Source organism: Oratosquilla oratoria, unplaced genomic scaffold, assembly GCF_046742065.1.
Source record: "Oratosquilla oratoria isolate Oo_2021 unplaced genomic scaffold, ASM4674206v1 SCAFFOLD87, whole genome shotgun sequence".
In the NCBI taxonomy this organism is placed as follows: Eukaryota; Metazoa; Arthropoda; class Malacostraca; order Stomatopoda; family Squillidae; genus Oratosquilla; species Oratosquilla oratoria.
The window spans coordinates 612,501-675,927 of NW_027467751.1; the positions used below are offsets into that span (position 1 = coordinate 612,501).

At 40.3% G+C, this 63,427-nt stretch overlaps 2 protein-coding genes across 12 annotated transcripts in view; both read left to right on the forward strand.

The window, feature by feature from the left end:
• Positions 1-19,044, forward strand: part of LOC143024061 (ELMO domain-containing protein 3-like) — a 20,314-nt gene extending 1,270 nt beyond the window's left edge. For 6 of the 10 annotated variants that reach the window (XM_076182786.1, XM_076182785.1, XM_076182787.1 and 3 more), the window contains 8 exons: positions 3,145-3,240; positions 4,538-4,641; positions 6,647-6,902; positions 8,092-8,215; positions 9,627-9,748; positions 10,454-10,662; positions 11,101-11,228; positions 13,002-19,044. In XM_076182786.1, the coding sequence (XP_076038901.1) occupies positions 3,217-3,240; positions 4,538-4,641; positions 6,647-6,902; positions 8,092-8,215; positions 9,627-9,748; positions 10,454-10,662; positions 11,101-11,228; positions 13,002-13,102 (1,068 nt within the window). In that variant the 5' untranslated portion in view covers positions 3,145-3,216 and the 3' untranslated portion in view covers positions 13,103-19,044. Of the gene's footprint in view, positions 1-557; positions 895-3,144; positions 3,241-3,399; positions 3,541-4,537; positions 4,642-6,646; positions 6,903-8,091; positions 8,216-9,626; positions 9,749-10,453; positions 10,663-11,100; positions 11,229-13,001 lie in introns of those variants that run through there. The other 4 variants (XM_076182792.1, XM_076182789.1, XM_076182790.1 and 1 more) reach the window with 2 other exon arrangements.
• Positions 19,045-27,293: 8,249 nt separating this feature from the next.
• LOC143024059 (cytochrome P450 2U1-like) lies at positions 27,294-45,798 on the forward strand. Of its 2 annotated transcripts, none has more exons than XM_076182778.1 (10): positions 27,294-27,703; positions 33,981-34,182; positions 37,217-37,380; positions 38,218-38,357; positions 39,901-40,091; positions 40,925-41,124; positions 41,860-42,022; positions 43,153-43,333; positions 44,605-44,698; positions 45,183-45,798. In XM_076182778.1, exons 2-10 carry the CDS (start codon positions 34,019-34,021, stop codon positions 45,380-45,382), a joined length of 1,497 nt encoding a protein of 498 aa, XP_076038893.1. In that variant the 5' UTR covers positions 27,294-27,703; positions 33,981-34,018; the 3' UTR covers positions 45,383-45,798. The 2 variants fall into 2 exon arrangements, with proteins under 2 accessions (XP_076038893.1, XP_076038892.1); XM_076182777.1 differs by lacking the exon at positions 27,294-27,703 and adding an exon at positions 28,297-28,409.
• Positions 45,799-63,427: the final 17,629 nt, after the last annotated feature.

A 63,427-nucleotide genomic window follows, 5' to 3' on the forward strand; every position in this document is an offset into this window, starting at 1 on the left:
GAAGCTCGCGTCAATACGCTATTTGGTAGTGTACCACTTTTAGCAAGGTTTTTTGTTATTGAATTCTGTCAAGGAAAATATATGTTGATGAACTTTAATTTTCCAAATTAATATTTAATTTTTGTAGATATATTCCTTAGTAATACCATGACTTGAATTTATGTAATTGTATTTAGGAAAGGAGCAATGGGTATCAGTAAAATTTCAGAATCGCAAAAATACATGGGTATTTAACATGAAATTTACCTTGCCCAATAGCTCTTAAACTAATATAACCTAGCCTAACTATTCCTTAAAAAATAAATCTTAAAAAAAAAAGTAAAAATTATTTATGTGATATTGGAATAAAACCTCATCTAATTGTAGTATACAAGAAATGAGTATTGCATGTTTTGTCTCTTAATCAGATTATCATATTAAGCTTCAAATTCTATCTGCTGTTTTGATTTACTATCCTTTCTCCAGGAAAGAGGTACTTTAATAAATTACTCTAATACGCAAACATATTTTCACTTTTTAACCTGTAAAATGTAACAAATGTTTAAATTTGTCTATGATCATTTTACAGTATTATATTTGGTATTTAGGCTTTTAAGGGTCATCGCTCACACCATATCCTTGTTTTTGTTAGATTTTTATTTTCTAAACAATGCTAAATAATATGTAGTTGGTTACTAATAACAATGGTGTTAATGATTTTTAAAACTTATTCTTTTTACATGACTTGGCTGCATCAATAATGGACAGAATAATTTCAAAATTCAACTTTTTTTTTCACTGCTAAGTTGATGTGAAAGACTGCCATATTTTTCACCTTTAAAAATGTCAACATTTTGTTTCCAATTCTCAACTCATCAGGTTAACTCGTCATTATTTTCGAGGGAGTGAAAAAATGTAAGTTTAATTCCCACCCCCCACCACCATCAAAACTTGAAGTTTTGCCAAATAATGTGTCTTCCCCAATAACAATATTATTTATGCAGAAATACATTGTATATCTTTTTGTTTTTATATAAATCTAGATTAACTTGCCTTGTCTATTACACTTTTTTTTTTAAACGAAAAGCTTATGGAAATATATGGTTTTCGTGATATGAATTCTCTTTGGCCACATAATGTTTGTGTGTTCCACTTTGTTAACCACTGCACTCATCCATTCAAACATTGATGGTGGAGAGATGAAGTAAGCGAGTGTTGTATATTATTTTGGAAATTAAATGGCACTGTTATTGTTTATCTGTGACAATATTGTCTCGTGAAGAAATTTCATATAAATAAATTATTCGGTTTAACGTCATTAACTCCCCCTTATAAGGAAGCTAGGATGGTGCCCCTTACAGAGGACTGTAACATGGAATTTAATGAACCATTCCCTCGATCCATCTTGCTAGTGGCAGAGTTCAAACTGCCGTCACCTCGATGTCTGCCATAAGTACACTTTAACCCATTCGGCCCATAAGCACATAGAAATGAATAGATCTTCATAAAAATGGCAAACTTTTCAACATTTATGTAGGTTGGGTTGAGTTGAGTAGAGTAATTTACTTCTCACTGAAGAATGTCAGAAGTCAACATTTGATGATATTATTCATGTGGTTCTGGTGTTATTTCTACTGAAATTAATTTATTTTCCCACTAATCCTCTAGGGTCTATCCAAAGAAATTGAAAACAAGTGATTTGTGGTAGGAATCAATATCACTTTTGCAAGAACCACACTGTAATACATTGATTTCTGACATCTTTGATTGGGTTGGGGGTGGTCCTCGGCAGACATAAAATTTTATCCCAAGATGGACTGTGAGCTTCCTACCAATGTGTTCAATACCTGCATGAAAAGGGAAAGTGAGGAGGATGACATTGACTACATTTCTCCAGTAGAAGGCATTTTCTAGAGTAGGTTAGGTTAGAACAGATTGTCACTACCTGTTAACCTCTTGAATATGATGACTCCTATGTACGTGTCATGAGGTGCGAGTGGGGCATATGAGAATGCTGGCGTTGACTTCCTGATTATGTTTATTTTGTGGTAGCTGAGTGACTTCTGTATTCTGTGAACAGGCTTGGTCACATTTTATGTGACATTTATTCAGGGTGAAAGAGAATGATTATAACAGCAGTAACATTATATTTTGTAATGAGCGTATTGTGATGCATCATTGTATGTCAGGCAACCTATGTGTGTGTGAATATTTCCCTTGTATTGAAGAGGTTAATTTCTTCATTATAAGTCAAATTCTCGCGGGCAGCATCAGCTACCTGGTGTACAATGATTCAATGATGCACCACAATACTCGTGTTATAAAATATAAAGTTACAGCTGTATTACTCATTTTCCTGTATGCTGAATATTAATAACCGCAGAAAATATGATCAAGCCAGTTCACAAAATATGAGGGTCATGCAGCCACAACTACAAAATGAATATATTAAAGACAACACCAGCATTCTCATATATCCACTCGCGCCTCATGACGTGTACATAGGCATCATTGTACCGAAGGGGTTAATAAACATTTTACATGTACTCATTTTTGGAAATAACATCATTGCCCTCTCTATAGTTATGTTCAAAATTCAATAACCAATAATTTTTTGCTGAGAAATATTTTCTTAAAAAAAGAAAAGAAAAAGACAAGAAATCTAAGACCATTGTATATATTGGTAGGTGTGATTACTCTTTGAAACACTATTTACCCCTTATTTGGCAGTTGAAGTGTGGTGCTGACTAGGTCCCATCCAGTCAGTTTGTTCCCCCTTTCCTCCCATGGTAAACATGACAAAACCAAATAAATTCCCAACACTATTTTATTAGCAAATATTCCAAGTTGAGACCATAAATTAATTCAAGGCAAATTTTGATAAGTGTAAGGAAGGAGATGTGACAACATGAGCACAGTTTTAACTCAAATTGGTTAAAAGAAAAAAAAAAGTTTTCCACACGGAGTGGTGGATGTCTGGAACAATTTGGATGAAACATTCGTGTGTGCAAACACCATACAAGAATTTAAGAAAAAACTAGATGTTGCGAGATACAAAGACGGGTCACTACATAGTTCCCCTTCCTGTATAATACAACTAGGTAAATATACATACACACACACACATATATATATTAATTCACTCTTACTCTTTTGAAATTCTAGGTGTGGTGAACATTATGGCTGAGCATCATCATATGCTTAACAGCCTGTGGCTTCTTAAAGATTAATGGCTAAATGAGTCACCCCTCATTATTCAAGGTAAGTAAAAGGAAGGTGTTTTATAATGAACTCAGTAACCCGCCAATTGAGTAATGAATAAGGTAGGTTTTGTTGTTTTAACAAGAAGCACTAAGATTATTGTTTTGTTGTGTGTATCATTGCTTTTTTGTTTTACTTTTGTTTCTTTTTGGTTATCAGATGTGGAATAAAATGAGCTTTACTACAAGGCTTGTTAATAAGTTAGGGCACATGTCCTCAGTGATACCCAAAGCAGATTGAATAAAGAGGAGCCTACTGGAGAAGTTCGGCTTCAATATAGTTATTATGCATTCGTTTCAGGTAGAGTAGTTAAATTTGTGTTGTTTTGGTGCAGTTATTAGTATTGTAAATGCATGTGTTTAGAATGTTAATACTAATACTGCTTAATTGCTCATGCAAAATGTGTATATCCACCAGGAGAAAGAGGTATCTACATATATATATATATATATATATATATATATATATATATATATATATACACACACACATATATGTGTGTGTTTGTATGCATGTATGGAGTCTGGGATCCACACCACAGGAAAAATGCAAACATCAGATTCAATGAGGGAGGTTTATTGCCTGATGTTTTGGCATTAGTCCCAGGACCATCTTCAGGGGTATCATGTGATACAAAGATCATGAGTTGCTTTATTGCCTGCTGCTGAACCTGGGACAGGAACTGCATGACCAGGGTATGCTGTGTTCCTCCCTTGCCATGTGCCTATTGACATAATCAAATGCATAAAATCTACATCCACCTACATCCATATGATCTCTTTACATTTTTACTTACAAAATTAATACCCATGTACGAACATATCCACATTTGCCCACATGCAAATATATGCATGTATATCTTATGATATAACTATTTACTAATTTGGTATATCCTCGTTAGATATACATGCACATGTAGGTGAGTTGGTACATGTGTATTGACGTTTGTATGTAAGAATGTAAAGAGACGTGGATGTAACAGCTTGTAGATTTATATATTCAAATATGTCAATAGGTATGTGGTATGGAAGGAAGATGACATGCCCTGGCCTCGCAGTTCCTGTCCCAGGTTCTGTTGTGGGTAACATAAGCAACTTATGATCTCAATATCCCATTACACCCATGAAGACGGTCCTGGGACTAGGGCCAAAACAGCAGGCAATAAACCTCCCAAATTGTGTCTGGTATTTACATATCTTTTATGGTATGCATGTATGTATTTACATATACATAATATAATATCCATTGACAGAACCTTGACTAGGAATCTGAGAAAGGAATTGTTTGTTTTTATCAGATGCTGGAGTCCCCAAAGCAGAAGGACCCTCCTTCGGAGTTCCTGGATGTCCAGGGCCGCAACCTCAAGAACCAGGCATTAGCGGGATCTCCTGATACTGCAAGGTAATCATTCATTCTTTTACTTTGTCACACATGTCAGACACAACACCACAAATTATTAAGATAAAACAAGGGTGTTAGAACAGTTATTGGTTGAGTGCAGATAATACCCATAAATTACTCACATGCAGAGACCTGAGTTTTATGTTTATGCTGTAGTGTCTGCATGTGCAACACAAAAAAGAGCATCTACCTGTATACCAAGGGCCTCTTCCCCCTTATAAGGGGGAGAGCCGGTCAAGACACGCACCATCCCTCTCGTCTTAGCTCCTTGTGGATGAAGGGTCATCCCTATCTCCTGCTCACTATCTGGGTCAGAAGCAGTGGAACAGGACACAGTACATCCACAGCTGGGCTGCTTCATTTACACAGCAACCATCCTTCTTTGTCCCCTCATGTGGAAGATAGAGAAGATGGGGAGATTATCAGCCTAACAATACCTACAACACCACCCATCTCTCTACCTGAATGATCACTCACCAATATAGACACATCATACAGACCCCAGAACATACTTCATTTAGACATTTGTGATCAGTACTTCATCAACCATTTTTGTCCAACTCAATTTTGAATAATTTTTAGGATTACAGAATAGTCCTCTATTCATCAGTCTGTCTTTCAACATGTTTCTGATGTTGCCAGCCACTGTGGGTTAGCAGATTTTCCGTATAGCGAAAGTGGAGAGAACAGTTAATCGATTGATTTGTTGTTTTATTGTCATTGTTGCCTTGAGTTTCTCTAAGTGGAAAACCTGCACCCCGACAGTGGATAGCAATGGCCCTTGGAACTTTCCACAGATCTCTTTGGGAGGAAACTTAGGACTGTTGTCTTTGTTGTATCAGTGTGGGACTGTTTACGTATCACTGGGTCAAAGTGGTAGAGAGAGGAGAACAGTTGCTGGTTGTCAGCTCTCCATATTCTCCATGTGTGAGAGAGTGCAAGAAATACAATTAAAGTTGATATAGAAGTCTCAGTTCTAGACTGGAGATCAAGTGCCAATCTCTCAGGGCTGTATCTCCTCATGGAAGTGAGGGGTTGACAGTCTTTGAAAATGGGCAGCTTCACTGTCCATCTTACAGGACCATCACATTCATGTACCCATCATTGGTTCCTACTGAATTGTAGTATACAGGAAGGAGCAATGCTTGTGGGGACCTATATCATATTCCTCAATTATCATATTTTTTATTTAATATATAATACCAGCTTGTGCTAGATCATCAAGGATATTAAAGAATTTAAGCATTCGTATAGAAAATATATTTTTTCATATCCTTCAGAATTGTGGTCTTTTTTGGTTTGTTCCCATTAACTCTTGATGTCCACCCTCTTGACTAATCTGAAAATGAAGTTCCTTCTTTCTCTTTTATCCTTGAATGATGGCAGGAGTAATGCATCGTCATTCCTTGTATGGTTTATCTGCCAGACAGAATAATTTGGCTTGCAGCTCTTTATATTTTCTCAAGTGACATGGTTTTTATGCCTTTGTTTTTTGACTACCTCCCTTGTAAGAGGGAAAAAGCCTTTGGTATATGTATGTATGTTCGTACATATAATCTAGGATGGGTTAGGGTCTTTGATTTTGTTTTGTCATCTCATCCTTGTAGTGAGAAGCCATCTTTGTTCCTTAGCTGGTCTTGGCTCCCCAAAGTCTGACAGTGTTTGTTGGGTGACAAGTTATCCCATATGAACACTGTCAGATTTTTCTCTTCTTTCACCATTGTCTCAGTTCCCACAGTGATGGTGTTTTTGAATTGTTACCCGTTACCAGTACTTTGCATTTTTTGTATTTTATGGAATTAAGATAAATTTTCCACTCTTGGTTCCAGGCATATATTTGATCAAAATCTTTGTGCAACAATCTACAGTACTTTTCTTGCACTCGTTATCAGGATTTTTGCATTATTTGCAAAAATTTTAATGTATTTGTGCTGTTAATGAATTAAAGTGTTTAAAGGTATGTTATGAGCACATCCTTATATTTTGTGTTTCTTAAAATTTTCAGAGAGGATTTTACAGCGGCACAGGATGAGTGGGACCTAGTACAATGTGTGGAGCCAGTTATCCGACCCGATTTAGACAGCCTAGATGACATGATCCCACAGAAGCGAATTGTGGACTCACAGTTGCTATCTTCACCGCTCTCATCCCCACTGAAGCTACAACAACCGCTAGCACCCCCACCAGTTCGAACTACTCCGCACATAGACTTCGATGAAGTCTGGGAGTTCTTCAGGAGGCAGGATATGAGCCATGTCATGGTAAAGTAAAAGATGTTGACTATGATAGGGAGTGGTGGATGTCCATCACTGTTCCTCATCAATTACTCCCTCTGTTCATTTCCTAATCCTCTCACTTGAAACCCTTCCATAAGCCTTACTAACTACATTCAACAAACCCCTCTGAAACTACTACACTCACATTCTTCCCCTTTTCCTTTGGAAAGTGGAACTATACAGGCACTCTTCCAGTCTTCTTGCACTCTACCCTCCCTTAGACACAACTTAAACAACCTCACTAGCCAGTTTGTTATTACTGTACCTCCATTCTTCAGACACTCCTCATGACACTCGTACCAGGTGCCTTACCAGCTCTCATTGTTTTAATAACTATTTGCACCTCATTTATTTATTTTTTTCCTCCATTTTCCTCACCCATCACTGTCATTATCTTAGCACCTCCCACTTCTATCACCAATCCCTCCCTGTCTTCCTCCACATTTAACATCTCCCTAAAGTACTCTGCCCATCTTCCTCAAACCGCCTCCTCTTCCATTATCATATTTCCATCAGCGCCTTTTACCTTTTCTTTACCTCAACTCCCCTTTCTCTCTTAAATTCCTTCCAAAACATCTTTTTATTACAATTGAAATTTTCTGTCATACTTTTCCATTTTACATCTGCTCTCCTTTTTGCCTCTTTTATCTATACATTCTTTTAGTATCCAGTTTGCAATTCTGTCTGGGCTGTGTGATTTTCTGATGTCAAGGTTCATTATTTGGTCCCTTATTCCTTTCTCTGTCACAATTATTTCTTTTGTTGGGGGATCTTTCTCCTCTTCCTTCATCCCAATTGTGTATATTTTCTTTTGTGAATACAGATTTGAAATGTTTGTTCATATGTGTTAACTCTCACACACACTCACACTCATGCAGACTCACTAGAAAAAAATCACTGTTAATAACTTGTTCTCAAATTACCCAGCATAAAAATCATATTGGTTCCCTTTGGGATGAGAGCCCCACATTGGGAACCATCAATCAAGATCTAGACATGTTCTTGGTCTTAGTGTGGACTTCCACTTTATCCTTGTTGTGGACTGAGGACAAAAATACACCCCTGATATATGTATCTGTGTTGCTTATAAGAGGGGTAAATGATTACTTTTATTGTGTATTAGTGTCATTAGTTTAATTTTCTTCATTCATTTTACCAATGTTATTCTTTCCAGGGATCAATTCGACCAACGATGGAGCGCAGAGGAGTGAATGGATTCTTCAGAACAATATTTGGACCAAAGAAATTGAAGGATGAACTGATTGATGAGAGAAATCTTCTTTTTGCCATTGCTCAGTGTTCGTAAAGACTACTTTTTGTTAAGACTTTGTTGGTAGAGTGAGTCCTCCTTATACAGTAATTCTTTATCCGGTAAATTCACAGTAACAGTATTTGGTAATTACTACCCTCGATTCTATTTATGGTAAGAAAAATTCACAGATATGGTATCCGCTAGATATTTTGAAGAGGAAAGAGCAGGGAGAAGGCAAGTCTGCCATATCCTATTATTATATGTTATAATGGGTTCGGTATACAGTAATTTCAATTTGTGGTAAGGTTTTCAGGAACGCATATGTACCGTATAATGAGGACTTAACTATAATTCTTTTCCATGAATATATTACTTTGCCAAAACTACAAAGTAAATGCAGCATGTTTATTTGGTGATTGAATCCCTTTTTCATATTATAAATCTAGAATGTTAGGGATGGAATGGGTGGGAATGGTTTTTATGCCTTTGTTTTGTGGCTACCTCCCTTATAAAGGGGAAAAACCTTAGGTATATGTATTAATCTAGAATGGCGGAGTGGATGTGGAAGCAAAATTAGAGAATACAGGAAGCAAATAAATGTTTGGATGGAGTGAAGGGTTATAAGAAATTAATATTTGGGGATGATTGCAAAGAGAAGGTTGTATGAAGGAATATTTGAACCAGATGTGTTGCATGAGTTAGAGTCTTGAAATAAAGGGAGGCAGAGAAAAAGGTAATGAATGTCATTGAGTTGAAGTGTTTGAGACAGGATAGGATAGCTGGTGAGGTGAGGCAAAGAACGGATGGGAAAGGAGCCATTGAATAAGAGGCCAAAGTGCTGAAGTGATTTGGGTAAATGGAAAGAATGAATGAATAAAGACAGACATTGTGGGGAGCAGTAGTTGATGGAGTAAACTTGAGAGGAAGACTAAGAATGTGATGGATGAATAGTGTCAAGGGGACTTTTGATGCACATGAAAGGTCTATTGAGCAGGGAAGAGAGAATGTAAAGAATATTAGTCATTCGAAGGAGATATGAATGGATGATGTCATCCAAAGACATGTTCTCATTTGCATGATAAATGTTTTGAATGGATGACCTCTGGTAGCTGGGCCCTGTTCTGTGCCTCTCTTCATTGCCATTGACCTAAGCAGTGCTACAGGGGACTGGATGCCCTTTTGTCTATGAGGTGCTGAGATAGGATGAGGATGTAAGGTTGTGTGTATGTAATTATTTTTTCTTCAATTTTATTTTTTCTGCCAAGCCATTTTATTTTTCTCTCTGGTACCCTAGTCACCATTAACCCCTTTATCCTGAGGTAATTTTGTTGTAAATGTTGTTGAAACTTGCTTTGTAAAAGGTGTTTTGTTGTGCAGAATTGTACTTTTATAGGTAGTTGTCATTGTAATTTGAAATTTTTCCTTTGCTAATTTTATTTACTTTTTAATGGTTTCAGGTCAGTTTGATAATGAAGAACCCATTCACTTCCAAGTGCTACAAACAATATATAAAGTCCTCGCCTGCACCACCGTAGATTGTCCTCGATATGGCAATCATTGGGATGTTATAGGTTTTCAGGTAAGGAGTAAAGTTCTCAAAATAGAAACCATTACTTTTTTTTATTGTGGAGGTTAGTTGAAAAATAATTTCAGAATACAATGGATTCTTCGCTTGATGTACTAAAAGTGTAACCTGTGGTCTGTTGATTTGAATTGTCTATAGCTTCAAGTGGGTGGTAGTTCAGCTTAATTTTAAAAATGGAAACAGTGGTAACAGCATAATTGATCTGGCATACACATGCATATATATGTTGTCAGTTACACCTCGGTAGTCTTTCGCAAAACTTAGGTGTTGGTTGGAAGCTAATGTGGGGGTGGGAGGGTACTGGAAGACCATGAAGGGAAGGGAGTAAGCAATCCTTAGCTGTCAGGCCCTGCTGTGTAGGTACTGTGAATTGCTGCATATATATAATGAATGATTTATATGTGAATTTCTATGATTTTTTTTGATAGTATGTTTCTAGGGAGTGGAGATAGGGATAGAATGTGTGGGAGTGGCTTTTATGCTTTTGTTTTTTGACTATCTCCCTTATAAGGGGGAAAAAAGCCTTTGGTATATGTATGTATGTGTTTCTAGGGACTGTTACATGCCCTGAGAACAGGTTGCTTGTAATGATAGTGTCATTATCCTAGTGAAGAAGATATTCAATATGTAAAAGCATATAAAGTCCTGTATTTCCTGTGGAAATATTAATATTATTGTTCTGTTTGTTTATTCTCGTAGGGTATGGATCCAGCAACAGATCTACGAGGCGTGGGGCTTCTGGGTTTGGTTCATGCATTGCATCTCGTAACTCACGAAGCAACGCTTCCCTTAGCCAGGGACGTCTTCCGCCTTAGTCATGATGAAGTCTCGCAGTTTCCTTTCATGGTTCTCTCAATTAATGTTACTCGAATTTCTTTGCAAGCTCTAAGAGAAGGGCAACTTAATAAGTAAGTGCATATGATGTATTCTATTATATAAAACCTTTTACTATAGTCATGTACTTGGACTATTTTCTGGCTGTGCCTGGCCATTCAGTGTTTCATTGTAATGAAAATGAATTTTTAGACCTACGTTGTGGTTAAGCATTAGAATTATGTTAGTAGGGTTGGATATCTCCATTTGTGGCCATCCATGTTGAACAGGTACAAAGGATGATTGGTGCTTCAGATTAGGGTTTGATGAAATCAACTGTCTAACTTCAGATAACATTACTGAATATGAAAAAAGAACTCCAGTTTACCAATTGATTTTTTTTCTTTTTCTTTTTCTTTCTTCATCCCATATAGTTCCAGAGCAGCCTGATGAGATGGCCATAGTACTCTGGTATGGTAGTTGACACAAGAAATATTTGGATTTTGTTTAACTGTAGTGGATTTTTTTCTCAGGGAGTGCAACAGCAGAGGGAATGTGCGTCATGTACTCAACGAGTTCTTCAGTGCCATTATGTTTCATATCTACTGGATATGGAAAACAGAGCACAAGACAATTAAGGACTCTGGGTTTTTGATAAAAGGTAAAGAAAGCTTTAACAGAAATTATTTCTTATTTATAGAAGGGATTGTAACTTGTTAACCCCTTCCAAACGATGACATCTACGTAAACATCATGAGGCGTGAGTTGGTATATGAGGATGCCGGCATCGGTGTCTTGATTTTATTTACTTTGTAGTTGTTGCTGAGTGACCACCATATTCTGTGAACTGGCCTGATCATATTTTCTGTGGTTATTAATATTCAGAGTGTAAGAGAACAAGTAATATAGATGTGACTGTATATAATGTACATCATTGTACATCAGGCAGCTAATGCTGCATGTGAGAATTTGACTCATATTGAAGAGGTTAACATAGATTAGGAACGTAGGTGCTTGCACTGAACCTTGCGGAACTCCACTGATCACTGTTCTCTGTCCAACACCTTATCCCGCTACTGTCCTGATGTACCTTCCCTTAGAAAAATCTTAAATCCATTCAAATAGTTTGCCTCTTAGTGCTCCAGTATGTTCCAGATTCTATTCTCGCGCACAGCATTGGCTGCCAAATGTACGATGCAACACACTATTCGCATTATAAAATATAAAGTCACTGCTGTATTACTCATTCTCTTTTACTCGAGTAATAATAAACAGAAAACGTGATGAAACCAGTTCACAGAATCTGGGGGTAACTCGTGTACAATTACAAAAAAAAATATAATCAAAATGCCAATGCTGGCATCCTCATGTACCCAATCGTGCCTCATTACGCCTACGTAGGTGTCATAGTACTGAAGTGATTAAGGTGACTGCAAGTTACTTTATCAAAAGAGTTCTCTGGAGCAAGTTATACACAGGTCAACCAGCCCCTCTCATGCAGTATATCAATTGTTCTTGACTAAAAGCTTTTGTATGTGTGTGTATTTACCTAGTTGTTGTGTATGACTTTGAGGCAATACTCATGGGGTCCTGTCTCTTGCTCCATTTGTCAAACTTGCCTTGGATTCTTTTGTAGTGTTGATCTGATTTATATTTTCATCCAACTTCTTTCCATAAGTCTACACTTCTGTGAGGAGAGCTATTCTTCCTATCTATCAATATACCAGGGGCTTTTTCCCCCCTTGTAAGGGTGGTAGTCAGTCAAGGTATGTTCCCTCCACCACTCTTTGTTTCCCTCTCATCTTAGCTTCTTGTGGATGAAAGGTCATCCCTGTTTCACATCCCACTGCCCAGGTCATAAGCAATGCAGCAAGACACAGCACATCCATAGCATGGCCGTCCCACTTGTATGGTGAATCTCCTTCCTTGTCTGTAAATCTGTTTCCAGTTTATAAATTTGTAGGATGGGAGTCCTACGCAGCCCGAAGGGATTTCTCCCCGTCTTCTCCTTTTATGCATGGGGGGTCGCCGATTTAATGAAGCGGCCTTGCTGTAGATGTGCTGTGTCTTGCGACACTGCTTCTGACCCAGGGCAGTGGACAAGGTGCAGGGATGACCCATCATCCAGGAGGTGCTAAGATGAGAGGGAGAGTGGAGGGGTGTGGAGTGTATTCAGGGATAGAATGGATGGGAGTGATTTTATGCCTTTTCCTTTTTGGCTACCTCCCTTGTAAGGGGGAAAAAGCCTTGGTATATGTATGTATGTAGGATGGGAGTGGAGTATGTTGGGGATGGAATGGGTGGGAGTGGTTTTTATGCCTTTGTTTTTTGGCTAACTCCCTTGTAAAGGGGAAAGCCTTTGGTATATGTATGTATATATAAAGTGTCCAGTTTTTATTGGAGTTACTAACATCTTTCACTCTTCGTATTCCAGATGCTGAGGTGTACTGCAAGAAGAATGTTAAAACAGTGTTGCAAAAACTTCAGATTCACTTGCGAAAATATGGCAAAGATGACAGTCTAGTTCTCAAATAATGCCAAAGAAAAAAAATTTATACCACGATTGCCGTTTATACAAGAAAAGAATTATGTATGTGTTTATACTTAGAGTAACATTAGAATGTTTTTATGAGGTTAATATCTATCGATGATAAATGCTGACTTACAGAATTAATCAAGCACACAGTGATACTAAGGTGAAGAAAATTTAGTGTGATACTGGTATGTTTATGTGAAGATTGGTGATCGACTTTGATTTGATTAATTTTCTGTGCCTCTCATGTGATTGGTAAAGGGTACATGTTTGATTTTTTTTATCAATCAGGTGGGAATTGCATGTTGAACAACTAATTGAGCAAAGACAGAAAGAAAAGTTCACTTTTCAAAAGACGCTACCAAATGATTGTATTTATTGATTTTATAGACAAAGTGCCGGTACCTGGCATACTTGGGTTTTATTTAGTTGATCTTATTTATTTTCTCTAATATTTTATTGTGCCTGTGCTATGGTCTCAATTGCCTTGCATGCGTAAATACTGGTTGTGAATACGAAATACAGCTGTATCCTAAAGTTTGCTAACAATGTTGTGATTTAATATATCAGGCAGTCATTATGCCAAATTACCTTTCTCCATTAAGTGACGGAGAGGGGGGGGTCGCCAATTTAATGAAGCAGCCTTGTTGTGGATGTGCTGTGTCTTATGACACTGCTTCTGACCCAGGGCAGTGGGCAAGATGCAGGGATGACCAGTCATCCAGGAGGTGCCAAGATAAGATGGTGGAGGGGAGGGGAGTGGAATAGGGATGGAATGGGTTGGAGTTGGTTTTTATGCCTTTGTTTTTTGGCTACCTCCCTTATAAGGGGGAGAAAGCCTTTGGTATATGTATGTATCTATTTACCTTTCTCCATATAAGGGGAATGGCTAAATCAAAGGACACACGTTATATTTACAACAAAAGCCATTTTAAACTCGATCTTAGTACCTTATGAATGAAAGAGCATCCCTGTCTACTGCCATGCTAATATCATATGTTGCTATTATCACTACATGTGTATGTATGTGTATAGGCTCATCTACTTTTACATATCACTAGTTTTATATTCCTTTCAAAACTTTTCATATATATCACTAGTTTTATATTCCTTTCAAAACTTTTCACATATATCTATCTAAAAGGTCTCCCTCTCTTCTTCATTTTGCTCACTATGAGGATTGTATGTACTCGCAAAAGCCCACATCTCCTATCTCAGTTTCACCTTTGCCCACATTGCCCTTGAAGACATTTTCTTCCACTTTACCATGCATTTACCCATCTTACCACCTACCAGTAGTGCCACTCCTCTGCCATGCCTCGCTTCATCACTCCTAATATCCCATCTCACTCCCAAACACACCCCTCCCTTTCAACTTAGTTTCACTTGGTGCTAATACACACATCCTCTCACAAATATACTACCAGTATCTTTCCTTTCACTCTTATCTGCACCACATCCATGCACATTTAACAACTCAGTTATTAGGGTTCAAATCCTCTCAGATCTGTAATGTCTTGACTTTTTGTAAGAAGAAGATAGGGTAGAGGATTCCTTGTCCCTTCATTCCATCCCATTTTGTTGACTTTTGCAACACACATGAAGGAGATTGACCCAATCTTGTGCACTGACCCAGAGGAGTGGGCAAGATGCAGGGATGACCTGTCATCCAGTAGGAGCCAAGAAAAGGAGGGAAGGGTGGTGAATGGGAGTGGAGTATGTGGGGATGAAATGGGTGGGAGTGGATTTATGCCTTTGACTTTGGCAACCTCCTTTGTAAAGAGGAAAAACCCTTGTTATATGTATGTACCACAAGGTGATTAGGAAGAGGTATATATACACACGTGTGCGTAAAATGATACATGGGATCACATACATACATATACCAAAGGCTTTTTCACCTTACAAGGGAGGTAGGCAAAAAACATACATACATCATACATATACCAAAGGCTTTTCCCTCTTACAAGGGAGGTAGTCAAAACACAAACGTATAAAATCTGTTCCCACCCATTCCATTCCCCCTCCACTCCCATCCACCCTCCTCCTCCCTCTTATCTTGGCTCATGATATTGGTATTATTTTTGTTCCATTGTAACACCAGTTATATACACAAAGGCTGTAATCCCCATTACAAACGACTGAGTCAAAGCTTAGGTTTTGTCAACCAAGTGGGAGAGAAGTACAAAAAGAAAAGATCCTTAGTTCCTGGCACCCCATTCATTTATTTTGTATGACATGCAGGAGAAAACTGGTCATTTTCTTTTCCCTTAACTATAGGGCAATAATTACTTGACATATTTACAACACAATAAAAACTGTAAGGTTAAAAAAAAAAGAGAGCGAAGAAATAAAGAATTGCATTGATTCGATAGCAAACTTTGGAAACCAGCTGTATATAATTGTAAAGACTGCATGAATTATAAGGGAAGCAAGTTCCTCCATGTTCTTTTATCTACTTCTATCTATATACCAAAGCTTCTTCTCTCTTATAAGGAAGGTAGTCAAGTAAAGGCATGCACCCACTCCATTCCTATTCATTCTTATCCATCATACTTGTGTCCCTCTTAGCTCCTTTTGGATGAAGGGTTATCCCTATCTGATCTACTGCTTGGATCAGAAGCAATGCAGCAAGACACAGCACATCCCAGCAGCGTTGTCTTAAGGCAAAGTAAGTCATCAAATATAAAAGCCCTCTGTGAGGGGCACTGTCCTAGCCTTCCTTTAGGGGGGAGTTTGTGACGTTAAACCATATCATATCATTTCCCACAAAAAAATAAAAATGCCACTTTCTTTGTTTGCCACATACCACTTATATAAAAGAAAGACCCAGAGATATGGATATTTTTGTAAAAGTGGTATATGACAAATAGATAAAATGGCAACTTTTTTGTGAGTGAAAGAATGATACACTTTCTTTGCATTTTGTAATCGACTTGTTTGCCTACATTCCTCCAGTAATGGGAACATTGGATGTGGAAGTCCTGTGAGATGGATGTCAGAGAACATTCAGTGGTTTTCTTAAAAAAAAAAAAAAAAAAAAAATCTTTCCTTACATAAATCTTATATAAATCCTTGGAAGGGAAAGATTTATGTAAGGAAAGAATTTTTTTTAAGAATATCACTGTAAGAATCTTATGGTGATACAAGTATTCTTAAGGAAAAAAAAATCTTTCCTTATATAAATCTTTCCCTTTCAAGGATATGTATAAGATTTATATAAGGAAAGAATTTTTTTTAAGAATACCACCGATTATTTCCCCCACCTCTTGTCTTCATATTCCATCAACACCACACTTCCATCTATAGGTGAGGTGTTGGCACTCCGTCTTTGGATCTGAACCAAGATATCTTTGTATCAAAAATGACTGTATTCCCCCGACTTTTGCAATTGGGAAGAGCTGACTGCTGGTCCTCCCCTCTACCTCCTCATACCAGTTGGTGACATGTAAACAAACTTGCATGAATACAACATAGACAACAGTCTAACACTTCCCTCTGGAGAGATCTTCGGGAGTGCCCAAGGAACACTGCTTCTTATTGTGGGGTTATGGCAGTGTTTCTCAACCTTTTACCCTTGCATAACCTCTCATTTTATTTTCATCATAATGATAGGTTAGATAGGATGATGTCTATATTACATTATTACAATAACCTTTTGCGGAACCCTGGTTGAGAAATGCTGGGTTATGGGTTTCTATTTGGTGAAACTAATGGCAGTAGATCATCCAGTAATCTATAACTTAAAAGACATGCGAGTATTGTCAAGAAACTTGCTTTCCCAACTATTTATTGCATTGAGACTAGAATGCACAGGCTTAATGTGAAGTTGCTTACATTTGGTTTGGTTCCAAGTATCGAGTTTGCATGTATGTTTTTAGTATTTGGTTTGCATGTATATTGGGTTTTAAGTACCAGAGTTGCATGTGCACCAGTTTAAATTATAAATGTGTACCCAGGCTGTAGTGATAATACCCAATTATGTGGCATTGATTTGCTTTATTTCTATGTGCTACATAGTGCATATAGCTATATATCATGGCTATATATATAGTACAATAATTTTCTTCAGTTCTATGTACAATATTTTAGGTTTTGAAGGGAGTCTGTTCTGATACATTTTTTTTTAATTCTCTTTTTAACATATATTTGACCTGAAGTGATGCTGTGATGTTAGTTCTGTTGTTCCTACCCTTTGTGTGATGATTAAATGATCTGATATAGATCTGGGTGGGATGCTTGTCAACCTGTAAGTGTCTAAGGTTTTAATGAAACTGGAAAAGTAGCTATGATTGGTAGAAGCACGAAGGGTTTGTGTTTGAATTTGTCTTTTTGGGATAAAAAGATATTATGCTTACGTGTCTTGATATCAGGGTTTTTACATTATCATCTTAATCCCTGAAGTGGTATACTTTGTAGATTTTGTTGAAGTTGAGGTCCGTCAAACTTTTGGTACCGAAGGTTCGACTCAAGGCTAAAGGGGCTATCACACTGGGATATTTTTCCTCTAGCTGCCGATTAAGTGGCAGTATCGTTTACCCCCAGAACTTTTTCCACCGTAAAATCACTAAAGCAAATTATTTTGTCTTTAACAAAAATACATAGAATGTCATTTGATATGCTGAAGGAAAACCATTTTCCTCCATCATGTTATAGTCCTACCCAAAAGCTGTGGGCTGCAAATTTGCTCCATCTGTCAAAGGAAAAATAGCCCAATGTGATAAGGTCTTGAAGAGGATCAACTGATCTTGTTTGATCAGGTCCTCTTATGCTTGGAGTCTAGTCTGTCCCTGGAACAGAATCTAGTGTATAGCGGGTATAAGATGATTATGTTGAGGTCCTTGTTTAGTTCTTCAGAGGGGATAATGGTTTGTGGTTCTGTATTACCAAAGGTATGTGGGATGGTTGTACTGGGATTTTTTGTGATTTTTTTTTTTTTTTTTTTTTCTAGGATGTATGTTTGTGTAACAATTACGTTTGAATGTCCTAAATTGCTTTTGTGGTTAAGTGACCTTGTAATATTATTGCCATACATTATAATGATGCATGTTTGAACTATTATACTGTGGTCATCTTTAGTACATTTGATGACTGGTACACCAGAGGGATGCACTACTCATAGTTGTGAAAGCTTGAGTGCCTCTTCTTCAAAGATGCTTTGATTTGATGATCTCGAGGGTTGAGGTGGTACACTTGCTTATCGTGAACCAAGTGCTGCCTGCTTCCTTTGTTCTTTCTTCCCATGCCAAAGCAGAAGCTATTACTGTAGCTAGATAGTTTCTACGGTAGCTTTACCCAAGTAACAACCCCTGTACAAAGTACTCCTACTGCTTTCCCATTTGAATGATTTATTATTTGTTGTTGTTCTTGCTTGTGTAGATCTAAGGCACTTGTGATGCTGTCAGTGTTAATCCTTTACTGCCCATGCAGACAAATTGGTCACTCATATACAGAGTTTAAGGGTAATGCAAGACACCTTTAGCTTAGAGGAACATCTTGTCCTCTGTAAAGGGTTAAATCAACTTGGTATTCTTGATTAACATGTGACTGGCTATGCAGACATATTAATCAATTAGAGATTTTGTCTTACCAGATGACTTAATTTATTTTAGAGGAACTTCTGGTCTGTAAAGGGTTAAACTGTCACATAGGAAATTTTCCTTAGGCAGTTGCATTTTACTGTATCACGTGTGACAACTTGATTGTATGTGATGTAATGGCTCTGCACTCTTAGTGTGATGAAAATGTTATGGTAATATCTTTTTTGATGACTGATTTTTATATTATTCATTACTGAATTTGTACACCAGATAGGTTTGTCCCATAATATGTACTGTATATGATATTTATATTTTTATCATGCATGTGTGGGTATGTATGTAATTATATGTACAGTGGCTATCTATGATAATGCACAAAATAGATGAATATGTTCCCTCCCACAGCACATGCATATATAATACAACTAGGTACAACTAGGTAAATACACACACAAACAAACAAATTGGAAGAAATAATAGTGTGTGCAGATACCATACATGAATTTAAGAACAAACTAGATGTTGCGAGATACAAAGAAGGGACACCACAAGCATAGCTCCCCTTCCTGTAGAATGCAACTCTGTAAATATGAGGTAAATACACACATGTGTGCATATACAAATATTGTCTAAACTGGAACTACCAATCCTGGAACAAAGAAGAGAAAAGAGGCATTTACAGAATCATGAAAGACATGGAAGTCCTTGACAGAGAAGACTTATTAAAGTGTGATAAAAGAAAAACAAGGGGACATGAAAAGAAACTCAAAAAGGATAGTTACAGAAGAGATTAAAAAAAAAAATAGTTTTCTACACAGTGGTGGATGTCAGGAACAAATGGGACTAAACAATAGTGTGTAAACACCATACAAGAATTTAAGAACAAACTAGATGTTGCGAGATACAAAGATGGGTCACTATGAGCATAGCTCCCCTTCCCATATAATACAACTAGGTAAATACACACACTACGGCAGTCCAAGTTTGAATCCCGCCCAGGGGTGAAATAATTTCATTATTGCTGTGCTGTGGATTGTTACTCCAACTCTTGTGGGCAGGGAGTTGGGTGTGTGTGTATAAGGTCACAGTATTACCCATAGATTGGTCATATGAGCTCTGAGCTCTCATCCAGGAGGTTAACTGTTGATCACAAATCCAACATGTGATCCAGGACCATGGTGGTGAGCAAAGCTCTCATCCCGTAGAATACAATTAGGTAGGTAAATCTCTCTCTCTCTCTCTCTCTCTCTCTCTCTCTCTCTCTCTCTCTCTCTCTCTCTCTCTCTCTCTCTCCTATCTCTCTCTCTCTCTCTCTCTCTCTCTCTCTCTCTCTCTCTCTCTCTCTCTCTCTCTCTCTCTCTCTCTCTCTCTCTCTCTCTCTCTCTCTCTCTCTCTCTCTCTCTCTCTCTCTCTCTCTCTCTCTCTTCCTCTCTCTCTCTCTCTCTCTCTCTCTCTCTCTCTCTCTCTCTCTCTCTCTCTCTCTCTCTCTCTCTCTCTCTCTCTCTCTCTCTCTCTCTCTCTCTCTCATCAGACACACACACTCACACATCTAGATATGATAATTGAAAATCAACGATATAGATTAGGTTGGAACTCTACATGAATTTGAGGCTAGATATGATAAAAATTGGAGAAAAGGAGTTGGGACCCAGCAAGTGTTACTCTCTTCCTGTATACAACAATTAGGTAAGATATATATATACACACGCATACACACCCACGATTTGATGGTGCAGTAGTACCATGCTCAACTGCTAATTCAGCGATCACACTTTTAGTCCCATCAAGGACTGAAAATTTTACTATTGCTGCACTGTGAACTGGCACTCCAACTGAAATAGGCAAGGAGTTAGGCGTGTGTATAAGGTCACAGCATTACCTGTAGATTGGACCATGTATGAGGTCTGAACTCCCATCCAGGAGGGTGATAATTGTTGATCACATGTCCAGTGTGTGAGCACAGACTGTGGTGAATTACATACATTCTTACACATGCATATAAGTTGCATAATAGTAAAAAGCAGACAAAAGAGAAACCAATAGGGACTAATTTGTGCAGATTGCCAAGGATGGTGGTGCCAATATCGGGGCCTTTAGATGATTTGGGTAATTATTGTACTGTGATTATGAAAAAGTAGAATCTGCCTGATATGAAGTGCACATTTGTTCCTGCATTGGAGTTTGACTAATGTAGGAGTTGCAGTGTATTGACAACGAATTATAGCATGCTAAGGGTAAAATACTTCCTCAAAAGGTTCAAGAAATGGCAATAAATTTCATTATTGAAACAGCATGATTAGAGGCTGGGTGATGGTAATGTTAATGGAGGTAGTTTTACTAAAAATTCTTCAATATATATAGTTATGAAAATTTCTACTTTTTAGCCAGCAGATAGGATTTTTTTCCATCTTTCTGAGATGTATTATAATCTTACCACATTAGTAGCCATGTTGCACACATATTACAACCATGTGATGTTTGGTAGATCACGGTAGTTTTCACTAAGGAACTCTCATCCAACTCTCAGCATCTCGAAGTGTTCTCTCTGTTGTATGCTGTAAAGATTATGTAAGGATTTACTCCCTGCTTGGTAAGCTTGATCTTTGGGATAAAGTGCAATGAAAAGTACTGTAGTGTGAATTAAAAAGAAAAATTACAATAGGGAGGTTTGTGAGAACAAGATGAGAAACATTATTTGGACATTATTTGAGGTAGGTGGGAAGGATCTGTTTGCGGATTGAAACTCGTTAGTGGTCTGGTGAAGGAGGTGATCCAACAGGTTTGCCACACACAAAGACAGAATAATGTATTTTTTATAGAAACAGAGTTTCTCGTGTGGTGATGCGGTCTCAAAGGTGATCACATGCTCTTGTTACTTAGTAGAGTTACAGATGTTGACACCCACTTATTTATGTACTTATTTTTATAACCTTGGTAATGAATTGCATATCGTAAATAACTGCCAGTAGGAACTACTTAAAGATGTTCATAGTTTCAAAGGTAAAGATTACCAACCAAGTAGTATAGGTGGGGGGCTCTGACACTACCTGTTGTGATGTTTCTATTTATGTGGGTTTACTTATGTACCGAGGAAATGTTCAATTGTACTTTCAGTAGTATTTATTTATTTATTTATTTTCTGAATTTACCCTTCAATGCCCATTAGCTATATCAAATCATAGGATGAAAGGTGTTTTTTTTTTTAAAAGAAGGTACTAGGTCTAATGGGTTAATTGAGAACATGTATATTCCAGTACCCAATATCAAAATTATCTGGGCATAACCAAAACTAAATGTTTTAAATGTGACATGGGCCTTGGTGGGTTATGATCAGAGTTTACATTTTGACATCTTGATAACACACTATTTTTTTCTATTTTATGTTGATATTAGTTGAATTACAATAAAAAAAATATGCTGACAAGAGACCTTTTGGTCTGTAAGTAGGCTGGATTCAGAAAAAAAAATGATAGGTATAATAGCACATCACTTGGGTGACTGTCATAAAACTTAACCTGTATTTGCATGCATATGATTGCCTCAGGAATTTTGTTTTGTTCCTTTACTGTGTGATTGGCAAATCCGTTCTACCCATTTTGTGGTTAAAACTATGCTATGACAGCTTATGCACATTGTTTCTTGTCTTGTCTTTCGTAAGTGTGAAAATGTTTTCAACTCGTATGTTATCATGTCCTCCCTGAGTCTCTGCTTTGTATGAAAGATATTAAAATATTTTAGGTATTGTTTGTGATTTGCTATTGATATTTGGTATCAGCTTTTTGCTACACCTTATCAAATCCATCATGATCTTTAGTGAGATTCAGGGACCATACGGAAACAGTATATTCCAAGTGTAGACAGAAAAATATTTGTATAACTTATTGATAACAGACTTTCAAAGGTCAAAAAGGTCATGGACTATAGTCCTAGAATCATGTTTGCTTTCTCTGAGGCAGAGACACAATGCTTAGTTTAATATCATCTCAGGAATCATATGTACTTGTTATTTAGTTGTGTGTGGAACTTGGGGGTTAATATTTGCCCTGTAAAACTGCCAGAAAAGGTTTTGATGTGGATACAAGAAATGTGTTCTGCCCACTTGTTGTTGGAATTATAAATTTGATCATGATGCATAAAGTGTTCTATGAAAACCTAGACTGTTTTCACAACACTATTAATAGTTGGAATATGATTTGTAACTGTTCAAAGGAAGCATCTCCATAAAAAGTCTGTATTTGAATTATTTGGCAGTGTACATAAAACAGTTGAGCAGATTACCTGTAACTAATGGCATGGAATGCTGTAATTTGGTTTGGAATGTGTTCTTCCGTATGGATTGAAATATATTGCTCCATGAATTGTTTGTGAAAATATTTAATGAAAATCTCAAGTTTCAACTTTATTCTCATTACCAAATTTCATTGTATTTGGAATGTATAGAAAATATGGACTGGATCTGAATACTGTGGCAATTCTATTAAAAGTAAAGTTTCACTCCACGAAAGTCTTGTACTTCCCTTGTGGCTTTACCTATTTGTTCAAAATCAACTCTGGAGTTCAGGTTATGATATATTTTTTCAACTTTTGTTTTGTTTCATAATGTCTACAACTAAAGGATGGATTGGCATTTGCATTAACAGGGATTATTTTATAGGTAGTGCCAGTATATGTAAGTGCTTATCTTTTTTGGGGCATAATATTCCCATACTCTCCAGTTTCTTGTTGTATATTCATTATCACTTTACTTTAATCTTACCTTTCTTTATTTTTGTACTATTGTTTTAGGTTGTGTTTTATAAATGCAAACATCAAGTGGAAGGTTTCTGTTAATTGATAAGAATATAAGGCCAAAATTATTAAAGTGAAGCCACTTTGTTATGATTTACTTGATCAGCAGTATTGTATTGTTTATATAATGAGTTTGTGTGGTAATGTGATTGATGTGGTGTATATACAGGAATAGAAAAATTGTCATTTTGATAATACTTTTCCTTGGAACTCATGTTTTCTCCTTTGCCTAACAGGAACCAACAATGGGTTTGGGGTTCAGAAGTGTATGTTTATAGTGCAAACTTGCATCAGCAAAGCAAGGTATCTTGTGTGACTGAGATTAAGTTCCACAGTAATGCTACATGTTATTATTATTATTTTTTCTTTAGGCTTCATTTTATGATGGACAATGAGCAAAACCTATTTTAAGTTTTAAGGCTTGTAATACTGTTACCTTGGAAATTTGTGACCTGTTACTTGTTGTGTTCATCATTTAGTATCCTATATAACAAATACAATAATTAGAAGCCAAACATGTAAATTCTGAATGGTCTAAAAATGTAGGTTTCAGTTGATGTAATGAATGGTGATATACATATTCTGTGAGACAATTTTTCTATTGTTATTTTTCCCCTTGCTAGTAAAATCATGTTTCTTTTTGAACAGTTCTCCAAATACACTGTATTTGAAATTTAAGGTACTATGTATTTTAGCAGTTTATAATTAATCATAGGTTGCTATTCAAAAACCCAATATAATTATTTATGCACAATGTCAGTATATTCTGATGATAGAGATGGGTGAAATGTCCAATCTATGGGCAGTGTGAAGGACAGTTTGAGTGGCTACATATATGATTTTTGTACCTTTTCCACCTTTAAAATTTTGTACTGTATTTCACTTGTAGACAACAACAGCTCAACTCACTTTTTCAGTGTTTAGGCTTGTACTTTGTAGATAGCTTTAAGGACCAGCAATGGTTGTCAGACTGGTAGTGAAGTGACGGTAATTCAATCTTCGAATAGCAGGGAGGAAGAATAGAAAGTTAAATAAGACAGACCAGGATGCTACATATTTATCTGGTAATAGGGGCTTACTGATTTTGTTCATGTATGTTTTATTTTTATGTACAATTATTGCTGATACACAGAAGTGAGTTAAAGTTCAAGAAATGGTGACTGGTCATTTGTTGTATATTTTGTGTGGTGTAGGCTTTAACTTCTTTAACTCAGTGGTATACTGTATTGATTCTGTCTAGTGACTGACACTTTTATATTGCTAAACAGGGTTTCAATTAACCTTGTCCCTACTAAAGGGGATATTATGGAGCTAAATAGTATATTCTAACAGGAGCCAGAATATAAGAACAAGTACACATTTTTATGCAAGGGGTTGACAGGTTTAATCTAATCTATACCAAAGGGGTACCACAGAACTGAATGAAGTAGTCTGGCATTAACCAGAATAAAAGGATTAAGTGCCCTGTGGTATGGACGGGTTAATAGCATCCTGTTCCCCATAGCTGAATAAAACTATCTGGCAATAATTGGAGCAAAATGTTCAAAGGATGACAGCAGTTAATGACAAAGGAAGTGCTCTATTAAGTGGTAATCATCACATACTGTGGTTGGGATCTTGCAAATACCTGTCAGTTGTTAGTCATAGCCTCCGGTAATATTTTCACAGTTATTTTCACTGTCTAACATGAAAAAATGGCAAGAACTGAATAAAAGATTTCATGAATTGTAATTGTTTTACTTGTTTCCCAAACTCACCATCCTACTCCCAAGCATTAGGAAGTAAGAAATCCTTTGTAGAGCAAAGCCCTATCAGTTGCAAAAAGCTGCTGGGATTTTTTAGGCTGATGGGTTGCCTTCCCACTTGGTGGCTGTTGGGAAGTTTGCAGTGGGTCCTATCAATCAAACACAACTATCTGCATGCGAGTTCGATATGGTGTCCTATGGGCTACTGCAGGGCCTAAAGAAATCATCACTGGTAGTCCTCACCCCCAGACAAATGGGTAGGATAAATGGGTAACTTCTTTCATCTGATAAAATCCTGAAATGGTAGGCTTCACTTTTGATATGCTCATTTCCTTTCATTCACTTGTGAGAGACCTGATAATGAAAATCAAGAAGAATATAAACATACAAAAGTCAGTAGTAAGCACAGGTTTTATTCAACAGAAAGTAACATTGATTACAGTATATAAACTGCTAATAAGAACCACACTCAATTATGCCTCCATGTGGGTGTTGGTTGTAGGGTGATGTGCAAATTGAGTATGAGTGATATGGTTAGGAGAACCTTACATTGGCAAATTTGGGAGAGTTGTCTTCTGTCATGAGGTGGCCATGCATTAGTTTCAAAATGTTGCTATGAAAATTGCCATAGATGTATGTTTGATTGCTTAATGGTTTGTTGAATGTTGCTACCAGCATCTATGCTACATGTTAAGCATTGCTGATTGAAGGGCTGGGTAGCAATCTATTTACTGGCAGTGGAATTGGATCACTGAAAGAGGCAGATGCCGTCATGTCAGTTTCATCCTGCTGAGGATACCTACATGAGCTGACACCCAGCAGGAGGATACAGATTTGAAATGGGTGGAGATTTGAATGATCCATGAATGGATTTTGTGGACCAATGGGTGGTGGGAGTTGAGAATGGAGATTGTTTGGTGATCACTTTGTGAATCTGAAATGATTATATTGAATACAGGGGGGGGGGGTCATGGATGATATGTAAGGCAATGATGGTAAAAAGTTCAGCAATAAAGAATGGGACAATGGGATTTGGAGAAGAATCCATATTTTATTATTCATTTTTATATACTAAGGGCTTCTTCCTCCTTACAAGGGAGATAGCCAAATCAAAGTGCACCCACACCCATCCACCACCCTTATTTACCTCTCATCTTGGATGAAGGTTAATCCATGTCTCCTGCCCACTGCATGGGTCAGAAGCAAAGCAGCAAGGCACGGCACATCCACAACAGGACTGCTTCACCTCATCCCCTCATGTGAAAAATAAAGAAAACGGGGAGAAATTGCTTTGTGCTGAGTCAAAATATCCATACACAACCATCCTTCACTCATCATCTATCCCCTGCCTTCTCCCTTCCTTGCTCAACAGACATTCTCCTCTTGAATTGATTGGTGGGATAGAGATTCTTGCCAGATGGCTTCAGTTGGCATTTCATCTTCTGTTGAGGTAGCTAAGGTGAGGTAGGATTATACTGGAGGAAGTAGTCAGTATAGATTTATGAATTCTTGACGAGTAGCTAAGGTTTTACTGGTGTAGAAGACTGGGTTGATAGGGGTGCGTTTGCTGTGGTTGAGATATTTGAGTAATGTCAAGATCCATTGGATATTTGTCCTCATATAAACTTTTTAGTGGAGTACATTACTGAATGAAAGGAACACATATATTCAAAATATGTATTTTATTATAATTATTTCTACACAATATAACATGACATATACATTTTTTATTTTCACAATCACAAAGTCACTTCGAGAACTTTATCATCACAAGAGATGATGTCCACTATGATTTAAAAAACAGCCGAAGTATATAAAATATATACTTATAATAATCTTCGAAATTCACCACATGTATATTCAAAGTCTACTCATTACAGGTCCGGTACTATTTATTGCGGGATCCAATTAGAAATTTGATATCGTGACCTCTACAAAAGTTCGAAATTGATGTAATATTTTCGTGTAGTATACCAGCCTTGGTAAAAAAAAATATTAGATGCTTGATATAATAAATAATGAAAGACAATATGAAAGTTTTATTTTCTAATACTAGTTAGTTTAAGCCAAATTTGAGTCAAATCAGTCAAGTAGGCTTAAAACCGGCCGACTCAGTAACAGTAATTCATAAGTATCATAACATAGGTAAGCTAATTGTATACTCAGTATCACACTCCAATATGTTTATACTCGATGAAAAAGTTGGTCAGTAGTGAAAGGAAAATTGCGGGTGTTAGAGACGTATGATAGATGAACCATAACACACAACATACTGTCAATCAATGTTAAATGTGGTTTTACTGGTGTGCGGATTGATTGATGATTCACGTGCTTTAATATTCTTGCAAGTACGATATACCGTCGAGAATATATCAGAATGATGTCATTGCTGGGTACACATACCAGCACAGCATGACGGGGACACAATTCTGTTTACCATTGTGTTGTTTGACGTGTTCAGTCACTGAACAAGGTACCCCAGGCTCGCCGTAGCCAGCGCTATATCGGAGATGCGCACCAAAACGGAAAGGTACACTGCAGTGAGAACCACTTGTTGTAATTGTTCACAAAAGATATGTTGTGATAGTGGAAATAAATATACTAAGTTAATTACATAGCTCCTTTCATCGTTTCCTACATTGCTTGGTTTCTAGAAATAGGTAAAATACGGTGGTGTCGTAATTATATGCCGTGTTCTACCCAACTATGTTCGGATGCCTTGGGTATTTACTTAGGTCGGTAACTGTACGCTTGTAATTTCATTGCTTGTAATTTGTTACTTTAAATTTATCTACGATACATTCATTATTGTTTATTCTATCCTTGGAAAAATATAGTGGGTTGCTAAAACAAGCTGGGTTAGGACAAACACAACCCTGTGGATATGAAAGAAATTTAGTGCACCTAACACAAAATACCATGTATACGAATGATTACCAAAATTATGTAGCATGCAACATATTTGATTTATTTTTCCTTTGATAATGGAGACGTATTTTAATGCAGTAAAATAAAAATAGATGGAAAAAAAGGGAAGTCAAACTAGTACAGTTTAGATATCAAATTTGAGAAGTTGAAATAAAGTAATAGAAATTAATGGAAATTCAACTGAAATTTAAACTCCACAAGTCCATTCCAAGGGTAACAATAATTTCCTGAAGAGAAACCATGGGCATAGGTGACTGATTGTTTATGTAGTACTATTCAATCCACAGCAAGGAGCAGGAAGGAACAGGGTATGTAGTCAACAGAGGTGTATAGTGGTATGTATGCATGAATACAGTGTATAGTGGTATGTATGCATGAATTTATTTTATAAAGTGTTTGTCATTGAAACTAAAGAACAGTGATAACAGACTATATTGAGAGAAGGTCAGGACACTTCTTGTAAAGGAAACTGCACCTGTCTTATACCATGGTCGTAAATGACTACCATTTATTACATGCTTAGGTTGTGGAAATGAATGTTATGTTATGCTGTTGCTCCCCAGAGTTAGGTTGTAATTGATCAGATTTGTCTCGTGGGGCTCCATTTCATAATCCCTCTGGGTTAAGTTACGTCAAGTAGGTTAGGTTGGGTAACTTTTTGTATTCGCAAGTTTTCAATTTGCATTTATCTCTACAACCTTGGAGCACTTGATGCTGACAGACGGGTCCAGTTTCCTTAGTCGGCGGGTCCTGTCGTTTGAGTAAAAAATGCATTGACAATATCATGGGTGAAGGTAAGATTAGATTTGTTCAAGAATAGGCACCTATAATTGGGGTGGAACAACCAATTTCATGTTATTCTGTTTGTGCATTCACTTCATGCGTTTGAATTTTATGATTTTTACTTCTGATGTTATTTTATGACCAATTTTATGATTTTACAATACATACATACATACATACGTGTATATATACATACATACGTATATACATACATACATACGTATATACATACATACACACATACTTACATACACACGCATACAAAAAGCCCTTTTTCATCTTAAGTCTGACCGAGTCAAAGCATACACCACCCTATAGCCATCCAAAGATCCATTCGTTGGTCCTTCCATCTTCGCACTTCGTGGATGAACGGTCATCCCTGTTTCTGCCACACTGCTCGAGCATTTGCAGCACCCCCTCCCCCTCCTCTCCCCAACATCATCCACCCAAGAAATTTACGGAGTAGTCAAAAAACATCCCTTTGGCCTTTGTATGTCTGAGGGCATGCTTGTTTGGGCGCGTGTTCATGTGTGTGGGCGTGCGCGCGCGCGTGTGTGTGGGTAAGTTCACAACATTACCTATAGATTGGGCCACATATAACCACTGAACTTTCATCTGGGAGGGTAATAGTTGTCGATCACGAATCCAACACGTGGTCTAAGACAGTGGTGGAATCTCTCTCACACACACATCTCCTTGCCCACCATTATTGGAGTGCCGACTCGCATTGCAGCGATGAAACTATCGGTTGTTTTAAGAAACGGTTAGGCAACTTTATGGATGGGGATGACTGGTGGTAATGGACATGGGACTGCCTAGTGTAGACCTTATGGTCTCTTGCAGTCTCATTCTTATTTTCTTATGCTGAAATTTGTCCTGGTGCGCTGTAGAGTTGTTGTTTACTTCTACATTGGTGAATTAAAGTATGGGAGTTGTCTCTAATGTTCCAGACTGTTCTCTCGTCTACATATACAATGCAACCTCCGAGGGAGACTCGGAGGGGGGGGGGGTTTGCCAGATTTTACATATTTATAAAGGTTGCCTTATATACAAATACACAAGATTTACAGTGGTGCCATATGCTGATCGCTATGTAAAAGGAAAGGATTTAGTTGCGCGACGAAGGAGGCGCCGGACAGTCGCGCTCTCCCATTGTAGTCAAGAAACGCGAGATCCTTTGACCCGCGCCACTTTCAATTGTTGTCGGGAAAGCGCGAGGTCCGTTCGGCACAAATGTCCTGGGCGGCTCGGCGACACACTAGCAGCTTCTTTCGTTTAAGCAGATATTTCGGGCGTCTGACCCGAAATGCGGCGAGGCCTATTGTTCGACTCGGGGTGTTGGCTGGAAAGTCGGGACTCTGGTCAGTAAGTGACAATAGACTGTCCCTTTGGAAGATCCGTGACAAAAAATGGAGAATATCTTGAGAATTGGTTGAAGGTTCATGCTCACTCTATATGCGTGCGTGCAGGCGTGTGCACGCTGGACATCGAAGATGATAACAGCGCTCTGTCATATTGGGCTTTTTGTTAGGTGCTCCTGGGGCCACATACTATAGTGAGTTCCACATTAGTCTTCCAATTCGTCGTATACTCCTGTGGAATGTTTCTTTGTTATGAAGTCATTATTGATAGATTTCAGGACCAAAAATCTTGGATAGTCCAATTCTGGGTCTATTTCATCTTGGTATGGATCAAATTGTTAGCAGAACTGTAGGATCGGGAAGTCAGTATCTCTTAGTGAGATCAAGGTTGTATTTATTGATTGTGGTCCTTAGGCTTGTTGATGGAGGGTAACTATAGTTGCCCTGGATTGTTCTTGAGTTCGAAGGTGGGTCTCTTCACATCAGTTACAGGGAGGTGTTGGCAAGGCGGGAGTGCAACAGAAGGACTGCTTTTGGGAGGTCTCATATTCACACGTTGCTGTTGTTTTGTTACCGTTGTCAGTATTCTTGTCGAATTATGCGTGAGCATGCTGTGGGGCGCCTTCCAGCCTGATTAAATGCGTTTTGCTAGTTGCGATAATTACCAGTCAACGATGGTCGTTCATTGCTCAATGATAATCTTCAAACAAATGTCTAGAGCACTAGTTCTTTGTTTTCGAATGGGGCTGTTTTTCTTCGAGGTTCAAAGTACGAGGCGGATAATTTTGACCGAACGCGTTTACACAAATATGATGATATGATGAGCGTCACCCGTCATTGGATATGGTAGGCCAATAATCGCACCTGGCAAAACGTACCTTTAGGGCACATTTTCTAGCCTCTTCCTCATGTTGGGTGATCAGGGGGATCCTAAATAAGACCGCTCAGTCGTGTTGGTTGCTACCAAGCTGTGCTTCTTCTTGTTTACAAGGCGACCACTAGTTCTATACATCCTACCGCGTAGGTTGTGACCACGGGATTCTAGAGAAGAAGGTGGTGGAGGAGGAGGAGGAGGAGGACCAGGAGGAGAGAGGTGAGCAGAGATAGCGAGAGGAGCAGGGTAGTGAGATGAGCAGAGGGAGTGAGATGAACAGGGTTAAAATTAGCAGCAGGAGCATAAGGAAGACAAATAAGTTTAGCAATATGAGCAGATGGAGGAAGAACAGGATGATGATGAACAGGGTGAGTGAGCAGGTGAGAGGAGGAGGAAGAGGAGGAGGAGAAGGAGAGACAGTCAGCGCTGATGTTCAGGTATGTATATAAAGATCACTTGGGTTGGACAAAGCCAGTTTGTTAGTGTCCGTGAAACCAAGAGGAGAAAGGTATTGGCTTTGCAGGTGCGTATTTGGATTCCAGTTCCTCGTTCCAGGAGGCGCCACCTCACTCGGGCAAAACAACCACCTGTACCCAATGTGCTCAGACAGCCCGGTCAAGTGGTACCCCACCAGAAATCAGTGGTTGTGTACTTTTAGCAAACGTTTGTTGAAGGTGTGTGAAAAGTATTGGAAATTTATCAGTGTAAAATCGAATACAGTAACAAAATAAATTAATTTTGATTAAAAATGTCTCTTGCTCTGCGATGCTAAGTATGCAAAACGAACTTTAAACAAACTTTTGACAAACTTTGAAAGAAAAAGTACTATTTTTGTCTCAAGTATAAATGAAATGCCTAAAACTAGACAGCGTTCTTTATGTATGACCTATGCGAACATATATTTGAAATATCCCAATGAAGAACAGTTTCATCACATACTTCAAACATGCATGCTAGTATGCATAGTATGTGACAACCTTTCAACAACAGTTTGTATAACATTTTCTTTCTGGGGGGGTAGTCACCGGTGGGGATCGAGCCGAAATCTGCGTGCAATCCGTTTATTTTAACCTGGGGGATATCTATAAGAAAACATAGCCAATCTATTTCATTCAGTTGAGGGTAAAGCTGGAGAAATGATGTCTGAAATTCACATATCAGTCATTAAGGTAAGGGCTAAGGCAAGTCCGCTTTTATGAGGAGTGACTACTGGCTGACTACCTGAGTACGTACACACACACACACATACACACACGTGTATACACATGTACGCACACACACACGACAAGAAACTTGATGGTATTTGAGGGAAGACTGAAATGACGTAACATCTGTTGATTTGATTGAGAAGCCTAGCACAAGAGTGGGTGCCTATCTACGTCCCAATAACCGTTACTTTTGCCCTATATCCTCAGGGAGTCGGTGAACTAAACCCAGCCCTCCATTCAAAATGGCAGCTAAATGCGCCTAATATTAGTTCTCTTTTCTGGATGTGGTAATGTAATACTACCTACTCAGAATTAGGCTAAAACTGTTGTTCAATAATGTATACCCACTTCTGTTCGGTTTCCGATGTTGCCACATGAGCAATCGAAATCGCTGGAATGCTCTGAGTATTTGCTTACACACTATTCGAGTCTGAACAAGGTGTTCGCACCTGTTTGAATACGAACAAGTCAGAACCAGTGGAAAAAAATAGTGATAATCCCTTCCCTACCAGGGGTTGGGAGCAACGGTGATGAATGAAATATCCTGGCAGATGGGCAAGTAACACACCATATGGTAAGGGTCAATTTATATAGAAAATATGGGTTGTCTGCGTCACGTCTGTGTCCTGAATATATTACAGTCTGGTCACGCTGCATCATCGTAACGGTCGCGAGTAAACTGCCTCACAGATCTACATGGACGCCTTCCACAAAGTAACGTCCAGGTTGACATCACACGTCGACCCTGCCCCTCCCTTCCCTACGAACTTTTTAATACTGTACAGTATATCTCTGGTGTAACTCGGCGAGTGATGCAATATGGTCGGGATTGAGTAATACCTGCCTGGGAACGCGAGCGACAAGACGTAACCAGAACAGCGTAGATGGTTTTGAGGTCAAGCGTATGGTCCCTGGAATTCATATGATGAATTTAAATCAAGAACAACATTGGACATATCTTGATCAAAAGTCTATGGTACTTCATCCTGTGGGTTTGCACTGAAAAAGTTTATAGTGTATATGATGATGTAGCTGCATATTTATTTTCTCAAACAAAATAAAATTCGGCAACATTTGGCAACACCTGGGTAGAAAGTGTGACGTCACCGACGCGGCGAACCATAGGGCAAAGCTCATGCTGTGGTTGGTTGTGGCACGCGATGACTATTATAAGCTGAAGGTTGTCGATCGGCGCAAACTCGTTTTTAGTAGACCTGAAATATCGAATCAAGTCGAATCGAATCGAGCGACGGCCACATAATTGTTATGAGCTTCTTCACAAGCTCCAGAGCGTAATTGGCGCCTATTAGTAAAGTTGACTATTTTTCCTTTCGAATTCTCAATGTACTCCATGTAGTTGTAATGTATATTTTTCTTGAAAGTGGAATTATAAGTAACTGGACTCCCTTGTTGCTCTTTGATATCGAGCATCGACTGACCTACCCTAACATTTCTTGCGCATGCAGTCTGGGAGGCGACGGCTTCGGATGGACCGTTGGAACTTCGCGCTGTCTGGCGTGCATGCTCCTTTTCATAATTTCGTTTTCTATATCATTTACACTTCAAAATTCCCACAGTACATTTTATCTTACAAGAAATTATTTCGTCCTGACTATAATTATTACTTTTTCAATTTACTTTATTTACTTTTAGGGTACAACAGCCGCATTGGCTGTACAAGGAATACAAAGATGTCATGGCTTACTTTTCTTCTGTTGGGCCTTCTGCTCTTCATCCTGTACATGATCCTTAATCAACCCAACGCCAAGGACATGCCCCCGGGCCCCAAGGGCCTCCCTCTTGTCGGGAACCTCTTCGACCTTCTCTTTGAAGATTCGATCAAGTTTTTTGCCAGGTAAGAACGGGAAGTGGGCCTACTGGAGTAGTAAAGGCATAAACACTACGTACAGTACGACACGCGCATACTTAAACGCACACACACATACAAACAACCACACAACACTGGCATGGCCTCCACACAATAAGGATATAGGCATGATTGAAAGATTGCAAAGAACAACAGAATCAAAATTATTCCCTGCCTAACAGACTTATGAAGGGAGGTTAAGAAAGAGGATTTCCTGTCATTAGAGGTGTCTTGACCGCTGTGCTAGTAGTGACAAAACCGACTATGATTTCTTTGTTTTGGGATGGGAGACAGAGTGAGAAGAGGTAGTGGAAAAAATGAAAGACAAAATGCCTGAAAGACATAATCATATTTTCTGAATTGTTATTTCGATTGATACCATTCGAGTGGTCGATTTATGAACAAAACCAACTCTTGGCTGAAGCATATCGTCTTGATGTAGTAAAGATCCGAAACCCCAGAGCACCTAACTGTTGCTTTACAAGATAATATTTTGGGGTGGCTGATCTTGACAATCTCATTCTGAGCTAACTTAATCTAATCTAACCCAACCTTGATCAAATGATCGTCCTTGGTGGACCAGTTCACACTTGAAGCTCATTTCTGGGTTGCTGCTTTTTACAAGCTAATACTCGTATATGGGGTAGCTTATCTTTTTATGGGTACTCTTGGGTTGCTGATCATTACAACGTCCATCGTCTGGAGGCGGCCGGAAGAAAACGGACTCGAAGTACGTTGAGACCAGCACAGAATTAAATGTGTTTGAGAGAGCTCGTTGAGAAGCTGCTAGGCTGCCTGAGGTAGGGCAAGCTTTTGCTGTAGTCCTCTTTCCTGAAGAGGGCTACATTTGATAGCCGAAATATAGGATTCCTCTTTATTTGAAGTTTATTTTCTCCGACTGTGGGTTTCCTGTGTGTCATATATATATATGTATATATATACATATATATATATATATATACTCGTATATGTATATACATATATATATATATATATATATATATATAAGATTGAAGGTGAAAGAAGTAGACGAGGAGTAATGGGAGAATTTCACGCCTTAACGTTTCGACCCGCAGGGTCTTGATCACAAAGCTAACAACTCAAACGTAACAGGATATTTTTATACACGGACGGGTCATCTTATGGGACGCTTCGGAGAGCTTGTTATTTTATTTGCGTATTCTTTTATTATTAATAAGCTTGTGGCTTTTGCTAAACATATAAAGCCTTCTCTATGGTTAATGTTGTTATTAGTGTTGATATATGCTGCCTCAATTGTCTTCCTTAGTTTCTTGGATGATCCTTTATTTAATACGGTTGTGTAGTTCCAGTCTGGAAGGTGACCATGTTTATCCACATGTATTACTATGGAGTTAGATGTCCTATGGGGTTTTACGTTATTTTTATGTTCATTTATATGTAGATATAACCATCTTCCTGCTTCTTAGTCTTAAATGAATGATACTTATATGTAAATACACACACACACACACACACACACACACACACACACACACATACACACACACACACACACACACACACATATAATATATATATATATATATATATATATATATATATATATATATATAATAAATAAACAAATATAAAAAGTATAGACACTAGTTGACATGCAGTCACTGGCGGAATTGGGTCCACTGCGGTGTGCTTGTGAAGGTCAGCTTTCAATTTCTTGTTTCACGGATCCTTTCAGTTTAAGGTTGTATCATTGTTACCATTCCTAAAGCGTCCGTAACACACATTCAAAGTTCTCGTCAAATATTGCCAATTTGAAAAGCTGGAAGACGACTTCGCCTACAGTATCATAGACTTCCCTAAGTCTACAATTCAACAATGTATCTAATATTCGTATTCTAGGTTTAACTTCTCTTAGTTCGTCATGCAGCTTCTCAATATATGACGCAAAGGTGATTTGGCGTTTGGAGAATCGAAAAATAAAATATAGTAAACCCAAGTCGTTTCTATTCAAACGAACTCGTCTGAGTCGCGTCGATGTGTCAAAGGCGACCATCACCACTACCATTACCTACCACCATAACTTTACTACTAACACTACCACCACCACTACCATCATTACTACTTCCATGACTACCAATACCATCACCACTACTATACATACATACATACATACATACATACATACATACATACATACATACATACATACATACATACATACATACATACATACTACTACTACTTCTACTTCTACTACTACTACTACTACCACCACTACTACTACAACCATCACCACTATCTCCTCCACCTCCACTACCACCACCACGATTACTATCACCACCACTAACACGACCATTACTATCACAACCACTATCACTTCCCATAGATCTCTTTGGGAAGAAAGTATGGATTGTTGTCTATATTGTATTGATGCAGGACTTTCTATTGAAAAGAGTAAGAGGAAGGGAGCAATCGCTTATTGTCATTTCTATATGTAAAAAGACGGAGGGAATATAGATGAAATAGAGGTCATGGGCCCTGTCCGGGGATCGAGAGCCAGCCCCTCGGGGTTGCACCTCATAATGAAGGTGAAAGGGTTGAGTTTTGGAGATGGTCAAGAAGAAAATGGGTATCTATGTAATTCATCTCGCAGGTAAGCACCAGACAGGTATGTTATTAGCCCCTCCCTCAAGTATTAAAACATATAAGTATCATTCATTTAAGACTAAGAAGCAGGAAGATGGTTATATCTGTTACCTATCTTCTAGGAAAACTACAAACAGGTTCCCGTTATCAGCTCTTATCTCAAGGAAGCTCACCATCCCACTACCACGAAGTGGGAAGTGAGAAACCCCTGGTAGGGTAAGCCGATGTTTGGGTCGCTTCCCCGCCTGGCCAGGGTTGTCGGGAATGAACGCAGGAAGCCCACAACGGGTCCTGGGACTCGAACTCACGACCACTTGCTCATAAGTTCGACACGGTATCCACTGGGCTACCGATCGACCCCCTATCCCAAGTATTAAGACATTGTTCATTTCAGACTAGGAAGAGAGTATGGCCCAGTGAGTAGCGTGCAACTGGGTCTACGAAGAGTTGTGGTTCTTAACTCTGCGCCCGCTATGACCCAAGCCTTCATCCGACAAGGGGACCTCTTCAACCACAGACCCAGAGGAACCGTCTTCAACATGATCCTCAAAGGAAGAGGTATGTTGGTTTACGGCATCTGCGTATAAGGCCGGGAGCAGACGAGCGACTTTGTGGCGCCACATCGGTGTGTGGCTGTGTGGCGGGGGTTCCCATAGGTTTCCATTGTTTAGAAGCAAAGCCGTGGATACGGTCGCCACAGTCGCTCGTGTGTGCGGCTTCGCTTCTAAACGATGGAAATCTATAGGAAGCCACGTCTCCGCCACACACCAACACGGCGATGTGGCACCACAATTAATCGCCTGCTCCTGGCCTGAGAGTAGTTGCCGCCGGGTCATCTTTGCCTTTATCATCGAGTAAATATTTGCTACTGTGTAATATCAGTGTACTCCTGATAAGCCTAGGTTTGATGATAACTGATGGACTGCTCATATTCCTGCGCTTGTTGATTGTTAATTTGTTCTTGCTGCGTTCTAGATGGCTCACTCTTGCTAAATTTTGAATTTTCAACTATTATTTTCTAGTGTTTCTGCAACTATTAATTTCCACTCACTGCTTGAAATCTGTTGTAGGATTAGAGATGTTCATGTCAGGGCCCAGTTCTTAAACAGCCAGTAAGCCTATCCACGCATGCGAAAACAGTGCCTCATACAACAGGTTCCTCCCCCCCCCCCAAAAAAAAAAAGTAGTAAACAAACTGCATTTCGTTCAGGTAATGTGAGTCAGCTCGACAGAAATGATTTTTTTTTTAGGGATTGCTAACGCATACGTAAACAGTGCCTCATACAACAGGTCCCCTCCCCCCAAAAAAAGAAGAAGAAGAAGTAGTAAACGAATTGCATTTCCTTCAGGTATTATGAGTTACCTCGAGAGAGATTGTTCGTTTTGCTTTCCTAGGGATTGCTGACGCCGAGGGTCAGTTGTGGCGCGAAATGCGACGCTTCACTCTTCACGGACTTCGGGACTTCGGTCTCGGGAAGAACACCATCGAGACGTACGTTCAGCACGAAGTGGCCGAACTCCTAGAAATCATGCAGGTAAGAGACTCTGAAAAGAAGAAGGCGACGCATCACTTTTCATGTACTTCGGGACTTCGGTCTCGGAAAGAACACCATCGAAGTGGCCGAACTCCTGGAAACCATGGAGGTAAAAGACTCCTGAGAGAAGAAGACATGAACCTCAATGATGCTCGCTGGCCGAACTAGTTAGAGCGTCGCTACTTGCGGTGGAGGTCGAGTTGACTGCAATTCGAACTCTACCGTTAGCAAGACGGACCAAGGGCATGGTTCACTGGATTCCACGCTGCAAGGTGGTCTGTCCTAGCTTCCTGATAGGTGGAGTTCGCTGAATTCCTGATAGGGGTTAGAGCGTCGCTATGTGCAGTGAAGGTCGAGGTGACGGCAGTTCGAGCCCTGCCGCTAGCGAGTTGGACCAAGGGCATGGTTTGTTAAATTCCACGCTACAAAGTCCTCCGGGAAGGGGCACCGTCCTAGCCTCCTGATAGTGGGAGTTCGCGACGTGAAACCGAATCATGAACTCAAACCAGATGGCGCTTACCGGCAGATGCAATCCAAAACCCATCACCTACTTTGGTAAGACACTGGAAGGTTTGAAAGTGTCGTGAGATGTATCTGGAAGGTCTGGAAGTGTCTAAGATGTGTCTGAAAGGTCTAGAAGATCTCAATGTGTCTAAGTGTGTCTCAATGTGTGAAAGTTCTGGAAGGTCTGAAAGTGTCCGAGATGTGTCTAAAAGGCATGGAAGATCTGAAAGTGTCGTAGATGGGTCTGGAAGGTTGGAAAGTTTATGATGTGTGTCTAAGGTGAGTCAGAAATATATGGAAGGTCTGAAGGCGTTCAAGATATGTCTGAAAGGTGTGGAAGGTCAGAAAATGTCTGAGATGTGTCTGAAAGGTCTAGGAGATCTCGGTGTCTGAAAATTGTCTGGAAGGCCTGAAAGTGTCTGAGATGTGTCTGAAAGTGTCTAAGATGTGTATGAAAGTGTCTGGAAACTCTGAAAATATCTGAGATATGTCTGGAAGGCCTGGAAAGGTCTTAAGATGATTGTTACACACATCAATTCTCTTGGTTCATTTTGCGCTGAATGGCCCACCGGCTCCGGCTTTGGCCTTCAAGCCAAAAATTTCCTAAACCAATCTTGGCTTATTTCCAGTCTGAGACATGAGTGGTAGGGTGGTGAGTTTAAAGGCCAAGAATCCGTTGAAGTTTAAACTCGCCACCCTACCACTCATTCTGTCTTCACACCTCAACATGTCTGAGATATGTCTGGAAGGGCTGAACATGTCTTAAGATGATTGTTACACTCATCATTTCTAATGAAATTTAAACTCACCACCCTACCACTCATTCTGTCTTCACACCTCAACATGTCTGAGATATGTCTGGAAGGGCTGAACATGTCTTAAGATGACTGTTACACTCATCATTTCTAATGAAGTTTAAACTCACCACCCTACCACTCATTCTGTCTTCACACCTCAACATGTCTGAGATATGTCTGGAAGGGCTGAACATGTCTTAAGATGATTGTTACACTCATTATTTCTTTTGGCTCGTTTCCAGACGAAGGTGGGGAAACCATACAACCCGCACTACGATCTGGCCACGAGCGTCCTCAACATTGTGTGGCACATGTTCGTGGGAGAGAAGTTCGCCATGGGCGACAAGACTCTTCGCTGGATCGTTGACTCGCTTGAGATGTCTCTGCAGATCGTCGAACAGGGCGGGTTCCTCAACTTCACGCCGATGTTACAGTAAGATCCTGGTCACCAAGTTCCAGGTTTCCTTCATGTTCTTCTTGCATGGCAACTTTTTAAGCAATTTTTTTTTTTTTTTTAAGTTCCTCTTCTTTTCAAAATATAAAAAAGGTGACCCGTTCTCGTGGCACATTCCTCAGTATCGAAGGATTTTTTTTTCTGTTCCTTTTTTTCTCTATGGGACCCCATTGATAGCAAAACACACCACCACTCACACCATTACTACTACCACCACTACCACTACCATACACTGCCTTGCACACCACCACCACCACTACCATGACCACTAACACCACCATTACCACCGCCATTATCACCACTACCACCACCATCATTACCACTGGTACCACCATTACTACCACCGCCATACTTTTACCACTACCATACCACTACAGTTACCATACCACTACCATTACCATACCTTTACCACTACCATACTATTACCATACCACTACCATTACCATACCACTACCATTACCATACCACTACCATTACCATACCACTACCATTACCATACCACTACCATTACATAAAAATACACCACTATCATTACCATACAATTACCATACAATTACCATGCCACTACCATTACCATTACCATGCAATTGCCATACCATTACCATACCACTACCATTATCATACCATTACCATACAACTACCATTATCATACACTACCATCACCATACCCCTGCCATTATCATACCATTACCATACAATTACCATACAATTACCATACCACTACCACTCCCATACCATTACCATACCACTCCCATTACCATTAGTTTATCATTTAATACTACATAAACTAAATCCTCTCAATTGCCGCTCAGGTTCATCGGTACTTTCTGCAAACCGACGGCCCTCCGAGTCGGGGTCAACGTCTTCCATCGCTTTGATTATTTCCGTTCGCTGACGAAGAAGCACAAGGAAACCCTGGATGACCCCGACAGAGTCAACGACATCATGTACATGTACTTGGAGGAACAGCGGCGACAAATCGAACAAGGGAACGCGGACACCAACTTCACGGGTAAGGGAGAGAGAGACGTTCTGGGTTTTGGTGTCATAGGGTCGATGACATCTTGTGGGTGTTTTCTGTGAAATTTTGTGGGAGACGTTTGCTCACGTGGGGTGTTTTGTGAGGAAGTTGTTGTGTTGTAGTGAAGTTGTGTATATAATAGTTCCTTCTTTTTTGTGGGGGAAAATGTGGATGCCATTTTTTGTGGGAGAGGGGAAATGCCGATGACATCTTGTGGGTGTTTTCTGTGAAATTTTGTGGGAGACGTTTGCTCACGTGGGGTGTTTTGTGAGGAAGTTGTTGTGTTGTAGTGAAGTTGTGTATATAATAGTTCCTTCTTTTTTGTGGGGGAAAATGTGGAAATTCAGATTTCCTTGTGGGAATTTTGTGGAAGAATATCTCACTCATCCACGTCATCCACGAGGAGCTAAGATGAGAGGGACATTTTCCGACACGCGAAGCCTAGAGCTAAAAGAAAGAAAGAAAGAAAGAAAGAAAGAAAGAAAGAAAAAATCCAACTTCTTTTGTATGACCATTGGTAACTGCATACTGCGCTGAACGGCGGATTGGAGCCTTTATTAGAGGTGAAGGGAGGGGGGCCATAATCATGTGTAGGCCTATGATTTATGTTACTCTGTTGGCACGCGAGAAAACTCTTTATCAAATATTTGTCTGACTTTGGCACTCGTACTTAAAAAAAGGTTGCCCACCCCTGGCCAATACTGTACATATTCATTCTTGTTACAGATGAACAATTGGCGTGGTTGATGAGCGACTTGTTTATCGTCGGTTTGGACACGACGGTAACGGCGATGCGGTGGACCTTTCTCCTTCTCGCCAGTCACCCCGACAAACAGGCCCGACTCCAACAAGAGATCGATTCCGTTGTGGGCCGCGATCGAGTCCCAATGTAGGTCTTGTGCAGAGCTGGGCGCGTTCCTAGGTGCGTTCCTCGGTGCGTTCCGCTTTAATTTGGCCGCGGTTAGCGCTCCCAAACTTTTAAAGTTATTATAGGTGTCGGTATAGTATGTGGCCTACGATTTTTTTTTTTTTTTTTTTTTTTTATAGTATGTGGCTTACCGGACTTTTGTTTCGGTATGGGAGCGCTAACCGCGGCCAAACTAAAGCGAAGTGCACCGAGGAACGCACCGAGAAACGCGCCCAGCTTTGGTCTTGTGCACTTCATTCGTAAATCAGCTGACTATCATAACCTCATATATACAATGGAATAGACTTAGTAACCTTATAGTGAGATCTGAAACAATTAGTCGTTTTAAGAGTAGATTAGATCAAGTTTATGGATAGTGATGATAAATGGTAAGGGACATGGGACTGCCTAGTTTAGGCCTTATGGTCTCATGCAGTCTCCTTCATTCTTGTGTTCTTAAGTCATTCTTCATATTTGTTTTTAGTGTGACGTTTAGGGAAAATGAAACCAGTGACTGCTAAACACTAACACAAACTCATGCAAAAGCCTTACCCACCAGCATCAACGTAAACAAAAATATCAATCCACACACTGATTTAAAAAAAGTCAGACAACACATCAACTTGAAGAAAATCATCAGCCACTGACATCAACTTGTGCAAGGCCATTAGTCTATGGCAGTGTTTCTCAATCTTTCAAGCTTTGCGGATCCCTTACATCGAGTTGTGTATTCAGGGGACCCCTTGATACGGTATTAGATGGGATATAGTAACTTCTAAGCATTTAGTGATAGAAACATTATGATATACAAATCATTACCACATTTTGAAAGACTCGGGTAGCCAGTGAAAAAATAGTAAAAAAAAATGGACGTCTCTATTAAGACACATTGTGTAATTATGAATTTGAAAAATAACCCATGACAGGATTAACTGTAATATATTGAATTCCCCGTCCTGCGGACCCCTTGGTAGGTTTCTGCGGTCCCTTAGGGGTCCGCAGACCCTCGGTTGAGAAACGTTGGTCTGTGGCATTGATCCGCACAAAAGAACTGAACGTTAACATGCTACAACACCACCAGTAATACGCACCTTTACCTCTTTCCTCTTCAGGTACGAAGACCGCACCTCGATGAACTACACAGAAGCCTTCATCTCTGAGATCTTCAGGTACTCCTCCATCACGCCCATCGTGATGCACTCGAACCCCGAAGAGACCAGTCTCTACGGTTACCGGATCCCCAAGAGGACCTGGGTCGCGGGGAACATCTGGGGTGTCCATTGGGACCAGAAGGTGAGACAAAGCTTCTGTCGATCTTGCCGGACTTCGAAACTTCATCTTTTCGTCTTGTTCTTCTTTTCTTTTATTCTGAAGATGTGGGTCTGCGGTCTCGGCCAATAGTTTCCGAGGTGGGAAACATCCACTAAAGGGTATAAGATGAAACCCTTCGTAGATTTGTGCCACCTTTTGATAATAATTTTGGAGTTCAAGATGCCAGGTTACAGTGTTTGTATCACCAATGCTCTCGTTACCTAGTCAACTACCGTCGTGACCTCTCTCGAGTAGCTCAGGTCAAAACTGTTGACCTGACATTGTTGCACATGGTTGCCAGCAGTTATATTTAATTCTTAATCATACAACATTGTGTTTTTATAGTATAGAATGAAGGTTGGTATACATACATATACCGACGGCTTTTTCCCCCTTACAAGGGAGGTAGCCAAAGTCAAAGGCATAAATCCACTCCCACCCATTTCATCCACACATACTTCACTCCCATTCACCACCCCTCCCTCCCTCTTTTCTTGACTGAATGTGTGTGGCTGTGTTGGATGGTCAACCACGCACATATACCTATTTTCATTGTAATATAATGGGTTGGTTTGTAGTTGACAACATCAGGCATCTAGCTGGATCGTCCTTCTATCATGTAAGTTGTGCATGATGGAGTCTCCGCCCCCGTGCATGTACACGTGATGATGTGACCATCTTGCGGTGCGTTTTGTTAGGTATGGTGCAACACGTGTATACTTCATGCATGATTACACAATGTCCCTTGACATAGCTCATTTTCTTTCCTATTTATTTATGTATTCTTCTTTTGGTATGCTCGCTGGCCGAGCGGGTTGGAGCGTCACTGCTCGCGGCGGAGGTCGAGGTGACGGCAGTACTGACCCTGCCGCTAGCGAGTTGGACCAAAGGCATGGTTCATTAAATTCCAAACTACAAAGTCCTTTTTGAGATGTACCATCTTAGCCTCCTTATAGGGGGAGTTCTCGACGTTAAACCGAATCCATCTCCTGTAGATGTAGCTCCTTACCTTTCCTATTTATTCATGAATTATTATACATCTTTTTTTCCCCTTCTAGGTTTTGGGAGCTCGGTCACAGCCAGTGACCTCCAGATGTAGCTCCTTACCTTTCCTATTTATTCATGAATTATTATTCATCTTTTTTTCCCCTTCTAGGTTTTGGGAGCTCGGTCACAGCCAGTGACCTCCAGATGTAGCTCCTTACCTTTCCTATTTATTCATGAATTATTATTCATCTTTTTTCTCCTTCCAGGTGTGGGGCGATCCGGAAGTCTTCCGCCCTGAACGGTTCCTCGACGAGGAAGGGAACTTACTTCGGTCGGAGCACCTCGTCGTGTTCTCTTTGGGTTTGTATATCGAACTCACTTTTCTCTATATCTCTCAATCTCAAGTAACTCCATCTCTGCTTGCGTCCCTATTTCTATGTCTCTGTATATAGCTCTGTATATATATGTCTCAGTTATAGCTCATAGGCACATGCATGCAAACGTACATATCTATATCTATTCCAGTATGCCTTTCCCTATGTTTATAGCCCATAGATATATAAATGCAAGCGTGCGTCTCTATATTTCTATCCCCGTACTACTTTCGTTTTTCTATAATTGTATTTCTCTTTCTGCGCATATTTTTCTATGTATATTTGTCTACATTTATCTGTACCTTTATGTGTCTCTTTATCTATCAATATACTTGTCTTCTTTCTTTTCTATCTCTAAATATCCAGGTATCTCTAGATATCTACCGTATCTGTCTGTTCTCTATCTGATCGTATATCTACCATGTCTACCCATCTACTCTCTACTTATCTACCCGAATCTCCTCCTCTAGGTCGCCGCAATTGCCTGGGGGAGTCCCTCGCTCGCATCGAAGTCTTCGTAATCCTGACGGGGTTGCTCCAGAGGTTCACCTTAAGGTTCCTCCCCGGCCTTCCACCGCCGCCCCTCGAGTACCGCAACGGAGTCACCCTCAACCCCTACGAGTACGAGGTCCTCCTCGACGCTCGAGGACCAGCTGATCCGGCGTCGTAGCCGGGGATGGTGAAAGGTACTCACGCGGAACACTGTGTTCGTGGAAACGAATGTTTTCGTGTTTGTTTAGTTCGGGAGTCACCTAACTACGGCCCGCGGGCCGGGTCCGGCCCTTGAGGTTAGTTCATCCGGCCCGCGGCCGCACTGCACATGTATTTTGTTTAATTATAAATTTTCTTAAAAAAGAAAAAAAAAAGAAAAAAAAAATAATAAATAAATAAATAAATAGATAAATAAATGAATAAATAAATAAATAGATAGATAAATGAATAAGTATACATATACATTTTGTATTTTGTATTTTGTATTTCATGTATTGATAAGTAAATATATTGGTTGTATTTATATTTTTGTGTATTCAGTGTATTAAACAAAATGGTTTACCAGTCCGCGCTCCCCATTCTCTGTTATCTGGTCCGCTGTGGAAAAAAAAATATATATACTGTATATATATATATATATATATATATATATATATATATATATATATAATGTATATATATATATATATATATATATATATATATATATATAGTTTGGTGACCCCTTCTTTAGCTCATTAACGATATCATCACCATCGTCTTATCTGTTATGCCTCTCACGAACGTCCCTTTGTTCGAATCGCCATCCATTCCTAAAGCAATACACACGCCTCGACTTACGAACGAGTTCCGATTGGCCGTTCGTAAACCGAAATCTTCGTAAGTCGTTATTCAACATCATTCTAAAGACATTTAATTAAACAACATGCATAAGTATGATATAAAGTCAATACACGTTTTCTTATCCTAAAACTCATCGCAAATGATACATATAGAAAAAAATGTAATAGTAATACTTTGATATTGGATTTCATAGATTTGAAACTGGTAAAGCAGGCTTGAGGCTTCGTTCGTTTGTCTGAAAGTTCGTAAACCGAAGCTTTGCACTAAACTCGTAGAGGAACGTCTGTACATACCAAATGTGACGGAAATCTCCGTGGGATGTCCGTCACACCAATACAGAATTCAATCCGACTTTAGACACTACATGTACCAAATGGTCATACCACACAGTAGACGCGTAACGTCTTGCGTAACATCACATGTAAGGAAATTTCTTCTTTGAGTCTCCTTTCCCACGTACCGACTTTACGCCGTGTGCCGTCCACGACACGACGTCGTGCTCATAAATAACCATAGGTATCTATGGACGTTTTCACACGTGGTCGTGACGTGTGCAAGCGTGCACAGACACCCATGGTTATTTGAGAGCACGACGTCGTGTCGTGGACGGCGCACGGCGAAAAGTCGGTGCGTGTGAAACGAGCCTGAGAGATTAAACCTGGGGGCCGCGGAGTCATAGTAAATGATGGATTAGATTAAAAAAAAATTCTTCCAGTGACGTTCTAATTCCTTTACTACCGAACATGGAGCTCGCTGGGCGAGTGGGTTAGAGCGTCGCTACTTGCGGCGGAGGTCGGGGTGACGGCAGTTAGAACTTTGCCACCAGTGAGTTGGACCAAGGGGATGGTACGTTAAATCCCGCGCTACAAAGTCATTTGTAAGGGGCACCGTCCTAGCCTCCTGGTAGGGGAGTTTGCGACGTTAAATCGAATCGAATGATAATGATGATGATAATAATAATAATAATTAATTAACAATAATGATAATGTGGATAGGAGTGTGGATAGGAGGTAAAGGGAACACGGGCTGAGGGAAATACTTTTATTCCTGACTAGTTTCGCCTGAGTGGCTTCTTCAGAGGAACATAGTTTGAAGTCAAGTTGGTCAATATATATGGCAAAAGAAGGAACGTGGCAAAGTGTCAGGTTGGTCCCCCACTCGACCTCATCTGTCGATAATAATGATAATGTTAATAGTAATAATAATGATGATGATAATGATAATAATTGTAATAATAATAATGATAATAATTGTAATAATAATAATGATAATAATTGTAATAATAATAATGATAATGATAGAAATGATGATTATAATTAATGATAATGATAATAATGATAATGGAAATTATCATAATAATTATTGTAATAATAATGAATTATGACGACAACATCGCTACCGAACTAATCGTTCCTGATTCAAACCGTCCGACCATTGTCCTTGCTACCACGTCGTTGCGGATTATGAAAGAGCGTTGTTGTAGTCGTGTTGGTGGTCATATTCATAGTCATCTCCAACACCAACCTCAATATAGTGGATACCGCCTTGAACTCATGAGCAGATGGCCTTGAGTTCGAATCCCGGGTGCGGGGTGGGTACATTGGTTCCCGACAGCCCTGGGCAGGCTGGGAAACGAATCAACGTCGGTTTAGAAAACTCAACGGCTTACAACAACTAACAGGGTTTAGCCCTACCACGGGTTTTTCGCCATTGCGTGGGAATGGAATGGTGAATTGTAGCAAATGTCATTGCAGCCTCTGCCATTCAGGTAGTAAAACTCAGAGGACACTCTGCGTTTGGTTTCCAAATAAAATTTGTTGATATTGGACATTTCCAGACTAAGTATTCAGATTAAGCTATTCATGTCGAAAATCCTGGCACTAAGCTTCAAATATATATTATCAAAGACACCTGGGACTTCAGACATTAATATATGAAATGCGTTTTGTGCGAGCCTTGGATAACGACAGAATGAGGACTCATAAATGCTGACGAACGTAGAGTTTGAGGTCGACATACTCGTCCTCCATGCGCGTCACACTCACGAACCTCATCCTTGATCTAAGGTCCTGTTCACACCGCGGCGGTTCACACCGCGGCGGTTCAATTACAGTGTAAGTCAATGGAGGTGTTCACATATAACCGCGCAGTTTTGCCTTGACTATGTGTTACCGCCGCGGTTTTCGCGCGGTTTCTGCGCGGTTCAAACCGCTGGTAAGAACGAGACTTTGGGGCTATGTTTCGTAAAAGAGTAATAGTTTTGTAATCACTGATGCCAGTTATTCACCAGAAACATTGCTTTTGTGCATTGAACCAAGAAACAGTACTTGGGAAAGCTTAGTTATATGTAGTTGTTGTTATAGATTCTTGCCAAATGCCAGATTAGAATATCTAGAAGACTTTGCTTGCGGCATTCTAAGAACACTTCATCAATCTATCAAACATTCGTAAAGGTTCAGCTCCTTTCGTTTCGCCATTTAGTGTCTCATTATATGACGCAAAGGTAATTTGACCTCTGAAGATTAAAAAAAAAAAAATAATAATAATACAACCGAGAGATTGTAACCGGCGTCGTTTCTGCTCAAACGAACTTTAACGGTTGAGGAGAGTCAGCCGAGACGCGCTCGGTGTAAACGCGGCCTAAGAACGTCTTAGCGTTCTAAGAAAGCTGTGAAGTAGAATTTGGAATAATGATTAATAACTCGGTTTAACGTTGCAATCTATAAACCTATCAGGAGGCTAGGGTAAGGCCCCTTACAGTGGACTATGTAACGTGGAATTTGATGAACCATGCCCTTGGTCCAACTCGCTAGCGGCAAAAATTCGAACTACGATCAACTCGACCTCCGTCGCAAGTACCGACGCTCTAAACCACTTGGCCTCGAGTTTTACATAGTGGAACATCCGTAGCCCCATAGCTGGTGGCAACGGTCCTCGGGGCCTCCCATAGACGCGATCAGTCACCGGTTGTCAACTCCGTATGTCTGAAAAGACGTAATAAACACAAATGAAGTTAGTAAAGAGAAATCTTGGTCCTAGTCCAGGGATCGAGTGTCAGCCCCTCAGGGTTGCACTTGATGGAGATGAGGGGGTTGATGGGTTTTGAAAATGGGCAGCTCCGCTATCTTGTAGGACCATCAAAAGCAGATACCTGCCAGTAGTCCCTAGAAGTGGGAGATTGTAAGTGTTATATTCAACTATATTCAGCCAATCTACTCAACTGATTTTAACTTGAGCCCTAGGCGCGGCTCAGTGCCACATCACGTCACTCTCCTCAAAGAGGATCGCTATCTCTTTGTCTTTACACACACACACACACACACACACACACACACACACACACACACACACACACACACACACACACACACACACACACACACACACACACACACACACACACACACACACATATATATAAACATATATACATACATACACATACCAAGGCTTTTTCCCCCTTACAAGGGAGGTAGCCAAAAAGGGAAAGGCATAAAATCATTTCCACCCATTCCATCCCTGAATACACTCCACACCCCTCCACCCTCCCTCTTATCTGAGCACCTCCTGGATGACGGGTCATCCCTGCACCTTGTCCACTGCCCTGGGTCAGAAGCAGTGTCGCAAGACACAGCACATCCACAGCAAGGCCGCTTCATTAAATCGGCGACCCCCCTCTCCGTCCCCCCATTACATAAAAGGAGAGGACGGGGAGAAATCCCTTCGGGCTGCGTCAAATTTTGCTCACACATACTACCTCACCCCCACCCCCCCGCCCATTCCACCTCATGCAATCACAACATCATCCATATACAACCATTCTCCATTCACCCCTGTCTTCTGTCCTCTCCCGTCCTTCCTCAACAGACATTCCCCTCTTCCCCAAAGCCCCCTTCACCCCATCCATCCACCTCATCCTAGGACGTCCCTTCATGTTCACTCCCTCCACATCTGCCTTCCATACATCTTTTACTAGTCTTTCTTCACTCATTCTTTCCATGTGTCCAAACCATCCTAATATTCTTTCATCAACCCTATCTCCCAACTCCTTTTCCACCCCTGTTCTCCTCCTCACCTCCTCATTCCTCATTCCATCTAGCCTAGTAACCCCCATCATACTTCTCAGACACCTCATCTCAAACACATTCAAACTCCTTCTCTCCTCTTCTCTTATGTTCCATGTTTCTGCCCCATATAGTGCTGTTGGCACAATCACTCCTTCATACAGTCTCCTCTCAGCATCCATTCCCAAATGTCTATTCCTCATTACACTCTTTAATCCACCAAGGCATTTACTCGCTTCTCTCAATCTACATTCTACCTCCACCTTCACTCCACCTTTTCCTGCCACATATATACATATAATACTAAGGGCTTTCCTCCCCCTTATTACGACCACATTGAGTCTCATCCAGAGCCTGGTATCTGCGGGGAAACGGGTGAGATTCAACTGGATCTTCAGCCACGTGGGAATACGAGAGAACGGAGACACTGATGCGGTGGCACGAGCATCCTCAGCCCTCCCAACTGTCAATCATCACGTTCAAATGTTCTTAGGACAGATCAAGACGCTCGAAGGACACTCGATGAGCATCTACGTCACCGGGAGCTTGAGATCACCAACTACCAGGCTACCTGGTAAGCCCGGGCCACCGGTTACCAAAGCCTCGAGAGCCCCAGAGATCTAACGAGAGAGGACTAAGTCGTGCTGGATCGTCTCCGGCTAGGCTGTTGCTCCAGGGAGGAGCTACAAGAGGGCTTTGCCACCAAAGAGTGCGAACACTCTGACCACCCAGCCCGCCACTCACTCGTCCACTACTTGCTTCACTGCTCTGCCACCAACAGCTTGAGGTAGGCCGTCCCGCATCTCGGGAGGACCTAACCAGACGAAACAAAAGTAGTAAAAGTCCTCAGGACAGCGCAACAACATATGGAGACGCTGCTGGGGGTAGTGCGAGTTGCTCCACCACCCCGATAGACCACGTGATGAAGACAACGTCCCTGGGTAACATCTACTAATCACCCAAACCAGCGACGGGGTCCACCATAGCTCGCCTTTAGAAAGAAAGAACAACAACAACAATAACAACAACAACAACAACAACAACAACAACAACAACAACAACAACAACAACAACAACAACAACAACAACAACAACAACAACAACAACAACAAAATCATCATCAGCTTGTAAAACCAGTTCTGACCTAACCAAATAGAGGACAAGAAGTCACTAAACCTCTTCCCTTCTCCATAGCCTACATCGCTGCAAGGTACGGCTAGTGGTTCACTCAGAGAGACAGTGACTGGGGCAAGGTGAAGGCAAGTCCTGTACAAAGGCGCTAAAGATAATTTCATGTACAGATTCTGTGGGGTCATTTCGAAGATACTCTATCAGCTTATGCTGGAAGATATAGTCCGTAAGAATCGAATAAAGAATATCGAAATTAAATAAATCGCCAGTAGCAGCGATATAATTCAAACAACCAGGCTTGGTCGTCGCGAGCTTTGAACTTGGGTCCCTGATTGTAATTTCGAGACTGTTTTCGTTGATCATGTGTTTTCCAGGCGCAGTGTATTGACGTGTTCCATACTAACACTTGAGATGAGGATTTACATATTTTCTCGTTTGTTCCATGATCATTTTTCTTCTGAATAGAAACCCAAAGTAAATGTTAATGGGGGCAACAAAGAATGCCAAAATATAATTTACTGTGTACCATCTATGAATGAGTGGGCTAAAGAGAATGATTTTATACATTCATGAAATTCATATTATTCATTGGAATACCAGTAGTGGTGAGGAACCTAGGGTAGGAGGCGCTGGGTATCTGCGGCCGAATCCGTAGATACCTAATGCTTGGACTGTTTTGGACCGGTAATAGTCATTGCCGAGAATCGGAGAGTGCGGGATTCGGAAAAAAAAAAAAAAAAAAAAAAAAAAAAAAAAAAAAAAAAAAAAAGAAAAAAAAAAAAAAAGAAAAAAAAAAGAGGAGTATACTCATATACTCAAGAAATTTACATTGGTATGTTTTCGTTCATATCTATATATCTTTTCAGGGGAAAGGGAGCGAGAGGGAGAGACAAATGAAACATTAAAATAAAGACGAAAGATTAAGGAAAACAAGAAAGAACGAAAGAAAGGTAATTTAGGGTCGTGGCCACACCCGTAAAGAAAACGTAACTCTATGGGGAAAAAATTAGCAAACTTTCAGGTATGACTATAATTTTCGAGGTCAAAATACAAAACAAACCATTCCCTCATCATGATTTGTGAAACTGCATTATCAGAAATGGAGAGATAGACAAGTGGAATGAGAGCGACTTTTAGCCATTGGATTATGCGATGCTATCAAAGAGGAAAACAAAGGAAGGGTGGTGGATGGCTGTAGCCAGAAATTAAAATTCGGGGGGCTAATTATGCTTGGGGCTTTGCCGTTGTACTGTGCCCCCCCCCATATATATATATAGTATATATATATATTTACATATATATATATATATATATATATATATATATATATATATATATATATAATGTATATACATCATGTATCACAAATTCACCACACACTTAATATTTTTTTTGTAAGTTTTCCGGTGTAGTGTATATATAATACTTGTGAGTAAAAACCAATTTGGGGGCTAATTAGATTTTGGGAGGCTAAACTCCTCCATGCCCCCCCCCCCCCTTCGTGGCTACGGCCCTGATTGGGATGGGTGGGAATGCCTTGGCTCATTTTGTACTTTATAAGGATGAGGAAGACCTTTGTATATAGGACTAGATAGAAATCATCTGATCTGCTCCAACGACAAAAATATACCTATAATCTAAAGGCTTATTCCACCCTATAAGAGAGGTAGCCAAGTCAAAGGTACGTACCCACATCCACTCATTCCACTCCTATCCAACATCCTTTTGGTGATGAGAGTGGAATGTGATGGGAGTGGAATGTGATGGGGATGGAATGGGTGGGGGTAGGTACGTGCCTTTGAGTTGGCTACCCCCTTATAAGGGGGAAGAATCCCTTAGTACATAGATAGAAATCTTCTTGTTTGTTGTGACAACAAAAATCTATACATCAAGGGCTTCTTCCCCATTATAAGTAGGGTAGCCAAATCAAAAGGTCGCACGAGTCTCAACCTCTCCTCCTCATCCACCACCCTCTCCCCCCTCTCCTCTTAGCTCCTCGTGGATGAAGGGTCATCCCTGTCTCCTGCCTACTGCCCGGGTCAGAAGCAATGCAGTAAGACACAGCACATCCATCGCTGATCTCCACCCTTTATACTCGCTTCGCTGGATCAACCTTAGGTAGATTCTGGTCCGACAACAGTAATCCTCTCCATGCCCTTCGGTCCTGTGCTGCTTCCATCTAGGTTGCTTTATTTATTCCTCTTCTGTCCATCTCAGCATCCACACCGTCCATCCATCTCATTCGAGGTCTCCCTCTGGGTTTTCTTCCAGGCACTCCTCATGCGGAAAACATATCGAATTTCATTTCATTCTTGCTGTCGGCACACTCATATTTATTTCTGTGGCATCCTCTCTCTCTCTCTCTCTCTCTCTCTCTCTCTCTCTCTCTCTCTCTCTCTCTCTCTCTCTCTCTCTCTCTCTCTCTCTCTCTCTCTCTCTCTCTCTCTCTCTCTCTCCCTCTCTCTCTCTCTCCCTCCCTCTCTCTCTCTCTCCCTCTTGGGTTATAGCTCATTTCATTGAAGCACTTTCTTACTGACCGATGTTGTGCCTTCTTTATTCAGCCATCCCTAACGTTTTGGACAACTTTAGGTTTAAGAAGGAAATAGACAAGAACTGCTTTACTAATAGAGTGATTAACGAATGGAATAGACTTAGTAATCACGTAATGAGCGGCGAAACAGCTGAGTGTTGAAAAGATTAGACAATTTTATGGATAACGAGGACAGGTGGTAAGGGACTTGGAACTGCCTAGTGTAGGCCTTATGGTCTCTTGCAGTCACCATGGTCTTGTAGGTTGACTCATCCCCGTAGCAAATCATCATAAGGTAGCGATAATCGCTCAACGATGATCGTTCATGGCTCAACGATAATCGTCCAACGATTGTCTAGAGGAGAGGTTCCCAAACTGGGGTCCGCGGACCACTGGGGGTCCGGAAGAAAGCCCGAGGGGATCCGCAACACAATGAAGGAAAGTAATTTTTTTAACTGATGGAAAATATATATAGCCTACAATAAAAATAAATGTATCACTGCTTCTCTTTCATCACGTTTTCTTATTTATGCGATGTGCAGCAATAAGTAAATAATAAATGTACTCCGTTGTACTGGGTAATACTGGGTATTCCGGTATGGCATTGATAACTTTTATTTGGTTGGGGGTCCTCGGCCGGGACTCTTCGTGTTTGGGGGTCCCTGGTATGGTCAAGTTTGGGAACCTGTGGTCTAAAGCACTAAGTCTTTGTTTCTGAATGGGGGATTTTTGCTTCGAGGTGCATAGTACGAGGCTGATTATATTAAACCGAACCTACCGACGCGTTGATCCAAATAGGATGCCATAAGGTAGTGTGATACGCGTCACTCACCATTGGCTGTGGTGATGATATGGTTGAACGTCACAAACTCCTCCCATCGGAAGGCTAGGACGTTGCCTCTTACAGAGGACTTTGTAGCGTGGAATTTAATGAACCATGGCCTTGGTTCAACTTCGCCGGTGGCAGGATTCGAACCGCCATCGACTCGACCTTCGCCACAAGGATCGACGCTCTAAACCGCTCAGCCAGCGAGCTGTGTTATTAGGTTAATAACTACAACGAACAAAAAACGTACCTTTATTGACACCTTGACTTAATACTTTAAACACTACCTGACGTAGGCCACTTTATTACTTTTGTTCCGATGAGGACATGAAGAAGGCGATACCATGAAGCGGCTTTGAGGGAGAGTGAGGGTGAGGGGAAGGGTGGGATGATAAAAGGTCGAATCCTGGTCAGACTAAGTAAGGTCTTGATCAGTCAACATTCGGAGAATATGTCTTTGTAATTACCCAGTTTTATTTTCTTGAATGTAATGTGCAGTAGTAGAGCTACATGCAGGGCGTCCTGTGTGTGTGTGTGTGTGTGTGTGTGTGTGTGTGTGTGTGTGTGTGTGTGTGTGTGTGTGTGTGTGTGTGTGTGTGTGTGTGTGTGTGTGTGTGTGTGTGTGTGTGTGTGTGTGTGTGTGTGTGTGTGTGTGTGTGTGTTTATTTTTGTTTTATTCGCTTTCTCCCTCTGTTTCCTTTTCTTCTTCCTCTCTTGATCTCTTTCTTCGTATGACCATCCAGTGACCCTTGCCAACGAGCCTTCATCAAGCGCACACGCTCTCTCTTACGCCAAGCACGCGGAAACAAAAAATAAATTTTTGAATTGGAGGGCGAGCTGCTTTGAAGTCTCGAAAGCTTTCGTCCTCGACATTCCGAGGACCTCCTCGCCACAGCCGTGGAGGAGGACACCATAGGAGCAAGGCTAAGTGTGAGAGAACACTGAAATATTTCTCTCTGTGTTGCATAATCGATAAGCCGAACGACATCAAAGTCGAATGGCCGTCTGTCCGTCGTGCTGCAAGTTTTAATGGCGCGATGGATGAGAATATTTTCCGAATCTGAACGATTCATCTGCGTCCATAACACTCTGGATTCCTCTTCGGTTCTGGAATCGCCTGTTGGGTCGACTGACTCCAAGCACACGGCTTTCTGTGTATACAATTCATTCAGCGTGAGACTTAAGTTACTGTAATATAAACGAAACTTGAGGTCGAAAATACACTTAGGATGACTTCTCCTACGCTGGATCTTATTGTATAAAGGTTTATTATTTTTCTTTCTAATTCGACATTGAAATAGAATGGCTAGAAAGACAAACGCATGTGGTAAAATGAAGGCTATTTCACGCTGAATACCTCGTAGAAAATGTAAGGATAATATAGTTTTTCTTGACATAGATTCTATCACCAATTTTTACCCTACTCCCTTTCTCACCTCTCTAAGCTCTCACTCCCACCCTGTCAATCATTCCAATCCCTCTCTCATTTCCTCCTCTCTGTCACACCCATCCCCTTTTTTCAGTTCCATCCCACTCTCTCCTCGCCCCACTCTCTCTCTCTCTCTCTCTCTCTCTCTCTCTCTCTCTCTCTCTCTCTCTCTCTCTCTCTCTCTCTCTCTCTCTCTCTCTCTTTTTTTTCTCTCTCTCTCTCTCTCTCTCTCTCTCTCTCTCTCTCTCTCTCTCTCTCTCTCTCTCTTAACTTTCTATCTCTCTGGGTATCTCTCTCTCTGTCTGTCTCTATTTGTCTCTCTCTTTATGTATACCCTGCGCACACACACACACACACACACACACACACACACACACACACACACACACACACACACACACACACACACACACACACACACACACACACACACACACACACACATACACGCACACACACACACACACACACACACACACACACACACACACACACACACACACACACACACACACACACACACACACACCCACACACACACACACACACACACACACACACACACACACACACACACACACACACACACACACACACACACACATATATATATATATATATATATATATATATATATATATGCACATTCACATATACATACAGAGAGAGAAAGAAAAGTAGAAGATAGAAAGTTTGAGAGAGGGGAAGGGTAAGGAGAGTGGATGGGGATAGATGGAGGGAGAGAGATGGACGAATAGAGATATGAAAACATGAAGGACATGCTTAAAAAAAACAGAAAACTATATCAGACAAACTGTGATAAAGAAGAAGAAATCCAAAAGGAATTGACGCCCAAACCATCCTCGTACATTGTGTTGGAAGAGAAGGGAGATAGAGCGAAGAAAACGACTCTGGGAACAAACAGAGAATAATAAGAGAAGTCGAGACGAGGAAAACGTGTCTTCCAAACAAAGATACGATAATGGAGGCTACAGTGAGACGCACAGGGGAAAGAGAGGCGAGTACATGTTTAAATACAGAGAGAGACAAAGGCAGCGGCAGTCTCTCTCTTTCTCTCTCTCCGTCTCTCCAAAAGAAGGGAACCCTCCTCCTTAATGAGTAACTGTTTTGAGCAAATAAGCCATTGCTGTGAATGGGTAAATGTTACGATGACTAGATGAAGAGCAAACGCATACCCATTCAAAGCCACCAGGGCCCAAACAACTCAAACAAACAAACAAACAAACAAACACGGGCCTATATGGGGCGTTTGGCTTGATCTAGGATGACGTCTATGCCAATACTACGCGCGGCGGATGTCAACACGCGGACGGGCGGCGGCGGCAGAGCGGGTAAGCGGTGGTTGGCCCTGGCCCGAATTAATTTTAGGGGGGGGGGAGAGGGGGGAGGGAGGCGCACGCACACGGCTACATGTGTACACACGCGTGCGCGCATACACACATACACACGTGTACACACAAACACACACAAACACTCACGTGTACACACACACACACACACACACACACACACACACACACACACACACACACACACACACACACACACACACACACACACACACACACACACACACACACAAACACACGTGTATACACACACACACACAACCACACACACGCATACGCACGCATATACGAACACACACAAGCACATGCATATACACACACGCCCATTTATACGCACACACACAGACACACGCACACGGGCGTGCACGCAAAAATACATGAATACTGTGTTATGAGAGTTTGCAGTTCTTGTCTCAACGTCCATTAATGCAAATATTTTTTTTGTGTGTTTCTACTAATTTAATTGCATTTGTTTTTCATCGTCAGAGGGCTATACAGACATTTAATTCTTCATTAAGCTTTCTTAATCATTGTTTGTATATTATTATTTGTATATATATCTAAAGTTTATAATTTCATTTTTTTTATCTCGTAGGGTAATTCATTCTCTGTTGAACTTTACTAAGATTTTTATTTTTTTTTAGTATTATTATATTCTTCTAACTTCCTAGTTCTCTGTTAAACATAAAACACAATTTCGGTTTCACATATATTCTTACATTCTTTTAACTTCCTAATTCTCCGTTAAGTATCACTAACAATTTTAGTTCCACATATATTTTATATACATTTTCACCTTTTTAATTCTCTCTCGTTTTTTTTATCTTTTAACTCTGCCGCTTTGAAGGGGTCATCGTTTCATGCATATGGGATGAAGTGGTGGTCATTGAACGCCTACTCATCGTAATGGGATAACATGCACATTGAGGAAAGCCCTCAAACCCTTGGGCAACGAGAGATGGCGTGGTGCCATGGAGATGGGGATGTTGTATGGCAGGGGTTTCCAAACTGTGGGTCGCGACCCCCCAAAAGGGTCATGAGGCTTTATCTTGGGGTCATGGAGGGTTCAACTGTATGTACATTCAGCCATACAGACCCGCGTGTTGATTTACTTGTATAAAAAAATCAAATACGTCATTCTCACTAAAATATATCATCAGATCAATCTTTGTTAATAAATATCGATAAACAATAATATATATTTTTGTTTTTTCTCTCTCTGCTGTGATTAATAAAGTTTAAAGTAATATATCTGCGATATTAAAAATTAGTACGTTTTAAGAAGGCTTTGTCTTTGGTTATACTGAAAGGGGTCACGTATTGGAAAACTTTGGGAAACACTGCTGTATAGAATGCTGCGGTACGGGAGCGTCCGGGGGTCCGCACTGCAATGGGATCCTACTCACTGCGGCATGTTGATTAGGACAGGGGTGGTCAACCTTTGTAATTGTGGGTGCCAAGTCTTTGATACCAAGTATTTCTTGTGGGCCAACGGAGTAAAATCATGGGCCCACATACAAGTATAGGCCTCCCTTCTCTTGCAGAGACCCTAGCCATGCCCAGCTTAGTATGCGCTCATCAGCAGTCATACAAATGAACTTAGATATTTATTAGTTATTTCTTTTTTAATGTGAGCTCTGGGTTTCGCGTGCCGGAGAAAAGTCGTTAGTGTGCCAGATTTGGCACGCGTGCCAAGTGTTGCCCACCCATGAGATAGGCGTGCTTACCAATTAAACCACGTTCACCTCCAGTGACCACCACCACACGACCAAAAATGAGGTGAATGGATAGGGTGAAAGGGGATTTGAATAAGAGGGGAATGTCTGTTGAGCAGGGAAGGGAGAAGGCAGAGGACAGAGAGTGAAAGGGGCTTTAAGCATGAGGGGAATATTTGTTGGGCCGGGGATCGGGGGAAAGGGGCTTTGAGTAAGAGGGGAATATCTGTTGAGTAGGGAAGGGAGACGGCAGGGGATAGTGGGTAAAGTGGCCTTGGAACAAGAGGGGAATGTCTGTTGAGCAGAGAAGGGAGAGGGAGGGGTTAGGTATAAACGGAGAGTGATTGTGTGTGAATATTTTGATGCAGTCTGAAGGTTTTTTTTTCCGTCTTCTCTATTTTTCGCATAAAAGGACTAGGATAAAATGATTGACTCAGTCTAACACTGCAAACTTCCCCTATCAGGTTAGGAAGGTGCCTCTTTACAGGGGACTTTGTTGCATGAAACTTAATGAACCATACCCTTGGTCCAACTCGCTGGGGGTTGAGTTCGAACTGCTATCACCTCGATCTCCGCTGCAAGTGGCGACGCTCTAAACCCGCACAATATGTAAGAATGAAACGGAAAAGGAAAATGTCACCCTGAACTCGAGGGCTGGGTTGATATGGCTTGGGAGGGTAAAGGGTTGTGGAGGAGCCACGGAAATGACGGAAATGAATGAAGCAGATCACCCAGCAACTGGGTTCAAAGGAAATGAGCCGCTCCATGTGGACGGGGTGGGGGAATTAATGTTTTTTCATGTTTTCGAATTATGATAAAAAGAAATGTATGCACAAGTGCAAATTGTATGCGCAAACTCTCAGCGTTGCATGCACGTGCACGCCCCAACTCGCCCACGCTGACCCTTGGCAACGCTCGGTTTCCGACTCTCCGTGTAAGGGGCTTACGCCAGGAGGTTCTTAGCGGCTGCAGTATCCTGGTGTAGACACATGACTGAAGGAATGACGAACGCAAGGCGCATAACTATTTGATTTAATACAGTACAGTGAATACAGGAAAAATAAAGACGACCAACGTATTTATCTACAAGCACACAAAATACAAACACAAAAAATAAAGATAACAATCATATTAATTTACCTAAAATTTTTAGAAAAATTATATTATTATTATTATTTTTTATTTATTCTTTATAACATAGTGCGGCGGCGGGCCGGATAAGTTGAACTCGCTGGCCTAATCCGGCCCGCGGGCCGCATTTTGGTGACCCCTAGTCTATGCTCTTGGACTGCCAGGGTAGGTAGCAATCACACACCTGTAGTCTTTGGACAATAAATCTTTTCGTAGATGTGGCGTCTTTTACAGATATTGTGGGTAATGCTAAACGATTCTACTTAATATGGAGTTACGTTAGTTTAGGATAGATTAGGTTAGGGTAGGTTAGGTTAGGATAGATTAGGTTAGGACAGGTTAGGTTAGGACAGGTTAGGCTCCGATATGTTAGGATAGATTAGGTTAGAATAAGTTAGGTTAAGATAGGTTAGGTTAGGTTGGGATAGGTTAGGTTAGGATAAGTTAGGTTAGGATACGACAGGTTAGGATAGGATAGGTTAGGTTAGGTTAGGAAAGGACAGATTAGGTTAGGTTCCGATAGGTTAGGTTAGGCTAGGTAAGGTTGAGTTAGGTTTAGGTTAGGCTAGACTAGGTCAGGTTAGGGTAGTATAGGTTAAGATAGGTTAGGCTAGGTAATGTTGAATAGGTTAGGTTAGCCTAGGTCAGGTTAGGTTAGGTTAGGTTAGGCTAGGTCAGGTTAGGTTAGGTTAGATTAACAAAGGGATTACAAATATACAACAGAAAAAAGATAAACGGAAGAGGAACCCCACCTCACTCCTTCCCTCTCCCTCCCGCCCTCCCTCCCCCTCCCTCCCTCCCACTCCCTCCCTCCCTCCCTCCCTCCCTTCCTCCTACTCCTTCCCTCCCTCCCGATCCCTCCCTACCTCTCTCTCCTCCCTCCCTGTCCCCTCTTTCCCGATCCCTCCCTCCCTCCCTCTCTATTCCTTGTACTCCCTCCCTCCTTCTCCCTCTTCCCTCCCTCTCTATTCCTTGTACTCCCTCCCTCCTTCTCCCCCTTCCCTCCCTCCCTCCCTCCCTCCCTTCCTCCTACTCCTTCCTTCCCTCCCTCCCTCCCTTCCTCCTACTCCCTCTCTCCCTCCCTCTCTTCCCTCCCTCCCTTCCTCCCTCCTTTCCTCCTACTTCCCTCCCTCTCTCCCTCCCTCCCTCCCTCTCTCCCTACCTTCCTCCCTCTCCCTATCCCTCCCTACCTCCCTTCCTTCCTCCCTCCCTCCCTCCCTCCCTCATCCCTTCCCTCCCTCCCTCCTACTCCCTCCCGATCCCTCCACACGCGGCAATGTCGGCGTTATCCGACGCCGCTGGGATGCCTAATCGCCTTGCCGACTAAATAAATACATAAATAAACGCGTAAATAAATTAATTTAATGAAATGATTCGAGGATATACTTTCCTTGTGATTAGGAATTACACGACCAGGTCACGCTGTTCGATTTGTTATTTTCGATTTTTTAAATTTTCGTTTGAATTTTCGTTCGTCATGGAAGTTGTCTTTTTTTCTTTTTTCTTTTTTTCTTTTTTCTCCTGGGTATGAGTCTGGGAGAAATCGGGACAAGGAAATATGCCAGCCACCACACAGGAGACGGAAAAATAATATAATGATAATAATGATAATGATGATAATGATGGGAATAATGATAATGATGATAATGATGGTAATGATGGTAATGATGGTAATGATGGTAATGATGGTAATGATGGTAATGATGGTAATGATAGTAATGATGATAATGATGATGATAATAATAATGATAATAATAATAATAATAATAATAATAATAATAATAATAATAATAATAATAATAATAATAATAATAATAATAATAATAATTAATAAATTAATGTCATGTGCCGTTGAAGGAAAAGTATCTTGAGATTGTCTTTTCGAAAAAAGGCCTAAATCGTAGACACAAGAAGAAAATGAGACCGAAAGTGGAGGATGTGGACGAGGATTAACAGACGAATTTTAACATTTCAACGTTTCGACCAGCACAGTCTTGTAATCAGGACCCTGCGAGTCGAAACGTTGAAGTTTTAAAACTCTCCCATTAGCCTTCGTCTACTTCCTCCATCTTCAGTCTTATATTTCATTATATAATTTATTCAACATCGGCAGAAAGTACCAAGAAGGAGAGATCTTAGGCTTTCTCTTTGAAGCTTCTCAGTTTATTCTAACTTGAGATCTTTCTTGATATTGCTGAGTCATTCGATTGAAATTTTTTCCAGATTTCAGTGGAGAATAGTTTTGATCTTTGTCTTCTTGTGCACGTCTTTGACGAAAATGGATAATCTTCATTTGTTTCTTCTAATCCTCGTTAATAGAAGTGAAAGAGTTATGTATGTATGATATATATATATATATATATATATATATATATATATATATATATATATATATATATATATATGTACATAGAGAGAATCCCACTTCTAATTTCCCCCTACCTAGTTAATATAAGTCCATGTTATTGAAATAAAGAAAAAATCTAGTCCAGTACAGCATACGTCTCGTATTAGTGCACATAAAAGGTTTCGGGAGTGTTTGATTTGGGAAAACAAAGAAAAAAAAATAGGACAACCTAGTTCAGGGAAGCTAGAATGTGTGTAAAGGAGAGGAAAAAGCTTTTATGGCTTTCTAACCCCTCTCCGCAACGGCTGACATTAGAGGTGCGGTTGGTCAGCGTCGCATATAGGTGCTAACACCTCATCAGCGTGGTCGAGCTAATTACATAGATTTCAGACTTCATTCACAACCACAACGATTAAAACCAACAACAACTTTACATGCAATTCTCACCATAAATACAACCTTACCAAGTCGGATTGAGTAATTTTATTTGGCATTGAATCAATATACATGAAGTGCAGATAACGAAAAGAACACATAGTTTCAAATAACAATTACAAATGCCGAGGATAACACAAAAAAAAAACACGTAAGTTTATTTCCATTATGGTCCTCGCTTATTTCAACTGCGGTGACGTACAGAGGCTGTATCATCCCCTCAGGGGATAGCCTGGGCCTGTAGTGGACCATTAAGGCTGGACTACATTGTAGGTAGAGTGGAGGAGGTGAATGAGGCGAGGGGAAGGAGAGAGACAAAGAATGAGTGAGTGAGTGAGTGAGCTCGCTGGTTCGTTTATGGCCGGCGGTCCTCTTGTATGATTTTCAAATTAAAATTCTTTA

What these genes read in the sequence shown, in the direction of transcription:
- LOC143024059 (XM_076182778.1), top strand. Translation starts at nt 34,019, where the DNA reads ATGTCATGGCTTACTTTTCTTCTGTTGGGCCTTCTGCTCTTCATCCTG. An exon ending in GTGTCCATTGGGACCAGAAG is followed by an intron (nt 43,334 to 44,604) that starts GTGAGACAAAGC and finishes TTCTCCTTCCAG; the next exon opens with GTGTGGGGCGATCCGGAAGT. An exon ending in CCTCGTCGTGTTCTCTTTGG is followed by an intron (nt 44,699 to 45,182) that starts GTTTGTATATCG and finishes CTCCTCCTCTAG; the next exon opens with GTCGCCGCAATTGCCTGGGG.